Source organism: Elaeis guineensis, chromosome 1, assembly GCF_000442705.2.
Source record: "Elaeis guineensis isolate ETL-2024a chromosome 1, EG11, whole genome shotgun sequence".
In the NCBI taxonomy this organism is placed as follows: Eukaryota; Viridiplantae; Streptophyta; class Magnoliopsida; order Arecales; family Arecaceae; genus Elaeis; species Elaeis guineensis.
The window spans coordinates 182576571-182648659 of NC_025993.2; the positions used below are offsets into that span (position 1 = coordinate 182576571).

General features: G+C 37.5%; 2 protein-coding genes, 1 long non-coding RNA gene and 1 pseudogene across 4 annotated transcripts; 1 reads left to right on the plus strand and 3 right to left on the minus strand.

The window, feature by feature from the left end:
• Window positions 1-3654: 3654 nt before the first annotated feature.
• LOC140854867 (uncharacterized) lies at window positions 3655-4169 on the plus strand. Its single transcript, XR_012137972.1, has 2 exons — window positions 3655-3907; window positions 4003-4169. It is a non-coding gene; the product is annotated as an uncharacterized lncRNA (long non-coding RNA).
• Window positions 4170-7607: 3438 nt separating this feature from the next.
• On the minus strand, window positions 7608-20810 carry LOC105040006 (ADP-ribosylation factor). Of its 2 annotated transcripts, none has more exons than XM_010916371.4 (7): window positions 20671-20810; window positions 19546-19701; window positions 18096-18166; window positions 9807-9926; window positions 8308-8426; window positions 8090-8171; window positions 7608-7988 (listed from the first exon to the last, which is right to left on the minus strand). In XM_010916371.4, exons 2-7 carry the CDS (start codon window positions 19691-19693, stop codon window positions 7983-7985), a joined length of 546 nt encoding a protein of 181 aa, XP_010914673.1. In that variant the 5' UTR covers window positions 19694-19701; window positions 20671-20810; the 3' UTR covers window positions 7608-7982. The 2 variants fall into 2 exon arrangements, with proteins under 2 accessions (XP_010914673.1, XP_010914674.1); XM_010916372.4 differs by lacking the exon at window positions 20671-20810 and adding an exon at window positions 20434-20603.
• Window positions 20811-23096: 2286 nt separating this feature from the next.
• On the minus strand, window positions 23097-41266 carry LOC105040067 (protein NPG1-like; annotated as a pseudogene).
• A 9580-nt stretch (window positions 41267-50846) lies between these two features.
• Window positions 50847-58320, minus strand: LOC105040007 (uncharacterized). The gene is made up of 6 exons (XM_010916373.4): window positions 58102-58320; window positions 55417-55798; window positions 53587-53783; window positions 53337-53478; window positions 51704-51863; window positions 50847-51535 (listed from the first exon to the last, which is right to left on the minus strand). The coding sequence occupies exons 1-6, from the start codon at window positions 58170-58172 to the stop codon at window positions 51504-51506; spliced, it is 984 nt and encodes a 327-aa protein (XP_010914675.1). The 5' UTR covers window positions 58173-58320; the 3' UTR covers window positions 50847-51503.
• Between the last annotated feature and the right edge of the window lie 13769 nt (window positions 58321-72089).

The following is a 72089-nucleotide window of genomic DNA, read 5'->3' on the forward strand; positions in this document are numbered from 1 at the left end:
GAATAAATGGGATGTGGTAGCTGGGGAGGGCGGTGTGGAGTTGATTGAAAGGAAGCTAGTGAATTGATGTAGACCACACTAGTTTGAAAGCAATTACCTAATTCACTAAAAAATCATGCAAATCGGGAACGGGGACAAAAAGATCCACCTCATTGTACAATTTGGTCTGATACTATATTTCCATAATTACCTAATTCACTAAAAAGTCATGCAATATAATTATCTAATTCACTAAAAAGTCATGCAAGTCATGGATGGGGACAAAAAGATCCAACTCATTGTACAATTTGGTCTCATACTGCAGTCACAAATGGAATTTGGTCTAATGCTAAAAGATCGAACAAAAATTGTTAGTCCAGAATTCATTCAAGTAATTTGAAGACACGTGTTTTTACCAAAAAAATTTCAAAACACAGAGTTGCTTCCACAATTACAGTAGTCCCGCCTGTCACTGGAATGGCTCGAGCCAGTGGATGGGCAATTATTGATGCAAGCTGTGGAGTTTGTGGGAGCCAGTCGATGGGCAATCATTGGTGTAATTAATTCTCATCTTCCTTCCCACCCTTCTTTATGCCAATATGGCACTGGTATTTTTGCGTTGAGCCAGATTCATCATTTTCCAGCTGGCATAAATTTGTAATGAATTTGGATAGAGGAGGGTGCAAAATATTACTGGGATAGTTCTTGGCATTAAATTTCGACCTAAGGCCTAAAATAGTATTTAATTTTTGTGTACACTTTATGTCAAATAGCTGTTGGTTCAAGGGGTTATGTCCAATCCCAATTCAAGCTGAGACTACATTTGATAGGCGGGACCCAAAATTTTTATTAATTTTTGTTCCGCATTATTATGTCCTACTAGGTTAAAATATGATAGTTTTTTTCTTTTTTTTTTTCAGAAAAAATTTACGTAAATTAACTTTTATATTTTTAAAAAATATTAATTATTTATTTTCATAGTTTGTTGATGGATGCTGCATATTAATGGAACACGAGAAGGATCATATCTTTTGTGCAAAAGAAGGATTCATCTTTTCTCATGTAAATTCATCGTTGGATCGTTCAATAGTCGCTTCGAGATCTATGCTAGTAAATAGATGAAATTTGAAGTACTTTAATAACTGTGCAGGATGGATCCAATGGTCAACATCGTAGAATATATGGGATGTGATATTTGCGATAAGTGGCGTTGACCGAAGGCAAGCTAGGGGGGATGTTGTAGACTGGACTATAATGGAAGCAATCACCTAGATCACTAAAATCTAATCCAAATCGTGAGTTGGGACCAGCAAGATCCAGCTCGTTGTACCATTTAATCGCATACTATTCTCTCAAAAGAAATTTGCTCTAATTCTAAAAGATGGAATCAAAATTACTATTTGAGAATTCATTCCAATAATTTCAATATACGCCAAATCTTCCCCTTTCAAAATGTTTCTGATTCGAATAATTTAAAGATAAGTGTTGCTTTGGAGTCCACATGATTCTTCTACAACTGCACTTGTCCTTGAGGCTTGACTGAGATATTTGTCCTTCCGGTCACATGTAGTGGCAATTATTGACGCAAGTTGGAGTTTGTGGGAGCCAGTCAATGGACAACCAATGGAGCAATTATTTCTTATCTTCCTTCCCACCCTTCGTGATGCCAATATGACCATGATATTCTTGTGTCGATCCAGCTTTATCATTTTCCATCAGCATAAAATTGCGATGAATTTGAGGATGGGGCAGGGTGCAAAATATTACCGGGATAGTTTAGCTTCCAACCTAAGGCCTAAAATAGTATTTAATTTTTAGTATATAATTTCTGTCAAATAGCTGTTGGTGTAAAGAGTTTTGTTCAATCCCAACTCAAGTGGACATTAAATTGATAGGCTGGACCCAAATTTTTTAATTAATATTTGTTTTGTATTAGTATGTCTTTTTAGTTTGAAATAGGTTATTTTTTCCTTTTTTTTTCTAAGAAAGAGTTTGATTAATTAGCTTGTATTTTTTTTTTTTTAGAAAAAGGTCCAATAGTTTGCTGAAGGATGCTGAGCATCTAGTGCACAATGGAACAAATGGGACATTTATTAGCAAGTAGCGGTTAGAATGTTCAGCTGAGCCAAAAGAGCAACCTGAAAAGTAAATTAGCTCAAATCAGATGGTTACCATATTTTAGTTTATAAATAGCAAACCGGGGCTTGCCTCATGGTAGCCCCCTTCTGCTCAAGAAGCAGGGAGAGTTCAGATTTTCTGCAGCTCTTGATCACTGCACATCATCGCATTACATAGATAGATGGCTGTCAAACATGAACCACCTTTCCTGCGATGCATCATTTTTTGGCATGCAATGCAAGGCATCATGTTTGACAATGGTCTATCTTTGCGATGGGATGATGTGGCAGCAGTCAAAAGCTGCACAGCTTAGAGACGGTAATAGATTAGATATAGATCGGATCAATGTATTACTCGTACCCATCCTATAATTAAAAATTTCATATTCATATATGTCTTGTATCCACATCGGATTGAGTCGAGTTAGGTTGGATCAGATGCATGTGAACAATATAAAATCATTATAATTTTAAAAAAAATATAAATTAAAATTATATCGGGTTGGGCTCGAGGTGGGACATATCATTATCCATCTCCGATCAGAACCTGCTCCAAATATTTTTTTCTATAATCCACATCTGCTTCAAGTTTCAATCAGATCTGGCCGGATCGGATATCCAACGAGTCAGCTAAAATTACCATCCCTAACACAGCTTTCTATGGCACAAAACATACAGTCAAAAAAGATCCAAACTTAAGACAGAGGTCCTAGATTTGAATCTTGGATGGTGTATATTGAAAGTTTGCATAGTGGCTTTTGTCCTCCCTTTCTCTTGGTTTTCTCAATAAGTAGCCTGTGTTCAGACCCTTTCTTCTGCTTTTAAGTGGTATATGTGGATTGAGCCCAACAGATCAGTCTTGTTCATTAATTCCAAGAGAAATTCTTTGTGCACCGCATGCGGTGCAATAACGGTATACCGTCTTTTTTCATTCGTCTATGTAGCCATGCTTTTCGATGCCCATTAATGTGTCCATTAAATGCTTGCAGGCTGCTTTTTTGGTTTAAAATTTTGAATGATGAAAATATCTCTCTGTTCTGAAAAAATTATGACATCCCATAGCCAGTTTATGATATCCTCTTAAGATGATGAAAATTAATCATAATTTTCAACGATGAAAATATCCTTTCCTTCTTATAACTTTCTATTTTTAGAAAGTCATAATATGCTTCAGGATGTAATAACAGACCACAGGATGTCATAAACAGATCATGGAATGTCATAATTTTTTCAAAACTAAGAGGTATTTTTGTCATTTAAAATTTCAAATCAAAAAATAGATCTACAAATATTTAATAGGCACATTAATGGGCATTGGAAAGCATGGCTATATGGATGAATCACGTAAAGCATTTCATGTTGGAATTTTTACACTATCCACAGTGCACAAAGAATTTCTCCTGATTCCAAATGGTATCGTGCCAAAAACTGTAGGATTGATGTCATCTTAGCACAAGCTGAAGACACAACCATGAGAATAATTCTGAAAAGCCCCTGATTATAGAGATGCTCATAAAACATCGAGGTTGTAAGTTTCTCATAACACCGATCACTGAAATCAAAGCTAAGCCCATTGATTTTTCCCTTGCAGACAGCAGAACTCAGAAAATGTAATCACCCTGCACCATATACTCTAGTTTTTTTCGGCCTTCCATAGCCGCATCATACTGCTGGACATCAGAAGCATGAGCCCAATAGATCATTTCATTCCACCTCCAAAGGGTTTTGTGCTAGAGCCGCGAGCTACTGAGACTGACATGACCTCCGCAAAATGACAAAACCTTTCTATTCTGCTATAATGACAAACCTTTGTACGGAGCGTCAATTTTGTAAGCAGTATTCTTCTTCTTTATTTGTGAAATCAAGTCTAAAACGCTGTTGCTTCTCGGTGGACTTGTGATTGCAGGATGTATGCTGTCCTGATAAACATGTCAGGAAGCATTAGCTTCCAGTTCCCTCTCGTCCAGCTCTAAAGAATCCCTAAGATGGCTCTTCTCATTGTAGTGTTCTCTTTGCACTCGCTTGGCTGAAATCTTATCATAACTCCTATAAATTTTACATATTCTTGCTGTTGTTGCCGTGTATTGCATATCATTTTTTTTTTTTTTTTTTTTGGAGGTTAAGGGAGGCTAGTAAAGCAGCCCTGTGTATTGCATGGCAAAATGCATTCTGTACATAAGAGGATTTACATTTCAGTGATGTTTTAATTAAACTTCTGAACTGCCACAGCAAATTCCTGCTCATGCCAATATGGCCGTGATATTTTTGTGTTGCGCCAGCTTCATCATCCACTAGCAGCATAACGTTGTAATGAATTTGGATGGAGGAGGGTGCAGTATATTACTGGGATAGTTTCTAGCATTATCTTTCAGAGCTTTGGCACTTTAACTGATTATTTCCGACCACGCCTTTTTTTTTTGTGGGAATATCGAGTCTCTATACGTTGATTTTCCTCGGTAAACATATGCGCGCAAGCGGTTTGGGCTGACGCGAGGTTCAGATAATCCTAATATAGTATTTAAAATTTTTTGTACATAATCTATGTCAAATAGCCGTTGGCTTAAAGGCTTTTGTTCAATCCCAATTCAAGTTGAGGCTAAATTTGATAGGCTGGGCAATAGTTTTAATTAATATTTGTTTTGTATATATGTCCTATTAGGTTTAGATTGGCTAATTTTTCTTTTTGTTTCAAGAAAAGGAAGTTTTCTTTTTCTTTTTCTTTTCCTGAAAAGATTCGAGGAGTTGGTCGAAACCATTAAAAGCAAGCCGAATGCTGTAGACCAGACTACTTTGGAAGCAATCATCTAATTTGCTAAAGACCCATACAAATTATGAATTGGGTCGAGAAAGATTCAGCTCATTGTACCACTGGGTCTAATACTATTCTCATTGTAGTGTTTTCTTTGCTCTTCTTGAACTGAAAATCTTGTCAAAACTTTTAATAAATTCTAGATGTTCTGTCTGAATTTGCTACGTTTTGCATATCAAAATGTATTTTACGTGTCATGAAATGTAGAGTTCAGGAGATGTCTTTATCGATTTTATTCAGGTACTACAGCATGTGGCAAACTCCTACACCCCCCATATGGCTTCGATATTGTTGTGTTGAGCTGCCTGCGCTGTCTGCCAGCAGCATAAATTGTACTGTATCTGAATAGAGGGTATGAGATATTTCTGGGATAGATTTGTGGCTGTCTTTCAACATGAGCTTGAGTTCTGCCACTTTGATTGATTTTTCTTTTTTTTTTGCTAAGCTTTTGGTGGGATTATTGGATGTCTGTACATTTGTTACCCTTGTTAACATTTGGATGCAGGTATTTGGGTTGATGCAAGATTCAGCTAGGCCCAAATTATTACATGAATTATTTTCTCAGTATGTGATTTATATCACAAACCTGAAGGCTTGATGGAGCCAGCTGCGTTCAGTCTAGAGCTAAAACTGGTGTGTGTGTGTGTGTGTGTGTGTGTGTGTGTGTATCAATATTTTTAAACAAATGAATATGCCTATAGATATTAAATAGATAAAAATATTTTTAAATGGATATGGATATAAGTGGGATATTATTTATATTTATATTTTTCTTATCCTAATACAAATATAAGTCGGATATTATTTGGATACAAAATCAAATTTAAGTGTAATTCAATGATAAAACTAATATCAATCATATAATAATAAAAGACAGGAATAGAATTTACTATATAGATCCTACACAACATATGGATAACTAAAGATCTAAAGCATGATTATTAAACCCTATACAGAGACCTACCTAGTCAAGGATCTAGGTCATTGGTCTAACTAGATTTGTATTAAAATATTAAAAATCAAAGATTATTTAAGATAAAAATATTAATGATTGCTTCATCAAATATCATTATTGTCCTTTAGTTGTAGCATAAACAAAAATAATCATAAATTATTGATTCTTAAAGAGATTGTAAGAAAACTATATAAAATATAGAAATATGTAGAAGTTAATATCTTTAAATACTTTTAATAATAAAGCTTTAAAAATATTTATATGTAGAATATAATAAAGTATATTCCATTTTTCATTTTTATCAAAGAGAAGGGAGTTTATTTTCATAAAATAATGATTCAAATATAAAATATATACAAAATATCACAATACACATCCAATGATTATTTAATGAGAAGAATATATGTGAATAAGCAGAATAAAAATACTTGTATAAAATGTGGACACATGTTGTGGGTTTTCATTCAAAACATGAGCTCAAATCCTGGATTGTATCATTTATCTTAATTATAATTTTATTGGATATACAGATACAAAAAATTTTTAAGATATGAATTCAAATCCCAATTGGATATCAGAATTGCAAAATTCTTATTGCACCATGCATGATGCAGAACGAGCTGTACCGTATATGGTGATTGGCATGCACGGAACCCCTCCCCCCCTCCTCTCAGCGCGTTATCCAATCGCCACGTGCGATGCACAAAAAATTGCTCATCAGAATTTCTATCAAAATCCAACCGATTCAGATTCAGAAATAAGTAGAGCCAGATTTTATCCAATCTATTTTTAATCTTACTTAAAATTTGATAGGACAGACCCAAAATTTTAACTAATTGTTATTTCATATAATTGTTCCGGTGATGTTTTGGTAGGTTAGCTTGCATTTTGCTAGGAATAAGTAAGCGCCTTGGTGCTAGACTCAAGATCAAACCAACATGGACCAAATGGAGGTCAAAAACATAGCACGAGGATCCATTAACCCATGCAGGACAAACTACCTTATCCATCAAAATAAATTCTTTATTTGCATATAAGAGCTAAAATTAGTCCAGCACCATAATTTATAAACCAATGCAATAGATTATTTTACAAGGACTTCTTTATCTATTTCCCTGCTCAAGCTTGAGCTTTAAAGCAGTATTGGCATGCTACTCACCTAAATTAACCACCGCCACCTCCACCCAACACAAGAAGGGTTTCATTGATACCATACCAAACATGTCACAATCCAATCAAAAATCATGAATCGATGGGATAATATGAGATATCATCATGAAAATTGACGAAATACATAGCAACCGATGAAATACAAACGTTCTCATTGAATTATAATAAATTTGAATTTGACATGACACTACTATTGCAACAAAATTATTTTCTCAAACCACCACCCTAAATTCCAAGTTCCGAATGTTAAAACCCTCCTCCCAAAACCCCCAAATTCCAAGTTTCAAATGTTAAAACCCTCCTCCCAAAACCCTAATACAACACCTAAATCCTTCAAGTCACACCAAAATGATAGAGAAATGCTTCTAAAATGCTTTCCGATCAGTTCTCCACTAAAAAGCAACCAATTATCCCTTAGGCACTTCAACCGCCAAAAACCCAATCTTCCTCCCCTCCTGAACCCTTCATCTTCCACCAAAACCCTCACCGAAAAACAGAGACCTAAAACAGCCCAATTTCTCCCCTTAACCTAGAATGGGTAAGATTAAGTCTGGAAATCACTTTTGGAAGAAAAAACTAAATAAACTTCCTCAAAAGTATTCCGAGGCATGAGGTATCAAACATTATATAAGATATCAGTACAGAAATACAAAAACATCATGTGATGGCAGATAGGTCTCCTAAGAACCAAGCTTTTTGTAGAAATAAAACTATTATATCACCCAAGCAAGGTCTTCAAACAACGCAATTGGCAGCCAAAAAAAAAAAGGGCAAAAATTTAGCTTGTAGATAAGAAGAACAAATTTCCAGATCATTCTTTATCTAAATGACAACAGAGGCTCGAGTCTATGAAGTTAGAAACATAAGCAAATTGATCCTCGGGACAGCTCTCTCGCATACTCGGAAGTGTACTAATGTTTTCAGCTCCAACAAGGTACCCAACCAGCAATATCTATGCCTGCAGGAAAATGGGGGAGGAATGATCACGAGTCACAAAAGGCTGCACTTCAACAGAAATGAAATATAAAAGGGCCCCGATCATGCAGTTATGTGGCAGACCTTGTTAGCAATGTTGTTTGAGAGCCAGTCCAATCCCTCATAAAGACCCTCCCCAGATGTGGCACACGTGCTCTGGATGTACCTGGAGGAAACGAATGTTACCGATCTAATTATTGTGAAGCGGATAGGCTCGGGTACTTCAAAAGCACCATAGAAATTGCATTACTAAGAAATCTCTTGAGGGGTTAAGAACCAAGTAAAGAGCATGAAATATTTACCAGTGACGTTGGCGGAGGGAGTGTAACCCGAGCTTATCAGTGATTTCCGCAGCATTCATGGCATTAGGAAGATCTTGCTTGTTCGCAAAGACCAGCAGCACTGCATCCCTCAATTCATCCTTCCAAGCAAAAAAAATTTCTCAGTTTTCCATTTTGCATGAGATGTACCGATGGAGCTTAGAGCTTCTTAGGTAATGTTTGATCCAAGCAGGCTTTTGTTGGCAAACTACAAGAAGAGCCAGCCTAAAACTCCTACCCTAATAAATATCAATTTTGTGAACTGACCCAGATGGTCAGTTCACAGAAGCCACAATGAAAATATTATGGTCAAACCGTTTCCAGGTCCTTAGTTTGGCTTCCATTTAATGATCAAAAGGTCCGCTTATTTTCATTTTAATATGCCATACTCAAAACACAACCACAACTGTTCTACATACACTGAGGTCTTGCTTTATACACTGCATGGAACAACAATTACACGGCAATCGAGACTAGGATCAACAAACAAAATTTTATGTCAACTCAAATTGCAAGTAAACCAGGAACCAGAAGTTGCCCAAACAGAACTCACTACAGATATGTTATTATAAGGTCACATATACTGTGTTTGATAGACTGCCATATGGCATGCATCTTGCAACTGCTCCATTATAATTTTTCACAATGGTTTCTAAAAAGGGTACGAACCAAAGTGTTCCCCATAATAATAATAATAATGACAACATTACTCTATGCTATTTAAAAAGTGTTCTTCCAAATAAATATACAATAGCAATAAAAAGAGGCTCAGGGGCAGCTAACAGTAGCAGACATGCTACACAAGTGGAACAAAACAAAGCACATTATTGACATGAGTTGGCTTTCATAGTAATAATAATGACATCATTACTCTATGGCATTTAAAAAGTGTTCTTCCAAATAAATATACAATTAGCAATAAAAAGAGGCTCACGGGCAGCTAACAGTAGCAGACATGGAACAAAACAAAGCACATTATTGACATGAGTTGGCTATCTCATGAGTGATTGGAGTATATGGAAAACTATACCATTTCGAACGAAAGTCAGAGGGTGGGGGAGCATTACTCCACCATTCTGGATAGAGCATCCTGATGGCAAGGCTACTGCAGTCCAGAAAGATTTTTTTTTTTTTAAAGAAAAAGAAACTATTCTTTTGATTACAGGGGCAGCCAAAGGTATCCTATCCTCACAGCAAGACTACTGCAGTATGGAAAGAATTCTTTTAACAGGGAAAAGAAACTAGTTATTTTTATTGTACAGGCAGCCAAATTTATCCTATTACTTCACTCTATTCAAAAATTACCTTAGTAGTATATGCATCAAACGTTTTATTTCTTTTGGAAAAATGTCTGAAAGAGAGAAGGATAAATATGGCTCCCCAACTAAAAAATTAATGAGCCCCCATAAATACAAAGAAGTTCAATTTTCCACACAATAATAAAATTTAAACTGAAATGTAAAATGATTTTATAGGCATACCTCATTAAGCATCCTGTGCAATTCATCTCTAGCCTCAACAATACGATCTCTGTCATTGCTGTCGACAACAAAGATAAGGCCCTGGGTGTTCTGGAAGTAATGTCTCCACAGAGGCCGGATCTGATAATTCCACCACACAAAAGATCATTACTGTCAAATAAATGCAAGCCATGAGAAATGTATTTTTCACTTGAGATCTTAAAACCCACCTTGTTCAAGCTGTAGTGGAATTAAAAGAAGCAAAAGTAACAGGAGGTTATACAGAAGCTTTGAACTCTCTCTCTCTCTCTCTCTGTGTGTGTGTGTGGGTGTGCACACATGTACACATATGTAAACCAGTTGTCGAAAATATCTCAGGAATGCAGTAAGCACTGGTATATTTCCAGCAAATATTTATGACATTGGGATAATCAGACTGAAAAAGATTCATGTGATCATGAGGTTTTTATATACTAACTTTTGATTAATTGGTGATAACAATAAAAATGATTTGCTGCTTTAGAAACAACCACAGGCAAGATCAAACGTACTCTGAAGCATGGAGGATCTCTGGCATTGAAGATAAAATATTAGTTTGCAATTCATACACTAATAACTTCAGCTTCAAAAGACAGACAAGCTTCTCTTCCATGAGGAATTTCCCTAAACTTGAACAGGAAATTAGAGATTGTTGAAACTCTAGCTAGCCTGCCCTGTAATGGTCCTGGTTAAGACCCTAGGCATTTTAGGTATAATGGATTGTGGTCACAGTGTTTGGTATGGATTGCGGTTATGGTGTTTGGTATAAAAGCCAGGCCACCATCCAGTTTTCAAGTCAGAAAAGTATTGGCTTGTGCAAAAGGAAAAAGTGGAAAAGAAAAGAATAATATAGCCTAAAGTGAAAGACACCAGTAGAAAAGGGATACCTAGCAGCCAGAGTGCAGCCATCACAAGGAAAAGGCTACATAATTGTCCTAGAGTAGAATTTGTCACATGGAAACGGCGACCTAGACCAAAGTGAGAGCCATGATAGTAGGCTGACAAAAACACCCATGGGGCACAGTGGACTGTTATAGTCCTAGTTAAGACCCCAGCATTCACAGTCTTAATGCCTTGGCCTTTTGGGTGTAAAGGCTAGGATTGTAACAGGTCCAAGCATTGCAAATAAACTCAGAACTATGTCGTCAGGCAAGAAAATTTAAAACCCAATTTTTTTCCAGAAAGGTCAATACTGGAGCCAAGTCACACCACCTTAAGAGACATAACACCCAGTTCAACTTCTAGAAGCTGCACACAACATAAATCTAATCCGTAACTGTTCATCCAGATCTGTATCTGAAATGATATCAGAAATAAAGGCACCTCCACAAGCTTCACTTGAAAAAAATGAAACACTAGGGATGAAAAAGGATCAGATTATGATTGGATGCTGATATATGCATATCCATAGCCATATTTTTTAGTTTATATGAATATGGATATGGATATTAAATGAATACCAAGATTAGTATCCATGTTTCTTCTAAATGGATACGGATATACATCAGATATATGCAAATCCATTTTTGTTCTAAATGGATACAAGTATAAATCAAAATATTATTCGGATATAAATCAGATTTTAAATGGATTTTAATAATGAAACCACATAAATGACAGTTGTAAAGGATGGGTATGGGATCCAATATTAAGATCACACACAATGCACAATTAACTAGTAAAGGTCTACATCATAATTATTAAATTCGCTTGGCGACTGATGCAGCCAAAGATCTCGATCATTGGTTTGACTGGGTTTAAATAAAAAATATGTTAGAGATTAATTTTATAATATAAATATATATATAAAATAATTTTATTTATTTTATAGAGAATTTCTATTATGTATTAGCAGGAATATGTTATACGTATTGATAATTTTGAATATCTTAAAAAATAAAATTATGAAAAAAATTTTGTTTTTTATCACAGCTTAGGATTTAGTTTTGTAAAAAGATTTAATAAATAACATATGATATATATTGCTTTTATGATGTCACTTTTAAAGAAGTACAACAAAACATCAATATGTAACAAGTGTCAAAGTTACCCTGGTGGCTGAGTGGTTGGCAACTAAGCAGGAGATTACCGGTTCGATCGTTGGTAGAGGCAATTCGTATCCAAGAAAGTTTATGAATATCTATGCAAATCCAGATCCAGATCTGTTTCCGATCAGATTCAAAAAATTTTATCTGAATCCAATTCGAACTGGATACGAATCCAAATATAGTTGGATAATATCTGACTTGTTTTCAGCCCTATGAAATACCAATACTAATATGATAGCAGCACATCTTTGAATTCATTCTTAATATATATTAATGGACTTCCCTGTACTCAATCTCAAACAACATGACATAGTAAGTTCAGATAAACAAGAAGAGTTATTGTATCTATTCCTAGAATGATATTATGGGTCACACAGAATAAAAGCACACTGAGGATGCCAAGCATAATTAGTAACATATGAGAAACTACTTCAAGGAACTAGGTATGTGCAATTAACACATTGGCAAATATTGATAGTATTTTTTTTTTATCTTGCATCATATAACTTTTCTTGAGAGGAAAAGATAAGATAGGTAAACTTCTTTCAATGTACATGCTATGAATCAAGCATGCAGTAAAATGGATGCAGGAGCATGAATTTTAATTTTTGTATTTTATTTGGAGTTAGTTGATTTTGTTTTATTTTGTTTTAAGGGTCGTTTGCTGTGTTTCTTTTAACTTTTTAGTCAGTCACTTAAGTCAGAGTATTTTGGTCCTTTTAAGACATTAGCGCGTTGCAGTAGGATTTTATCCTTTAAATATTGCTGCAATTAGGGTTTCAGGCCATCATTATCATTAGTATTCAGTTTTTGTTTCAATACAGAGAAATTCTTGGGAGTCTAAACCCTAGAATTCTACTATTTCTTCATCAATCAACACATTTTCTCTTCTGCTGCGTATTATTGCTGTTAAATTCTATTTCTTTTCTTTCCCCTACAAGTTTCCTGCATCAATTTTAGTATCAGAGAAGGCTTTGGTCCTCGAGTGATGGCAGCTCGTGGTTGTGGTGGACAAGGAAAAGGGCAACAAGGCCTAGCTGCAGATATCGCAGAGATGAGACGTATGATTGAGGATTTGTCATGGGCTGTTCAAGCTATTCAGCAACAGAAACAGCAACAGTTGGCTGCTCGGGCAGAAGAACCAGAAGATCATCGTGAAACTGTGGGCATACCGGAAGGTGGCACCAAAGGAGAAGATACTGATCTCGAGGAGGAGTTCAATCCCTTCCATCAAGAAGAGCCTGAACGTGGCGGTGGATTGGAGGACAGATTGGTTCGAGCACTTGATCTGAATGGTGGCGGAATCAAAATTGAAGTTGCAGATTTCTTTGGGAAGATGCATGCTGAAGATTATCCTGATTGGGAGGCAAGTTTAGAAAATTATTTTGAATGGAAGCCCATGCAAAAAAAGAGGAAGGTTCTGTTTGTGAAGCTGAAGTTGAAAGGGGCTGCACTTCAGTGGTGGAATAGAGTTGAGGAGCAGCGCATTCAACAAGGCAAACCAAAAATCAGAACATGGGAGCACATGAAGATGAAGTTCAAGAAGCAATTTTTGCCTGCTGATTATGCTATGGAGTTGTATGAAAAGTTTCATACGTTGAAGCAAAGGAATACGCCAGTGGAAGAGTATACGACTGAATTCAATAACCTTTCAGTTCGTGTTGGTTTGAATGAGACTAATGAACAGATGACTTCTAGTTATCTTTCTAGGTTGAATCAGCCTATTAGAGATGAGATTGAAGTAGCTCGGTTTTTCAATCTAGAAGACGCTCGACAATATGCTTTAATGGCTGAAAGGCGATTATTACATTATGGTGCCAGACGACCAGCTGTTACATGCACTAGGGGCACAAATTCATCTCAAGGCAAAAGTGAACAAACTGTTCATAGGGCCATGCACCGTGCTGCATCAACTAATCGAACAATTGGGCAGATTGTTGCTACTGCTAGGGCTGAGAAGGGAAAGGACTTGCAGAAATATGGTTCCCAAACTGATGCTGGGGCTAGTTATAGAAGCTGGAACAATAACAATTCCAACAAATGTTTCTCTTGCGGAGAAGGGGGACACATCCTATTCATGTCCACAAAGAAGGATAAACTTGGCTGAATTTGAAGCAGAGGAGCCAGAGCATTGGGAGCCTACTTACGATGAATATGATGAAGTTGAGTGGGAGAATGTTGATATTTTGCCCGTGCAAGGAGAATCATTAGTGGTTCGATGAGTCATGATTACGCCCAAGGTGAGAGAAGAAGACTAGAGGCACCATAACATTTTCAGAACTCGTGTGCTTTGTGGAGGAAAGGTATGTGATGTTATTTTAGATGATGGCAGCAGTGAAAATATTGTCTCAAAGAAGCTGTGGAGAAGCTGAATTTGCATACTGAAAAACATCCAACACAATACAAGGTTGCTTGGTTTCAAAAAAAAAATGAGGTACCAGTTACTTCTCCATGCCTAATAAAGTTTACAATGGGTAATAATATTGAAGACGAGGCCCTATGTGATGTCCCAATGGATGCATGCCATATTTTGTTGGGAAGACCATGGTTATATGACAAGGATATAGTCCATCACACAAGGCCTAATACTTAAATGTTCCTAAGGGAGCAGAAAACTTTTACTTTGCAACCGTTGAGAAAAGATGCTGCCAGTAGCTCAAAAATCAGCAAGATTAACACCTTTTTAACTAGACAAATGTTTGAAGCAGAATGCAAGGAAGCTGGAATTATTTGTCTATTGGTTGGGAGGGATGTTCAAGAAGATCAACCATTGAATTTCTCACCAGAAATTCAGCAACTGTTGGGTGAATTTCAGGAGGTTATTCCTGAAGAGTTACCTAAGGGGTTACCACCTTTGCGAAGTGTGCAGCATGCCATAGATTTGGTGACTGCGACACCTCTACCAAATCTGACAGATTACAGAATGCCACCTCTGCAACGGCAAGAAATGAAGAGACAGGTAGAAGAATTGTTAACCAAGGGGTTAGTCCAAGAAAATAAAAGTCCGTGTGCTGTACCAGCTTTATTGACCCCAAAAAAAGACAGAACATGGAGAATGTGCGTGGATAGTCGTGCCATTAACAAGATTACTGTGAAATACAGATTTCCAATTCCAAGGCTTAATAACATGCTAGATATGATAGTTGGATCGAAGTACTTCTCTAAGGTGGACTTAAGGAGTGGCTATCACCAAATCAGAATGTGACTCGGAGATGAATGGAAGACAGCATTCAAAACACCTGATGGTCTATATGAATGGCTTCTAATGCCATTTGGGTTATCAAATGCTGCAAGCACTTTTATGCATGCTATGACTGAGGTAGTAAAACCATTCTTAGATTCTTTTGTTGTTGTCTATTTTGATGATATATTAATTTACAGTCGTTCTGAGGAAGAGCATTTAGTCCATTTGCGTAAAGTCTTTGAGGTTCTTCGGAAGGAAAAGCTTTATGCCAATCTCAAGAAGTGCTCTTTTATGCAAGAACGGGTTGTGTTCTCGGGCTTCATCGTTTCAGCTAATGGCTTGGAACCAGATCCGGAGAAGATAAAGGCAGTTCTTGAATGGCCAACACCTCAGTGTATAGGGAATCTACACAGTTTTCATGGGTTAGCTTCATTCTATCGGAGACTTGTCAGAAACTTTAGTGCTATCATGTTGCCTATCACTGAATGTTTGAAGAGGGACACCTTTGTGTGGACTAGTTCAGCAGAGGTAGCTTTCAAGCAGATTAAATCAGCCATGACCAGTGCTCCAGTTCTTGTGTTGCCAGATCTTGACAAGTTGTTTGTTGTTGAATGTGATGCATCACATGTTGGTATAGGAGCTGTTTTGAGTCAAGAAGGTCAACCAGTGGCTTTCTTCGGTGAAAAGTTGACTGATGCCAAAAAAAAGATATTCCACATATGACCTAGAGTTCTACGCTCTAGTTCAAGCTCTACGACATTGGGAACATTATCTATTGTATTGTGAATTTGTGGTGTATTCTGATCACCAAGTTTTGAGGTACTTGAATTCTCAGAAGAAGTTGAATGACAAGCATGCAAAGTAAAGCTCCTACATGCAGAAATTCACATTTTCATTGAAGCACAAATCTGGAAAGTCAAATATTGTGGCAGATGCATTAAGCAGACGGTCCTCGTTGTTAACAACAATGAAGGCACACGTCATAGGATTTGATGAGTTAAAGAATCTATACAAAGATGACCCATATTTCAGCCGTATCTTTGAAGATTTGAGAACTCAACAGGCTGCCAGAACTCTTCCTACAATCTGCATGATGGCTATCTTTTCAAAGATTCAGATTATGTATTCCGGAGGGGTCCTTACGTGAGCAGATTTTGTTGGAACTGCATAGTGCTGGTCTTGGAGGTCATTTTGGAAGAGATAAGACTTTGGAAATGGTTATTGCCCGTTTCTTTTGGCCTAAGATGTACCGGGATGTTAAACAGGTTGTCAAAAGGTGTCGAAATTGTCAGCTAGGAAAGGATAGTACACAGAACATTGGACTGTACACTTCATTGTCTGAGCCAGACATGCCGTGGATCCATATTAGCATGGACTTTGTGTTGGGACTGCCTCAATCAGCTAGGGGACATGATTCAGTGTTCGTGGTTGTGGATCGATTCTCAAAAATGGCTCATTTCATAGCATGTTCTAAGACTGAAGATGCATCACGAGTGGCTCAATTGTTTTTCAAGGAGATAGTTCGTCTACATGGAGTTCCTTCTTCTATTGTTTCTGATCGAGATGTGAAGTTTATGGCATACTTTTGGAGGTCACTTTGGAGGCGACTGGGCACAGAACTCAAGTATTCTCGCACATGCCATCCACAAACAGATGGACAAATGGAGGTTGTTAACAAGAGTTTGGGTAATATGCTGCGTTGTATTGTTGGAGATCATGTGAAGACATGGGATGACATTTTGCCTCAAGCAGAGTTTGCTTATGACAATTCAGTCAATTGTACCATAAAAAGGACTTCGTTTGAAACTGCTTATGGTTACAAACCACAACACGTGTTAGACCTTGTTCCGTTACCTCAAGAAGCTCAAGTAAGTGAAGAAGGGGAGGCTTTTGCAGATCATGTAAAGCAGATTTATGAGCAAGTCCGTGCTGCACTCAGGGCTAGTAATCAGATTTATGCAGAATCTGCAAATGAACATCGGAGAACTAAGGAGTTTGATGAAGGAGACTTGGTGCTAGTACATTTGAAGAAAGAGAGATTTCCAAAGGGCACTTATCACAAGCTGAGAGCAAGGAAGTTTGGCCATGTAAGGTGCTGAAGAAGATCAGTTCGAATCCCTATATCACTGATTTACCTGATAATTTACAGATTAGTCCTATCTTCAATGTTGGTGATCTCTTTGAATATGAGGGTTTTGGAAGGAACGAATGGTACAACAGAATTGAATTTTGAGCAGCTTCCAAAGAAGCCCTTAGAGGTCATTGAAGATATCTTGGATGTGAAGCAAGTCGGCTCGAGAAGGAGAAACATGTATCGCAGGGTTTTAGTGAAGTGGACTGGTAAGCCAACCATAGAAAGTACGTAGATTTCTGAAGACGAGTTGAGACGCATTGATCCAAGAGCCTATGCAGAATTTTGTCAAGCTTTCTTGTCGGAGTCAAGTTCTTTCCAACAAGGGGAGATTGATGCAGGAGCATGAATTTTAATTTTCATATTTTATTTGGAGTTAGTTGATTTTGTTTTAAGAGACGTTTGCTGTGTTTCTTTTAACTTTTTAGTCAATCACTTTAGTCAGGATATTTTGGTCCTTTTAAGACATTAGGGCATCGCAGTAGGGTTTTATCCTTTAAATATTGCTGCAACTAGAATTTCTAGCCGTCATTATCATTAGTATTCAGTTTTTGTTTCAATACAGAGAAATTCTTGGGAGTCTAAACCCTAGAATTCTACTATTTCTTCATCAATCAATGTATTTTCTCTTCTGCTGCATGTTATTGCTGCTAAATTCTATTTCTTTTCTTTCCCCTACAAGTTTCCTACATCAAAAATGTACTACTCTCCCCATACGTTATCCAACCATCTTAGGTCCCTTACATTGGTGACAAGTTTGATATAGCAAGATATCCATCACTTCTTGGAATGCTATTATTTTAATCATATGCAAAACTCCAAATAAAAATATAAATGAAATCAAAGTATCAGACATTACCCATGTTACATATGTTACCCAACAAACATTATACAGATAGACAACAAACCTTGTCCTGACCACCAACATCCCACACGGTAAAGCTAATGTTCTTGTATTCCACCGTCTCCACATTAAATCCTGACAACCAGGTGACAACACAAAGTCAAAAATTAAAATAAAATAAAACAAGCTTGGAGTTAAAAAGTTTGACACAGTAGATGGGCAGCATATGATAAACTCCATAGGTACAAGAAGAAAACAGCATCCATCATGTTCTACATGTATAAAATGCAATTTTGGTGGAAATAGATGATAAACAAAGGCTCCAATTGAAATCGATGGCACGGAGATAGCTCACTGTCATCAATACAAAACAACAAAGAGAAACACAAAGACAAATCAACCTGATTCAAAGATAATCAGATGAGGTAGACACTTTTTTTTTTAAAATTTAAAAAGAAAGTATATTACAAACACAGGGCCTTAAGTATATTACAAACACAGGGCCTTAAGGCCGCTTCAGAAAGAAGGGGGTGTGGCAGTTATAAGAGAACAAATAAACCTGGAGAAAGTCGTCCGACTCATAATATTGAGCAACAGAAAGGATCTAAAACATTCAAATTGAGAACAGAGAAGTAAAAATTCCAAAATAAGTTCTGGTAATCCTGAAAATAACCGGTTGAGAATTGAGTGCACAAAGACATGCAAGTTTCCAGAAAAAGAAAACCAAGTGCTGAATAGTCAATCAGTAACATGCATGCATTGCAACAAAGATCTGAGAAAATCTTAACAAGAAGAAAGGCTCAAAAACAACCCAAAAAAATTCATATAAATGGAAGGATATTGAAAGAATATGGGAGAACACCGTGTCAGTCCCTTGATATGACTTCTCACCAGGAATAGATGGGACAAACATAATACGGTACCATCATTAATAATTAAGAAGCTCTTGAATCATGTTAGAAAAGAGTACTCTGACATCAAATCATAGAAAGGAACAAAATCAGTGGCAAATAAAGGAAATAATCGATCTAGATTTGGAAAAATATGAACTCCATGCCGAATTACTGCTTCTAAGCAACCCAAAGACATTAAACAAATTAGAGTTCTTTTCATTTATTAAATCATGTTGGTTATTGTTGGTGAAAACTGAATCTTTCTTCCCAAGAGACAGTGGCATCTGCTTTGCGAGATCATGTCAATTGCAATGGTGCTTCTATGTTGGAGAACATCATTTGATAGCACCATTTAAGCTGCAGCAACTCCCAACAGGTTGAACCCAATTGTGCACAGAAATGAAATGAACTAGAGATTTGATATTTTAATACTTCATGCTCAATTTACTTGCTAAACAAAGCTAAAATGTTCCTAGAAATGGTGCACCGGAAATATGCTCTGGAACACCCAAGCCTCATCCATGAGTGAAAAAAAAATTCAATTTGAAGAAACAAGAAACCACAGGCATCACAAGTAAATAAAGTAAAACTGCTTCAATTTTATGTGTGTGTAGCGCATACCAATGGTAGGAATGGTGGTCACAATCTCTCCCAGCTTCAGCTTGTACAAGATGGTGGTCTTGCCAGCAGCATCAAGACCCACCATAAGAATACGCATCTCTTTCTTGGCAAAAAGCCGACTGAAGAGCTTGGTGAAAGACAGCCCCATCTTCACGTCTGAAAGAGTCCAGTTGATAATCAAATAACCAGACTTATAGCTTGTAATAATACCAGACACACACATACGATGGTACTATTATATCAAAGATGAATAAACAAATAAAGCTATAAACTTCTCTTTGGCCAAAATCCGACAATCAACCCTCCTGAGAAGATTTGCCTTGTAATTACCTACTGATCAAGAGCTATCAAGACATTGTGTGTGCTTCTCATGAATGCCAGATGAAATATCAAAATACAAAGTGTTGCTTTTTCCCCTAATCACAGAAATTTAACAACAGATGAACCAATAAAAGCATAAATTTTTTTTTTAAAAAAAATGCACTGGACGCAAAAGTGGTGGCGATGATTAAAATTATATTAACTGCTGAAGCTTCAACAATATCATCTATTCTGCACTCAGAAAACATTTTTTAGGCCTCAAATGAACAAGTAGATCTACACAATATTGTGAACGAACGTCCCATAAAAAATTCCGCTGAAAACACTAACAAGCATCAAGAAAAAATCAATTTTAATTCTAACACCACAAAAGAGTCATTTTTGATCCATCAACAAGATCCGAACACAAAACAACAGCAAAATAATAAGTCATAGGCAAAAACGAAGATATGAATAAACAACAGGGAGATCTGCGGCCTAAGATCGGCATGAATTCAAAAATCGATCACGTAATCCCGAAGAAACATATCAAATCACGAAACACGACACCAAGATGCCAAAACCCACCAGATCAAAGAATAAAGAGAAAGATCCTATATCATTTTCCAGTGCATCCAAACATTCCAAATTCCACACCAATTTTTCACTTTCACATGTATCAAATCTTCGGAAATCGAACCGGATCGCCAAACAAAAATTTGCTAAAAAGGGCAACAGATCGACACGCAAGGCCCGATCTAGGGTTCCAGAAAGCTAAAAAGATCAAAACGAACGAAGCGAGAAGTAGAGGATCGAATCGTTTACGAGAGGGAAAGGAATGAGAGCCGATCCGAGCAAGGAGATCACAGGAGGAGCTGTCCACCACCAGATCCCGAAGGATCGAAGGCCCCCATCTTTAATAGGACGGTAGGTAACGGGTGTCTACTCGCCGTCACCATACAGCCCAGCCGCCCGCATACCGATTGGCCGTTTCGTTGCCGCAGATCGTTTTGCCGTTATGTAACCAGAGCTCATCTTGGCCGTCTATTTGGGGGAGCAGAGAGATGATTCTATACGGGGTCCAGTGGACCATGTTGTTGCCAACCGTTGGTTGACATGTCACTTTGCTCCACCTAGTGGGTGTGAGTTGGGTGGACCGAACCGGATAATTGGTTTAGGTGGACCAAATTGGTCTATTGGGTTAAGTCCCAAAATTAAACATGAGGTGTCATAGATTTAGTGGATGCTTGCATTAGAGCTGCAACAGGGTCACATCCGGTGTCTCTCGATCAAATCTACTCAGTTGTGCACCTAATTGGCTCCAGATCAAAGATTTCGACCAAATTCCAACCTACCATGTTTCAGATCCTGTTGGTGCTTATTAGGCTGCATTTCCTTTTTTAAGTTGGGTTCAAAAATTTAGGATTAAAGATCTAGAACTAGATTTTGGATTGTCATCAGTTGGGTATGCTGAGGCAGCTATGGTTCTTCAAGACATCATAAATTGGGAGCTATACATAAACAATGTGTCTAAATGTAATATTTTTCGATCAATTACACATAAGGTTAAATACTAGTTAAATCCAGGTCCACTTGACCCTAAATTCATGATCTACAATCATCAAATCAATTTTTTTCCGTTTCTGTTAATGAAAGGATTGGAAAACTATCAAATTCAGTGAAATTGATATTAGAAAATCATGTGTGCATCTGAAACACCTTATAATTAGTGTTACAGAGAATCATCTTCATAATGTTAATAACGTCTTCAAGTATGACGCAGGTATTCAACACCTCCCATCATATAACCATCCTGCCACAAAGCTTTATGCTCGACAAAAATTGACTAAGATTTTGAAGAACATGACTCATACAGCAACATTCTCCATAAATGGTTTTCTAACTCTTTTCCTTCCTTTTCCTGTAATCAACCCCTTTTTTAGCTAAGAGTAGTCAACCCCTTGTCTCCTTGGTCAAGCAACTTGTGTTGGTAAGCATCCATAAAAAAATTAGCTCCTTAACCAGCCTAGAGCTGATCATGGGCCATGGTTAGGCAAAAAAAAATGTTAAATTTTGATTAAGCTCGATCTAAAGACCATAAAATGAATATAATTTAAACCAAAGATTCGACCCATGATCAGCTCTAACCATGCCATGGTTGCACCAGAAGCCTCCCTCGTTGCTCCACCCACATCTATGATCATGGTGTTCCAACATTTCCCTACAAATTTATCATGTGGACCCCCCTCCACCTAAGAGCCAGCAAGCATACTTACTAACCTTGGAGTGGCAAGCAATCGTTTTTTCACCTCTTACTCAACCATCTATTATTGCTCTCTACTCTATTATGCCAAACTACACATATTTTATGTATGATTTTTGCTGGATAATCTCAGATGAGGAGCCCGATACAACTGTTTGGCATCACTCTTTATAAAGCTTCTTCTAACTCACATTAAAGTAAACTTCATTTTTTACAATTACTAGGTATTTTCCTTCATCAGGGTGGTTGATTAAAAAAGGGTCCAAAGAGTGGTAAAATAAACTCGAGCAGCACTTCAGTCATTAGTTTGGCATCTTTTTCTGTTACTAAAAGCTATCTTGACAACCAATGCACATGGTTAGTAAAATTTCAATAGCCACCAATGACAGGCCAACACAAATTATATTTTGAAAAAAATCATACTGCCGATGCCCTCCGGGGGACTTCAAGGGCATCAACTGGGCATGATATGATAAGCAATACATTCTGCAGAAAGCACGTGACACTCCACATGGCTTTGGTGCTCGTATCACCTCTTAGTTTCCCGGAGAATGGGAACCTGATTAAAAATAACCATACCCACTAGCCACATCCCATCTCCACAATGGTCACTTAGATCAAATGTTATGCTCTCATCACTGTGGTCATATCCAGCGTGGTCCTCTCTTTCCTGTCATGCAAAAACTAATATATTATTTTGCTTTCTGCATTTTGTTCTCACTGGTGATTTACAACACATAAGCTTCAGATAATATACTCAGTGAGACCACAAGCATCATACACATAAACTTCTGTTTTACAGCACCTTTTTGTGATCCTTCACAGCTCTCAAGATCTTAATGCTATATACAACAGGTGGCAGCAAGAATCAAAAAGGAAAGCCAAGGAAAAAATTTGATATGATAAAATGTACAAGCTCAACAGCACTACTCCACTAGTGACAAGTAACTAGGATGAAATTGCCTTTAAACGTTTCTCGCCAGATAAATTGTATGCCGCCAAGGATGCAGTAGCAGTGATACAATTATGAAGGGAGGAAAAAAAAGGCACAAAAACTCTATAAATACAATCTACAGCTGAAATTCAATTCTCTCGGTTATGTACCAGAAAGGGGAAGAATTATGGAGCCTTAAATTGAAGGCTCATGAAATCGAACTGAAACTCTCTACAGGATCTGATTCTTCTAGCATGGATGCTGCTAGGAAGCAGTCTGCTGCATCGGCCAGCCGACCATCATCTCTATGAACCAATCCCAAGTAATACCAGGCAAGTCGATTGGTGGGTTCAAGCCTTAGAGCATCTGAGAGAAAGCTTCTAGCCACAGGCAAAGATTTTGAGCTTTTCTTAGAGAGCAGGGAACCAATCGATACCTTGCAGGGCACATGATCCAAATCCATCGAAAGGGCATTGGTATAAGCAGCCAATGCATCTTTAGTCTCACCACGGGCCTCATACATAGAACCTGAAAAATCACAGGTTCAAGAACGGTCATTCACTTCCCACTTTTAATGAGGAGCGGCTGTTTATTTCAATGTAAAACAAGCCAAAAAGATGGTGGTAGTTTGAAGACAGATATAACAAAGAGTAATGTAAGAGCATACAATAATCAACCAATGAATGACTTCTCTGTGTGCCTTCAATGCTTGGACATACATAACTAAGATCAAAAGTTGATCAAACATTCCAAAGTTCGAAATTCCACAAGCAAAATAAGCAAAAAATAAAAAGGATAACATATATGGGGACAAAAGTTAACGTTAGGTTTTGGAGTTTAACTTCCTGCTGTAAAAAACTCTTTCTTTTGTTCAAGTGAAACATAATGCAGCTGGCAGATATCATAAGGTTAGGAAAAGGACTTCACATAGAATTTGAGACTAACTAGTTAGATTGGATTAGTGAAAACCATACGTATTGCATCAAAAACAATAGGTACTTGCTCTTTTATTTGCAGGAGTAACTACCCAGAATTGAGTTACTATTGTTTTTATATTTGAATTATATTTCTAAAATAATTCATGAAGCATAGCTGCAGAAGCCAAATTGAAATCTTAAAATATTGACCTCCTAGTAGGACTAACCAATCTTCTGGAAACAATAATTTAATGGTTGTATACTTCTTTGCATTGATAGGTTTCTTGCCAGCCAATGATTATCTATTGTGCCAGTAGAATGCTCAAAAATGTTCAATATCAAATAAAGCAGTTGGCGATCTTAGGATGTAAAAACATACATCAAATATGGATTTGGCAATCTTAGAATCTAGAAGTGAAGTGTTTCTAGAGGTGCACACAAATAGACTTTGTTAGAAGATTCTTAGATTCCAGGTTCTTTTTTTGATTTAGAATTTATTTTAGCAACTTCATTACAAGATTCACAAGATGGAGTTGGCAATCTAATAATCCTGTAGCAAAGTGTGTTTGCGCACACACATGTGCCCACAATCAAGCAGACCTTAGATTGATAACTCCAACTTTTACTGTCGAAAATTTTTAATAATCCACTTCATAAAAAATTCTTAGATTGTCAAGTCCTTTTTGATATAGAATTTTTTTCAAATCTATATGCCAAATTACATCCATTTCAGGAAGGGAGCAACCTGCTTCTGCACAAGATGAACGTAAATAACCATTATGATAAATTGTTAGCAATAGATAAATCCAAAGCTTTCTATTAAATTTGAGAAGTTGAAATAGTAGTTCAGCAGTTATTAAACAGTAACTAAAAAGGAAGAAAAAAAGAGAGGAAGTAACTATAAGTGTTACCAAGAAAACAGCAAACTATAACAGAGACTACTGCATAGATGAAAAGTCTGGTCTCTACCTTCTATTTGCAGTATAGCAGCAGAATATGGTTTCAGGGCCCTAGCCTTCTCCAAGCAAACCACAGCATCTTTCCAATGGGAAAGACTAGAATATAGATTTACAAGACCTTGCCATACTTCAAACTCACTGACGTTAACATCCTTGACCTGAAGGGACATCAACATAGAGATTGAGAACTAAAGAGATCTTTTCCAAAGGAAAACAGCAAATTTTCCTTCCATGATTAATGGTTATTTTCATCCTACTACACCATCTTGAAAGTTGAAAAATAACTAGAGATTTTGGAAATGAAACATGCAAACAAAATATCCAATATGGTAAGACAAGTCACTTACAATACACATAGAAGCCATGGTGCTGTGCATTCAAGCATGCTCAAAAATATGAGTGCATGTACATGCAGATTACACCTATTCTCATTCAGACATTAGTATCACTGTCAACATATCAGTCCTTTGCAATTCCCGAGTCCAGCTTCAATTACCCAAAAAATATGAGCCCTGAAGTTCTATTGTAAATCTCCTCATTCAGGCAAAAGGATAATCATTTGTATTCTCAATCTTTTTTCCTGACCTTAGTGAACTTTCCTACAGCATTAATATACATACATATATACATACATACACATATACATATACATATACATACATATAGATATACATACATATAAATATACATATACATATATATACATATACATATACATATACATATACATATACATACATATAGATATACATACACATATACATATACATACATATAAATATACATACAGATATACATATAGATATACATATATATACATATATATGTGTGTGTGTGTGTGTGTGTGTGTGTGTGTGTATACACGTGTATATTTATATATATTTATAGATATGGTGGTCCCCCCAATATTTTAGTCTTACATGCATTACGACTCCACCAGCTTCGGAAAAGACCATATAATTAATTTATATATTAATTTTTTTATTAAAAAATATTTTTTTAAAAAAAATAGCTGTTTATTTTTCTTTAACCCTTTATTTATTCTTCAACCTTTAATGTGAAAGAGATTATTGAGATTTTTACACAATCAAAAACATTTTGCAGATGGCATAAGGTAATATTTTTTACTTATCTTTGTTTGTACATAAAATTAAATATTTATTGATATTTTTATAATATTTTTAGATATCTATATCTTTATTTTACTATTTATTATAAAATATTTTATTTAAAAATTATTAGTAAATTATTATTTTGCCCTCCCAACACTTAATGTCAGGCTCCGCCACTATATATATACATATATATATATATATACACACATGTGTATATGTATATGTTAGATGTATGCCCTAGAAGTCAATCTTGACTGACGCATATCGTATTTCTAGGACATGATTTGTACTTAACAGACAGTTTTAATTCCATTCATGTTGTATGTATCCATGAATCGTCCGAGGGATTAACAAGATGATACATATTCTCAAAAAGTTGAGAATTTGAGACATGTGTCATTGATAGTTAATTCCTAAATTGCTCCTGATCAAAAGATCACCATGGGGACGGTGATTGATCTAGACAGACCGATGCATGAATCGCTTCGTTCAAGTAGATGAGTATCGAGTCTGCAGTGTAGGAACACTGGAGCGAGAGTGAAGATAGTTGTTAGAGAACAACTAGCACTGACCGTGACCAACATGAGAAGTCACATGGATGTCTGCTCACTCGTTAATGACTTTATCGATGCTACAGTAGTATGACTGGTCCTTTGACCTACAGTGTCACGACTGCTCACAATAAGACTGATGAAGTTTGACTACACATAAACATGATCTCAATGAGTCTTTATAGTAGATGTTAACAACAGCTGGTCCATTGTAGAAGCAAGATATGCATCTAGATGGAATCTATTATCCCTAGCAAAAAAGAGTAGTCCTATATGATTTATGAGACTGAGTTCAGAAGTCCTTGGCCAAAACAGTGTGATTGATGGAAAAAAATTTTCATGAGTATTCACAAGATATACTCGAGTCAAATAAATCTAATATATGACTGATGATGGAGTTTTGACAAGCTTTCCATTACCTTCGTCTAGTCGGGACTCACGATAGAAGAATTGTATCACACAATAATTGCACCTAGAGGTTCATTATTTTTATTCTGCTGGATTACCACTATATACTGCTAGGTGTCACTAGTGGGGCCCATGAGCATCATCTTATGATCAATGATCCTTGATGGATAGAGTTGAAATAGTTTCGATCCATTGAAATGAGTTTCGATGATATTGTGATAGAGATCACAATTTACCTCACTATCAAATAGAATAGAACCTATGAGATCACACACAAAAGAGACTTTTAATTAATCAGATGGTTGAGTTGAAATTATGAATCGTAATAGGATTTAATTATCAATTTGATTGATGATTAAATCAATGCAAAACTTGCAATGTTCAATTCACTAAGGATTAGTAAATTTTTAGGAGGATTTAATTTGCAATTGGATTGCAATAGCGCTCAATATGATTGAGCTATAGAGTCCAAATCAGATTTAATTGAATTTGATTCAATTTAATTTGATTTGGATTTAATTGGATCAAGCCCTATTGGATAACAAGCTTGATTGGATCAAGCTCTATTGGTTATGAGATGACCTTATATCCAAGAAATCAATCCCTAGTTTAATGAGGTTTAAGCTAACTAATTTTCTAATTGGATTAGGGCCTAATTAGATTCCTATTTGGGCTAGGACCTAATTAGTTAATTGGTTATAACTAATTCTTAAATTAGTTAGGATTAGACCAAAAATTAGTTAAGCTTGGACCAAGGACCAAGAACCAAGAAAGTCCTAGTTGGACTAGGACTCATTCTTCTTGGCTGCCCCAAACTCCACGCAATCTCCATCTGAGATATTTCAGCCTAAAACCCAGGCCCACGCCGCCCATTTATTTCCTTTGGATTAACGTGAAAGAGGAATCCCAGTTGGACTGGGATTCTCTTTCTTTCTTGCGCTAAAACTATCCAACGCACACCCTAGCCCTAAGCGCCCATTGTCTCCCTTTTTAACGTGTAAAAAAATCAGATATAGATCTGATTTTTACCGTGGGGGTTTCTCAGGTCTTCTCAATGCTAAGAAAAAAAAAAAAGGCCACCCCAAAGCCCTTTTACACGCCAAAAGATTAGGAGTTTGACTCCTATCTAAAGACCTATTCCACGCTATTTAAGATGGGCTCTTAGTCGTGAGTTTTAGATGGCTTTTTAATGTGAGATGGCTGCTGGTTAGCTGTTGTTTTGATGCAGAAAATCAGAGGTCCATGGTGTGGGAAAAAGAGTGAAAACGTTCCTCTTCTTGGTGCAAGAAAAGATCAGGAAGAAGGTCTTCATGAGCTGAAGAAAGGAAGTTCTTTCTTATGTGCTGATTTTTGGAGAAGAAAGGTTCCTCTTGTAGGCACAAAAAGGGTAGAGAGAAAGGTTCTCTCATGCATGGAAGAAAAGAGAAAAAAGAGTTCTTCTCTATATCTCTAGCGTAAAGATCATATGCGTGGTTCTAAGAAGAAAAGGAGAAGGATCTCCTTGTTCTTCTTCATCTTCCTCTTTATCCTCTTGATCTTCTTCTCCTCTAAGAGTGTCTTGAGAGAAAAGAAGAGTTCTCCTCAACCGTCAAGATGCGATCTCTGCAAAAGAGCTAGCACCCCAGTGAGATCAAAAGCTTCTGATCAGATCAAAGCTTTGTATCAAGGTATGCTGAACCGGTACCGCCAACCATATCGGCCGGCCAGCGGTATGGTTTGGTACGATTTCATACCGTACCGAACCGACGAAGACAAACAGACCCGAATTGGAAGAAGAAAAAGAGAGAGAAATAGAAAGAGAGGAGGGAGAAAGAAAAAGAGGGAGGGGAAGGAGCCGGCAGGGCCGTCGGACGGCCTTTGGCTGGCCACCAGAGGGCGCAGTCCACGCGCGCGGCGCCGCGGGCGTGAAACAGAGGTGTCGCCCCTGTTTCGCGAGTTTTTTAAAAAATATAGTTTTAAGTGAAGCCGGCAAATAGTTTACCGGCTTCACGATTTTTGTCTTTTTTTTTTTTAAAATCCCTTAAGTCGGCAACTGGGTTGCCGACTTTATGAGTTTAAAACCAAAAAAAAAAATTAAAATAGATGACCGCCTGTTTTGAAAAGAAAAGGGCGAAGCCGCGGAGGGGCTCCGCCCACTCGACCACCTTCAGGCCATCGGCGTTGGCTTGCCGGCCACCGAGGGCCTCGCGATGGAGGCACCATCCATCCGGTAGGTCCCTCTCCCCTTCGAGCATTCTCTCTCTCTTTCTCACTATCTTGAAAGTCCTATCGGACGATACGGAATTCGAAAGCCCTCCGACGGCCACAGCCGGCCACCGTCGACCTCCGACGGCTCCCACCTCCCTCCCTCTCCTCCTCTCTTTCTCACTTTCTTTTTTTTTTTCTGTACCATTGGTGTACCAAATTTATCGATCGAATCGTGTCAGTTCCCCACTGGTCCAGTACGATACGAGGTGTACCGACTAGTTCGGCACAGTATGGGAAACCTTGCTTTGTGTGGATATCCGTAGATGTCGGATGCTTGTGCGGCTTCAAGAGACCTTCTGAAGATATCCAAGATCATCAGATTGTAGATCAGCCCGTGCAAAGATTCAGATTTTAAAAAAAAGAAAAGCGAAACAGATACGCGATCCGATCGCATATTTATTTTTCAGATTTAAAATCAGATTGTGTTATTTTCTGCATATGAACTAAATCCTTAGGTGCCTTCATATGATGAATGCATGTTATTCATTGAAAAGATTTTAATCTTATTATTCCGCTGCATTTTGATTTTGAAAATATTTTAAAACACACATGCACGAGCACCTTAGAAATCTCAATAGTGGTAGCAGAGCCACGGATTCATATGTATGAAAATAACATGCATGATTTGAAAAAGATTTTTAAAATACGATTTTAATCAATACATGATATGTATACCTATTTAATTTAGATCTGAAAAGAATTTTGAGATCTAATTTTGATTCATATATATGATATATGAAAGCATGCTTAGGTTTGAAATTAGTTTGTATGATCTAAATTTTGTTCATATATGTGATATGTAATTGCATATTTAGATCTGAAATTAATTTTTATGATCTGAATTTATTCATATATGTGATATATGATTGCATGCACGATCTGAAAATTATTTTAAGATCAAAAACTTACTTTTCATGCAAAATCTGAAAATTTAGATTTAATATCTGAAATTTGTGTTTGTGCATGAGGGATTGGTCAGGGTAGATCAAATTAGATCATGTAATTGGATTACACCTAGAATTTTTGATTTGATCATAATGGGTCTAAATCGATTTAGCGGTTGATCAAATTGAGTTAAATGTTGATTAGGATTAGGTCAATAAAGCTTAAGATTATACAATTAATATTGATTGAATCGATTGACACCCATATGTAGATCAATTTACCTAAGGACCTAATTCGACTTTGTGGTTCGAGCCTGATTCACCTATGCTAATCTATTTGGACCAATTGATCAATTGGTGTCTAAGACAAGGACTTGAGAGGTGGTTACTTAATTAGGACCCATGATCCCATCAAAGGGGAGTCTCCCACCGATCTTCGCTTATCTGACTAATTTGAAAGGTTGAGTCTTGAATATGGTTGCTTGGTGATTTGGTTTAGTCCATGCCAATTAGATCAGTCATGTGATGATTGATTAGTTGAGATCTGAATCAAATCTCTTCGTAAATATTAAGCCTATCAATCTTCCATCTTTGTAGATGTGCAGGCGTGCTACCGACGTTGATTATTCTCGACTGATCACAGTAGTTCAATTGCATCAGGAATACGCAACCACTCTATTAGCAAAGAGTTGCTCCAGGATAAGGATGGGGTTGGACCCAATATCTGTCAGATGAGGGACTCAGTAATGGCTTTGTACCTACTTGTAAATGGTGGGTCGGGCTTAACTAAAGAGTGTAGTCAATATCTGTCAAGTGAGCCCACATGACTTAGAGATCACATCGCCGCAACATGCTTAGAGAAGCATCTGGGCAAAAAATTGTCCATACATCAATGTGCGTGTTACCAATATCTATCAGGTGAAGTGCACGGCATCGGTGGGACCACAGCACCTATTAGAAATCCAGTTATTGTATTAGGGTTTTTGTTTCTCCACCTGGAGAGTGAGAGATTTGATAAAATAGTAAGAACCTATTTGTTTCTTAAAATCTTTAGAATAAATTATAAAATAAATACATATATCTAATTAGAATATTTACTCTCTGCGGTTTACTGTGTCCGCTTCCAACACTCTAGCTCAAATCCTAGATATCAACCGTTTAACCGAAACTAATTACATACACTGGCTCAGAAACTATAAGAATCATTCTTAATTTTAGAAAATTAAGCCATGTTCTCAATCCGATTATCCCTATGTTATTAACCTGTCCAATCCATAGTCAACGAGCTATACTTGATAAGTGGATGGACAATGACAATAAAGTTAGGTGCTATAAATTGGAATCCATGCATGATGAACTTCAACTCGTGCATAAAGACATGTACACTGCGAACGACATGCTGATTCATCTACAAAAATTGTGAGATAATCAGAGTCGCATAGCGCATGAGATACGCAATTGGCAGTCAGTCCATGATCACTGTTTAATAATGATCAAGGACATTAAAGAACTTGAGAAGCTCGACATGACCATGCACAAGAAATTGCTAGTGAATTTGATCATGCAATCCCTTCCTATTTTGTATGGACAGTTTATGATAAACTACCATATGAATAACCCTGATAGCACCTTATCTGGATTGGTCAAAATATTGGTAACTAAGGAACCTTGAAAAGTTCAGAAGTACATATCTGAAGAGCCTAAAAAAAAGAACACACTTTGGGAAGACATGTCAAAATTGCTCAAAAACTAATCTTACGATTTTTTCCTCCCTATTGAGTATTAGACTCTAGTGCTTGTTTATGCACTTTAGTACGTCTAAGGGAACACAGAGGACCGAGGGAAGGTAAAGTAACCCTTCAAATCGGCAATAAGACAAGAGTTGCTGCTATGGCCGTGAGCACCTAATCTCTACGACCACTGTTTGAATTTAATTTTTAGAGACAGTCTCTATCATTTGCATGGTGATGCATCTGTGAACATATTTGAACAAACAGTAAGTACCATTGGATCTGAGAGATCCATAGTTGAGATAAACCTAAAGTATATATGGTACTTTAGGCTAGATTATATAGGAGAAGAAATGATTTACAAACTGGAGAAACATGGGCTCTTAGGCTCATTGACTGTTGAGTCATATCTAGTCTGTATATCATCTCTTTGAGGATAAATAACCAAGCTGCCCTTTGTGGGACAAGAGGAAGGGACCACTGACATACTTGCCCTTATACATATTTGATGCGTGCGGTGTATTTGATGTGCCAGACAAGGGAGATTATCTCTACTTCATTGCTTTTACCGATGATCAGTCATAGTATGGGTAGGTATATGAGATACAAATCTGATATCTTTGAAAAATTCAAAAAATTCAGATGTGAAGTAGAGAAATAAACTGACAAAAATTGTAAAGATACTTCGATCAGATCGAGGAGGCAATGCCAAAGTAGAAAATTTCTCGGTTGTCTCAAAAAAAATGACATAGTTTCATTGTGGACCCCTCCTAGTAAACCTCAGCTCAATGGGATATCTAAGAGAAGGAATAGGGCTGTATAAGATATAGTTCGATCCATGATGAACTTCACTAATTTAACATTTATTTCTTTAGAGACATACTTTAAATTTACCTGTTAAATAAGGTATCCTCTAAATTCGTTCCTACTACACCATATGAGATATGGCAAGATAAGCAACCAAGTCTTGATCATTTCAAGATTTAGAGATGTCCAGCCCGTATCAAGCATAGCAAGCAGGATAAGTTAGAGGCTAAATCTATGAGAGCTAGTTTCATAGGATATCCTAAAGAGTTTGAGATACTAGTTTTCTTCCCAAAGAATCACAATCATCATGCTATCTTTTTGAAAAATAGTTTATCCAAGATAGAGATGGTGAAAAGATAAGTTCAAAAAGAGTCTCTGAAAGCAACAAGTCATAGGACCTGTAGAATCTATTCATGATGAGCCAATACATGTAGTACCTCCTACACCTCGTAGATCAAATAGGATCTTCCATCCTTATGAAAGGTATTTGATATGCGAAGATATAGAGAAAATATTTTTCATAGGAGATAGGAAACATAGAGATTATCCCAAGACGTATGAGGCGATGTTGGACATCGATTTCGAGAAATGGATGTGTAGATAGCCTTCCTAAATGGATATTTTGAGAAGATATCTATATAGAACGGACTATGGATTTCACTTTCAGTGATAGAGATCACAATGCAAAGGTCCATACATAGACTTAAGCAAACATCTTGGAGTTGGAATACTCGTTTCAATAGTGTGATCAAATTATTTGATTTCATCGAGAATGAGGACTCGTGTTTACATGAAAGTTAGTGGGAGTGCTGTCTCATTCTTCGTATTGTACATGAATGACATCCTCTTGATTGGGAGTATCCCATGCTGACATCAGTTAAAATGTGATTGTATATAAAATTTTCTATGAAAGACCTAGGGCAAGCATCCCATAATCTGAGAATAAAAAGATCTATAAAGATAGATCTAAAAAGATGCTTGGATTTTCACAGAAAAGTACATAGAGGAGATGCTAAAGGGTTTAGCATAGAAACCTTCAAGAGAGATCTGCTACTCTCTTGGGCATAAGAGTATACCATGCTATATACTTGACTTGATATAGCCATTGTTGTGAGTGTCCCGAGCAGATATCAGTTAAATCCAGACTATGAATGTTGAATTGCTGTGAAAACATCCTTAAGTACTTGAAAAACACTAAGAATTTATTTTTGATCTTTGGATAAGGGTCTGAACTAAGAGGAGGATACATCGATTCAGACTTTATGTTTGATGCTGATGATAGAATGTCTACATCAGGGTGTGTTCTTGGTTCGATATGTTGGAAGGGTTCCAAACAACTGATCAATAGAAGCTAAATACGCTGTAGATGTATAGGACGCATTCTGATTCTTATGATAATTGTGGAATTAGATGTCATGCCATCAGATGTCATGACACCGTACCATAAAAACAATGACCCATAATCTTCGCTAAGAAGCCAAGGTCTCACCAGATATCCAAGCACATAGAGCAGTGGTATACGCGACTACCTCAAGTAGAAATACATAGAGGTGCAAAGAGTAGACTCCACATAGGATATGATAGACCCACTGATTAAGTCACTTAGTCAGCCGAAGATCGAAACCCATCTTGAGAAGAAGGGGCTTAGGTATATGACAAATTGATTTTAGTGCAAATGGGAGATTGTTAGATATATGCCCTAAAAGCTAATCTTAGCTAACGCATATCATATTTCTAGGACATGATTTGTACTTAACGAACAGTTTTAATTTCATTCATATTGTATGTGTTCATGAATCGTCCGAGGGATTAATAAGATGATGACACATATTCTCAAAGAGTTGAGAATTTGAGACATATGTCATTGATGGTTAATTCTTAAATTGCTCCTGATCAAAGGATCATCATGGGGACGGTGATTAATCCAGACAGATTAGTGCATTGATCACTTCTTTCAGACAGATGAGTCTCGAATCTGCAGTGTAGGAACACTGGAGTAAGAGTGCAAATGGTTGTTAGAGAATAACTAGCACTGAGCGTGATCAATATGAGAAGTCACATGGATGTCTACTCACTCATTAGTGACTTTCTCGATGTTGCAGTAGTGTGGCTGGTCCTTTGACCTACGATGCCACGGCTGCTCACAATGAGACTGTTGAAGTTTCACTACATATAAACATGACCTCAATGAGTCCTTGTAGTGAATGTTGATGACAGTTAATCTACTATAGGAACAGGATGCGCATCTAGATGAAATCTATTGTCCTTAACGAAAAATAGTCCTATATGATTTATGAGATTGAGTTCAAAAATCCTTGGCCAAAGTAGTGTGATTGATGGAAAATAATTTTCATAGGTATTCACCAGATGTACTTGAGTCGAAAAATCTAACATATGACTGATGATGGGATTTGACGAGCTTTCCATGACCTTCGTCTAGTCGGGACTCACGATAGAGAGACTGTAACTGCACCTAAAGGTTTATCATTTTTATTCTACTGGATTGCCACTATATACTGCTAAGTGTCACTAGTGGGGCCCATGAGCATCATCTTGATGATCGATGATCCTTGATGGGTAAAGTTGAAATAGTTTCAATCCATTGAAAAGAGTTTCGATGATATTATGATAGGGATCACAATATACCTCACTATCAGATAGAACAGAACCTATGGGGTCACACACAAAAGAAACTTTTGACTGATCAGATGGTTGAGTTGCGATTATGAATCGCAATATGATTTAATTATCAATTTGATTGATGATTAAATCAATGCAAAAGTTGCAATATTCAATTTACTGAGGGTTAGTAAATTTTTAGGAGGATTTAATTTGCAATTGGATTGCAATAAGGCTCAATATGATTGAGCTATAAGATTCAAATCAGATTTAATTGAATTTGATTCAATTTAATTTGATTTGAATTTGATTGGATCAAGTCCTATTGGATAACAGGCTTGATTGGATCAAGCTCTATTGGTTATGAGATGACTTTATATCCAAAAAATCAATCCCTAGTTTAATGGGGTTTAACCTAACTAATTTCCTAATTGGATTAGGGCCTAATTGGATTCCTATTTGGATTAGGACCTAATTAGTTAATTGGTTATAACTAATTCCTAATTTAGTTAGGATTAGACCAAGAATTAGTTAGGCTTGGACCAAGAACAAGAAAAGTTCTAGTTGGACTAGGACTCATTCTTCTTGGCTGCCCCAAACTCCATGCAATCTACATCTTTGCGTGTGATATTTCACGCCTAAAACCCAGCCCACACCGCCCCTTTATTTCCTTTGGATTAGCGTGAAAGAGGAATCCTAGTTGGACAGAATTCTCTTTCTTTCTTGCGCTAAAACTATCCAACGCACACCCTAGCCCTAAGCGCCCATTCTCTCCCTTTTTAACGTGTAAAAAAATCAGATATAGATCTGATTTTTACCATGGGGGTTTCTCAGGTCTTCTCCACACTAAAAATAAAAAATAAAAAAAGGGCCACCCCAAAGCCCTCTTACACGCTAAAAATTTGGAGTTTGACTCCTATCTAAAGACCTACTCCACGCTATTTAGGATGGGCTCTTAGTCATGAGTTTTAGATGGCTTTTCAATGTGAGATGGCTGCTGGTTGGCTGTTGTTTTGATGCAGAAAATCAGAGGTCCATGGCGTGGGAAATAGAGAGGAAACATTCCTCTTCTTGGTGTGAGAAAAGATGAGGAAGAAGGTCTTCCTCATGGGCTGAAGAAAGAAAGAAGGTCTTCTTTTTTGTGTGCAGATTTTTGGAGAGGAAAGGTTCCTCTTGTAGGCGAAAAAGGGTAGAGAGTGACATGCCCAGGCCTGAATAACTATCTTGTGTAGGTATGGATAAAGATTGGAATACAAGAAATATAAAAAAAAAAATCTTTGAAACCTGATTGATAAGAAAATCGCCACAATCAGATCACAAAGGGGTAGAACGCCATACTCAAGAAAAGAAGAACGTGAATGATAAGTTCTAGGGTTTGTAACTCGCCACTAACATATAAGGATTAGATGAGAGAATTCAGCAACACTCATTTTCATTCATTGAAGTCTGAATAAAATACATAAATCGCCTCCCTTTATATAGATATGAGAAGAAACATAAGGCAAATTCAGTAAATGGAAGGGAATAACAGAATTTTGCTATTATGGAAATGATGGTAGCTGCATCTTGCTACTATGAAAATGATGGTGGCTGCATTTTGCTACAAAGAAAATTATGGTGGCTGCATCTTGCTATTAAGAAAATTATGGTGGCTGCATCTTGCTACTAAGAAAATTATGGTGGCTGCATCTTGCTACTAAGGCTGCATCTTGCTACTATGAAAATGATGGTAGCTGCATCTTGCTACTATGAAAATGATAGTGATTGCATTTTGCTACAAAGAAAATGATGGTGGCTGCTAAATGATGAATTAGGAAAAAACAAAACAACCTTCTAGACTCGGCCCTTTCCCAAGCAATATCTTCCTTCAATTCCCACCAAGTCTGATTCACACCAACATCATGCTTCTACGCAAGTAAGCAAAGTCATCAATTTGGCTCTTGCTCATGTAATTGGATCCACGTATGGCATCTGATCATCTCTTTCTTCATGATGATGCACACCAGAGAGAAAGGTTCTCTGATGTATGAAAGAAAAGAAAAGAAAAAGTTCTTCTCTAGATCTCTAGCATAGAGATCATGTGCGTGGTTCTAAGAGAAAAAGAGAAGGGTCTCCTTGTTCTTCTTCATCTTCCTCTTTATCCTCCTGATCTTCTTCTTCTTTAGAGTATCTTAAGAGAAAAAAAGAGTTCTCCTCAACCGTCAAAATGCGATCTCTGCAAAGAAGCTAGCATCCCGATGAGATCAAAGACTTCTGATCATATCAAAGCTTTGTGTGAATATCCATAGATACCGGATGCTTGTGCAGCTTTAAGAGACCTTCTGAAGACATTCAAGATCATCAGATCGTAGGTGAAGGTCAGCCCGTGCAAAAATCCAGATTTGAAAAAAAAAGCGAAATGGGTACGCGATCCGATCACATATTTATTTTTCAAATTAAAAATCAGATTGTATTATTTTTTGCATATAAACTAGATCCTTAGGTGCCTTCATATGATGAATGCATGTTATTGATTAAAAGAGTTTTAATCTTATCATTCTGCTGCGTTTTGATTTTGAAAAAATTTTGAAACGCACACATATATATATATATATGTGTGTGCGTGCGTGTAGATATGTATACATCTATACATATGTATACATATATATAAATTATATATATATATATAATTTACCACTATGTATTAAGACAGTGAAACAATCTTATGATATCATCAAATAAGAATGTGATGGCCAAGAAATCATACACAAGAAAAAAGTGGAAAGATCAATACATCTGAGTTGAACAATGAGGGAACCTATGGCATAGTAAGAGGACTCAAATTTACATTGGATGGTCTGGAAAAAGAAGTCCCATGAAAATCTAAATGAAAGTTACTAAAATGTTCTCACAAAGCTAAAGCAAATCAAGTGTTTAGCTGATATGATTTGCTTAATGATATCTCTACCAAACAACGCTTAAACAGAATAAAGTTTGTTGGTTGCAGTTGAATTTAAGATCTCTATTCCCTGTCTAATGGAGATTTCCGCTATGCCCTTTTTCTTTTTCACTAATCCATGACAATAACCATCTAGTAATTTCATTTGAAGAGAATGGAAACACTGTCCAAAAGGCTTGGGGACTTCTTTACAAATTTAAATAAATCTACACTTGACATTATGAACTACAGATAAAAATTGCAAAGGAAACAGCATGTGAACCCTATATAACTTTAAAAGCACAGTCCTTAGTAACTTCTTTTCTTTTTGAACTATTAGCCTTATGACAACTATTGAAGTTGGTTTTGCAGATTCTTCTTCACAGTATAAGTTCAAGGTTTATTTGCTGTCTCTCTAAGATAGACCACATGCATTTTAACAATTTCAATGCACAACATCACAGGTTTTCCATCCCTCTGATCCCCACTAAGCCCTCCAAAAATCTCAGCTGTACCCCATGCCATCTCAGTTTATTTTCCCAGATGCTTTCTTTCAATCAATTGAATACCCAAAAACGGGGTTAGTGGTTGCACTTGTGCTAAAAAAAAGGCAGGCACATGTATAGAGAGGAGAAGAGAGAAGTAGTGCCCACAGATTTGCAAAGTCCTTCAGAGATTATGAAGGAAAAAAAATGAAAAAGTGGACCTCCAGCTTTTTGAGCTCGAAGAATTTTTTGAATCAGATGTCAGAAATCATCTCAAAGAGGATATGACTAGTAGATGAAATCATAAGCATATGCTCAAGAAAGAAGAGCAAAAGAAACTAAAAAAAAAAAAAAACAGAAGCAAGAAAAACCTGAGTGCTGTTCTTGGAAGATCCAAAGGCCTTTCTTTGGGCCTGAACAAGAGCAAGCAAGAAACAATATGCTTCTATTGCATCCAACGGCAAAAATCGAGCCACTTTCAATTCAGCCTTAATTCTGAGTAATGGCCCTTGTTCCCACTTTGAAGTCTCATCTAATGCAGCATCTGTAACAATTTCAGCCTCCAAATATTGTTGTTAAGCAGACAGAACCAAAGCAAGCAATCTCCAGCCTTTAGATATTGACCCACCAGTCGCATCAATAAATTCTTTTGCATACCAGAGTGCACCATTTGTATTGTGCTGCTCAGCATATTCAAGGCTTAAGTCAAAATTCAAATATGGGTTATTGCAGTCAAGCACAACTTCCTCATGTAGTGACTTTAAAGCCTCAGCTTGCAAACGAGTCCTCTTATGGTCTGATGAAGCAATTTTGACTTGTTTCCCCAAACAAGTGCCCAAGAAATGGAGACCCACACTCTTTAGATGTTCATCTCCATTCTGAGCATTTGCAATAGCTCTCCAAGCATATTCTGCTCCCTTAGAAGCAAGAAGACAATCCTCGCTACAGATCTTAGCAGCCATTAATAATGCCATTACATCATTAGGGCTTTCATGCCTGTTTAAATACTTTCTCAATAAATTCAAAGCAGATCTGTTCTGCCTGGCTCCACTATAACAAAGAGCCAAACTGTAACACCTTTCACAGCGGGGATATATTCCGGGCAGGACCTCCTCAAAGTGCCTTCCCAAGACAGAAGTCTGGCCACATAAGGACAGTGCAAAAGTAAGGTGCTCCATAACTGAAGGATCCCATTCAGTCTTACCAAGGTACCATTTCCTTAACAATATCATTAAAAGTAAAATAGCCTCTTCCAAATTGCTCTTAGGAATAAATGAACCTTCAACTTGGGCAGCCAAACTAGGTGAACTAGCTTCTACACCACCATACAACAAAAATACTGCAAACCTTTTTTTAATCCTTGCACAGTATTCTTCATCAAGATTCCATTGGCTGAGAAGAGCACGTCTGTAAGAAGCTAAAGCTTCCTGATGGCGCCCAGCTTGCTTCCATAGTTCTGGAAAGACCTCCACAGCCTTACTAACGGTTTCCTGTAACTTTTGTTCCACTAACATCTGGTATGCCATGTTGGAATATCTTTTCCACAGCATCAAGGACACTTTTACATTCCTGAGCAGCTTCTGCAACAAATAAGAAATCTTCCTAAAAAATATGCACTTTCCTGTTAACGTAACAAGAACACCATAGAAAACAAATCAAATAATAGACATAAAAATGCTAAATAACTCAATGTGTATCCTCATGGGACTTTCCTACTAAGGTCATAAATAGTTTTGCAATCCATACCGATGGCTTTATCATTGAAGGGTCATGGACTTCAAGTATATGGCTTCAAAGACGAGGCTAGCAGCATGCTGAGACACCTGGTGTATTGATTCAGTATGAGAGCGGTTCCGCTTTGAAGCAGGCTTTTCAGAAAAGGTGGGTTGCAAACGCTATATAGCAGTCTGGAGGTCTATTCCATCAAATACACGAAAAGCAGATTCCACATTGCCCCTCTGATATTCCAGCCTCCCAAGAAGTGAAGTGCTCTTGCTTCCTAAAATATTTCAAGAAAACATGAATGCAAGACAAGAGTCGCAAAATAAGATCCTGGCAATCAATTTCCCTCATAAATTGCAACTTTAGGATTCAATACTACAAGAAAAAAGAGTCATTATGCCAATGGTACCAAACCATTCAGGAAAACCTACATCATTTATCTCAACTCAAACAACCAAATGCTCAAGAATCTAACTTGCAAGAGATCGTGCCAACGAACCACTAAAAATCGAATTTTTATGCCAAAAAAAAAAATTAAAAGAGAAACCAAACCTCCTAATTGAGGGAGAGCCCTTCCCTCAGCAACGACTCGGCCTCCTGGATGTTGCCCTCATCGAGCTTGGCCTCCACATCGGCGGTCTTCACCGTGAGGCCGTTGATCGAAACCCCCCTCACCGACGACATCTCGTCCTCTTCCCTGCCCTCGCCGTCGCAGTCGAACCCCATCGCGCCGCCCGAGCCCTCTTCCGCCGTCGCCCACGCGCTGTGGGCGCATCCGATCCGGGCCTCAAGCCGATCGACGATCGGAACGCCCCCGAGAATGGGAAGATACGGGAGAAACTGGAGAAAAAAGAGGAACAGGGAGGAGGAGCAGGGGATCGAGAGAGTGGTCGGAGATCGGATCGCGGAGAAAATGGGGACGACTTCCGCGGCGAGTCCTTGGGGTCGGCTAGCGTTGGGACTTCGGAGTGGTCCAGAGCGGTGACCGGAAGCAGGTTTTAAAAGTGGGAGACGGGATGACGAAGGGTGACGGGAACGATGGGAGGGCGAGGAGCACGAGACCGTGGGCGCCCTGACGCGGCCCCAAGAAAATATTAAAAGAGTCGTCCAATATTGATGTTTTCGGGGGCTAATGTGTAAAATTGCAAAACTTAAATATAAGCCGGCCACGTATTTGCCGATGTTGCATATACGAGCATTTTCCATGCATTATCTCATAAATTATGTTTCAGATCTCTAAACTATTGGATTTTTTTTAAATAATCCTTAAATAATAAAAAACTAAAATTTAGTATTCTAACTATTTGAACCAGTTTAATGTTGCTCTCAAATATGATTCTCATATCTTTCTCTCATCGAAAGTCTAATATAATAATTATTGGTGCTTATTTGATGCTTATGTACTATTAAAATTTTAAAAAAATCATTGATACGGCAAAACAATGATTCTTTCTTCTTCCCCAATCGTATTTTCTCTTCTTCTTCTTTGATTACTTTCGATCTCTCTTTTTTGAAGAGGTTGGGCCCATAAAGGAAAAGAGGATTTGGAATGGGAGGAGAAAATAACGAAAACCAGCTCAATAGGAGGGATTGGGAGAAGACGATGGAAGATGAGTGGAGAAGAAAAATCGAGCAAAGGTTCTTTCTCTTCTTTTTTTATTGGAATTTTAGGGATGAAAAAAAGAGAGATAGGAAATGAGAGATTTGAAGAGAAGGTAAGTAGGAAGAGTTCAATGCGATGGAGTGGTGAAAAATAAAGAAAAAAAGAGTTGGAAAAGAGGAAGATGATGGGGTCATAGAAGGATGGGACCATAGAGAGAAAGGGGCTTTTCCTCTTTTTTTTCTTCCATTAGGGTTTTAGGATGGAAAAGGATGAAATTCGTGATTTAGCCATATCATCAGCATTTTTCAAAACTATTTGAGCCACATCAGCTTTGATTTGAGCCATGTAAGTAAAACTTACTCCATGTAGATATCGGAGTTTGTCATATCGAACTTTCGATAAGAGAAAACCATCAAAATTATATCTGAGAACAACATTAAATCAGTTCAGATAGTTCAGTGACTAAACTTTAGCTTTTTATAATTTATGAACTATTTAAAAAAATTTAACTTAATTTACGAACCAAAGACATAATTTATCCAAAATTATAAAAATCATTTATATAATGCCTTGTCCTAAGTAATGTGATGTATAAGTTCGTTTTGCGGAAAAATCTCCACACGAATGGCCTGTTTGGCCAAGCTTTTGGAGAGAAAAAAGTTACTTATTTTTTAAAAAAGTACTTATTTGAAAAAAACTGAATGTTTGGCCAAGCTTATTTTAAAAAATAATCTGCTTCTGAGTGGTAGCAGAAGTAATTTTTTCACTGTGGAGAAGAAGCAAAAAATTGAAACTTCTCTTTGAAAGTAGAAGCAGAAAATTAATTTTTTCAAAATAAAAATATTCTTACTCAAAATCATTACTTACCATAACTATCCCTATTTATTTTCACGTAACCTTCTCATTATTCTGCTCAATATGTATTATCTTTGATTCCATTGTGTTTATATTGATTAAAATTTTTAATATATTTTTTATTATTTTATTTTTATATTTTAATTAAATAAAAATAAAAAAATTAATAAAAATTAATTATAATGAATATCTATAATTATTTATCTATTTAAATAATATTAATTGTAAAGTAAATCTATACATATTCTTTTTCGTAATTTGACAGTCAAAAATATTTTTTTTGAAAATTTGCCAAACATAAACTACTTCTTAAATACTGATAAAAATATTTATCAAATAATTTTATCAAATATAAACTACTTCTCACTCACAATATTTTTTTTAAAATTTTATTTAAAAAAAATATTTCAAAATAAACTAATTTTTACAGCTTCGCCGAACAGGCCCAAGTCCCCAGCTCGAAGAATGAAGTGCTCTCCAATTGCTATAGGTACACCAATGTTTCAATAAATACACACCCAGACGGTTCACTTTTTGCTGCCTATGTCATGAGAATGATAGGCATGGTCTAATAAAAACGAGGGTGTATTTATCACGTTTTTATTTAATTAACAAAGGAAAGATAAGAATTAGATGGGGATCACAGCTAACTGTGCTGTGTTTCACGTGCATTGCACGTGGCCAGTACTGGTTCATTGGAGGTTGAGAGGAGCGGACCGGTGGGCAATAGAGCGATTTAAAAGTGCAAAGATTGGATTAGGAGATGCTTTGTGCGCTCTACCAGTCTATCTCACGGCTAACACTTTCTTTCATTCCAAGGTTGGTCGTATAAAGCTTGAGCAAGATGTGAGGAATTTCTTATGAGGATCAGCCAACCCTTAAAGGAAATTTCATTTAGTTGCTTGGATGTGGTATGCCAGCCTATTCAGAGTGGTGGTCTTGAACTCCCATCCTTGGTTTCTGATGGCAAAACCGGCTGCTAAATTTATGCTTGAGCTTGCGAATTTTTGGAACCAGCTTCCTTGGTAGAGATCCACACCATATCTACTGGGTGTGGATGGGTCTATAATACATAAGAGAAGGCTAAATTGTTGAGTTGAGGGTAGTGATCTCAATGGTGGCATTCGCTTCTTCCCTTTTCTTCAAAAAAAGAGGGTAGCAATCTTAATGTGGTATGGGTAATTGGGTGTTTAAAGGTGTTGAGGTGTTTCAAGGCCTCTGGTACCGCTTCTTTGGCTTCCACTCCTAGAAACATCTCTCTCATTTGGATGGAGATTTATAAACATGCAGCCAATAGCTTCCCTGGATTTGCAATGACTGATAGGTGACGGTAAAATGCAAAAATATGCTTCAACAACCAACAACAATGTTGAGATTTGACACCTCGAGATTCAATCCATATTGAGCTCATAGCGAGGTCCAGGATGAAAAATGGAGTCCAACGAGCCCAAAAACAGCCTAATTAGAGTCCAAACGGAGAAGATACACTCGATTGAAAAGTAGCACGAAATCTGAAGCGGCGGAGGCCAGCGGCGGCCGGTGATGGGCCGGCGGTGGAGCGGCCACTCGCTGCCGTGTGCAAACGTGCGGGCACATGCGGAGCGTGGCCCAGGCCAGCCCAGCACGCGCGGGCGCCCTGGCCAGCGCTCACGCGGTCCACCATGGACTGCGGGGCGCTGGCGGTCCATGGGACCGCCATAGACCAAAGTCGCGGTCCATGTGCGGTTCAAGTACATTTTTGCACGATCGAACGATCCAAAATTCAACCGATCATAATCGGATGGCTATGGGCGATTCTAAGTTTGATAAGGCATGATCAGAGACTGTTTTGCACGATTGGACGGCTCTGGTGCGAGCCAATCACGATCGGACGGCCACGGATAATTTCAGGCTTGATTGGGACTCTATTTCCTACTAAAACAGTATTTTTGTAATTCTAGAGCCTATATAGCTTCGATTGACGAATCGTTTGTTGCGTTGGAAAGCTGGTGACGTCCTGAAGGTGTAGAAAGGCTTCAACAGAGGTTTTAGATAGCTTTTTTGAGGGTTTTGAGATTTTTTTGTGAGAAACTCTTGTACAAGGGTTGAGTGGTGAATTTTTCTTGTATTGATCTTATTTTATTCTCTCATAGTGAAGCTTGCACGTCTCATGGAGGTAGACTTGAGATCAATTCACGGATTTATATTGTGTTTCTTATTTTGTTTCTTCTTTCTTTCTGCTGCACCGTATGGTATCGGATCCTGATGGCACAATAATTGGTATCAGAGCAAGATGGTGCCAGAGTGTAGGTTGCAGCAGTGGTGATCGAGATAGAAGATGGAGAAGATAAGCACAATCAAGATGGAGATCAATAGATTTGATAGAAAGAGCAATTTCTCCTTGTGGCAGGTGAGAGTGAAAGATGTGCTCATCCAGCAAGGATTGATCGATACTCTCTTATGTGACGAGAAGCCGACCACCATAAAGGCACAGGATTGGAGGTGGCTCCAGATGCAGGCGGTGAGTACTATCTGCTTGTACCTAGTGGATGAGGTGGTAATCCATGTACTTGACGAGACTTCTCCGATGAAGTTGTGGTCGAAGCTCGAAGAGCTGTACATGGCAAAGTCTCCCACCAACACTCTCTTCCTCTAGAAGCAGTTCTACCAATTGCGGATGACTGAGAAACAGAGCGTGCAGGAGCATTTCAGCCACTTTCAGAAAATCCTCACCGACCTCCTCAGCATTGGAGAGAAAGTTAAGGAGAAGATCAGGATGCTGGTCTTAGTAGCGTCACTTCCCCCTTCGTATGAGTTTTTGGTGACTATTCTTCTTGTAAAAAAGAGCACCATCAAGATAGACGAGGTCACCACAGTGATTCTTCAGAACGAAGTTCTCAGGAGGAAGAACCCAGCTTTGAGCTCAGGTGGTGGCAGCTCAGCTTTGGTGATTTCTAAAGGAGCAAGAGATGATAGACAGAGCGACAGGAGATCATGATGAGGGCGGTCTAAGTCCAGAATGAAGGACTTGAGCAAGATCAGATGTTATCGGTGTGACGAGTTGGGGCACCTATCCAGAGATTGCTCTTAACTTAGGGATCGGACGAGGGTTACTGCAGCGACAGCCAGTAGCGATTTAAAGGAAGATGTCCTGAAGATATCTGACGAAGTATCTACTTCTTCTCAGTAATGAATTTTAGATTCTGCATGCACCTATCATGTATATTGCAGAGAGGAGCAGTTTGACTCCCTAAAGAACAGTGAGGGCACTATTTATCTGCCGGATGGATCGAGCTGTGCGATCAGAGGCATCGAAACTATCAACTGGAGGACACATGATGATGCAGTGAGAAGATTGGAAAAAATCTGATACATATTCGATTTCAGGTGGAATTTTATCTTACTGAGCAGACTGGATTTGAAAGACTATAGGATGGTAGCTGGTAGAGGAATCGAAGGTGTTGTGTGGCGATAAGATTATTCTGGAGGAGAAGAAGAGGACAAGAGGACATTATTATCTGACAGGAAGCTCAATGCAAGGTGAAGCTTCAAGAGCTAGGAGGAGCCCAGAGCGAGGTGGAGCTCCAGGTATAGGTAGATCGGGCACGAGACAGGAGACTCGAAAGGACGAGAGGCGACGTCGCAAGGTGAGATTCTTATTGCCGCAGGATGATACCCCGAGCATGTCTTTGGTCAGAGTGGACACAGCCTATGCGGGGTGCTGGCGGTCCATGGGATCATCGTGGATCGAAGTCATGGTCCACGTGCGGTTCAAGTGCGTTTTTACGCGATCGGACGGCCTAAAACTCAATCGATCGTGATTGGACAACTATGGATGATTTCGAGTTTGATCAGGCATGATCAGAGACTGTTTTGCATGATCGAATAGCTCTGGTGCGAGCCGATCACGATCAGACGGCCATGGATGATTTCAGACTTGATTGAGACTCTATTTCCTACTGAAACAGTATTTTTGTGATTCTAGAGCCTATATAGCTCTGATTGACAAATCGTTTGTTACGTTGGGAAGCTGGTGACATTCTAGAGGTACAAAAAGACTTCAATAGAGATTTTAAAGAGCTTTTGTGAGAGTTTTGAGACTTTTTTATGAGAAACTCTTATACAAACATTGAGTGATAAGTTCCTCGTGTATTGATCTTATTTTATTCTCTCATAATGAAGCTTGCACTCCCCGTGGAGGTAGGCTTGAGGTCAATCCACATATTTGTATTGTGTTTCTTATTTTGTTTCTTCTTTCTTCCTACTGTACCATGTGGTACCGGATCTTGATGGCGCAACAAACAATTAATATACATGGATCTTATTGAGAACCTCATGGTTGAGGATCTACTCGATGACAACAAAAGTTGGAATAGTACCCTTAACAAGCATTTGGACAGGAGCTGGCCAGCAGAATACCAGCTTTACCAGTGCCTAAATTCACCACTTCTGATAGATTGGGTTGGGGCCTGCTAGATCCATGTTGGTAAAAGCAAAAGATTTAATTTGTATGCCTTCTACTGACATGGCTCCCCCTCCATAAGTGTTGATACTAAGCTTGTCATGCCCCCGACCCGAGATTATGAGCCGGAGGTTGCGACAACCACCGCATACTTATGAAGAACTCTCTCCATAAGCATACAAGACATCTCATCACGATATCAATGTATCACAACGGAATAAAATTCAAATAATTTATTATTCAACTTTACTTTAATTAACTAAATCAAATATCTTATAAAATAAAATTTCATAGTTTTACAATTCAAAACTTAATAAATCCTGATCTAAAATAGAATGTCAAAGTCTTCCTCTAATTCACTCTCCCATATTGAATCTTCGGATCAACTAGATCTCTGAATCTATAAAAACAATAGAAACTGGTCATGAGCTAAACGGCCCAGTAAGCAATGTGTACTTTAGCTAGATGCATCAGTTTAAAGATAAAACACTAATCAAAATAAGATCATTCAAATTTAGTCTTTCAAAATTTATTTTCAAATTCTTCAGTTCATAAATCCATTTCTTTCAAAACAACGTACATATCTCAACAGCCATGAGCTAAATCAAGTACCACCGTATAACTTCCAATGGTAGGATATCAAAGTACCAGCATATGACCCCCACTAATAGGGTATTAAAATACCAGCATATAACCTCCACTGTTAGAGTATCAAAATACCAGCATATGATCCCCACTGACAGGGTATCGAAATACCAACATATAACCCCCACTAGCAGGGTATCGAAATACCAGCATATAACCCCCACTGGTAGGGTATTGAAATACCAGTGTATAATCCCCCACTGGCAAGGTTTGTAACTTAATCAGACTGCAAATCAAAATCCATCTTAATTCAAAACACTTATTCATATTCTAATTTCGAAAATCATAAATTAGACGGTATCGAAATTAATCAATATAATCCATATCGAATTTAATATGCATATTTATAAACCAATAAGGAGCATATTCAACAATTCAAAACACCATGCATCATATTCATAAATCATGCATAGTTCAATATAGAAAATATTTTATAATTTATTGAATAATCTAGAAAAAGTGATACATTACTTACCTCGAATGTATTCCAATAAATCCACATAATTTTAAATAAATCTTTTCAAAATTTTTAATTCATAGATCATATCACAATATCCGATTATCAGGTGTCAACGATACCTATATAAGATCAAGTTCAATAATCAGAAAGAATATGAGTATCATATTCAACGGTTTAGATTGGTCCGATCATCTAATTTCATCTGGTCAAAATTCAATTAGGACATAGATGGTTCAAAATTTGACTACCGGGTCAAATCAGATTTTCAAAGTGATAGGATCGAGATTCTTTCATTGGGTTCATCAATCAAGTAGAGAGAGAAAATTAGAGGAGAGAGAATTTATGAAGTACAATCCAAATTGATCAGGTGCCACAGTCCAATATCTCGATTGGTGAAATCAAAATGATCTAATCAAGTCATGATTAAATCGGAATTCAGATGAATAAAATTATGGATGATCAAATATAATGGTTCATGGTTTGATCAAGGTGCTGGCATACTACCTGATAACTACAGATCAAAATGCTTCCATTAGAATCATTCAAACTCATCATCATTCTTCTCAAAATTCTAAAAAAATTTTAGGAGAGAGATTATCTAGAGAGAAAATTTTAGAGAGAGAAAGTGGAGAGAGAAACTAAAGAGAGAAAGAGAAATTCTAGAGAGAGGAGAAGAGAGAGAAAAAGAGGGAGAGAGAGAGGAGAGAAAAAATATCCTCTTTTTTTTCTTTTTCTTTTTCTTATCTTTTTCTTTTTCTTATTTTTTTTTCTTTTTCTTTTCTTTCTTCCTTCTTCTTCTTCCCGTGGTCCTTTAACAAAACAGGGGACCGAGCGGTCCCCCTTTGTTCGACGGATCAAAGGCCGCGACCGGTGTGGTGGTGATCGACGGCAGGAGGGCTACGTCACTGCAGTCCGGAGAAGCCAAACTGACGGTCGGCGGTGACCACCGACGCCGAAAAATTAAAGAAAAGAGGGGAGGAAACAGGGGATATTTTTCCTAACAAAATCCGACGAATCCAGTCGCCGGCGATCATACACAAGAAAAAAAAGGGGAAGAAAGGAGGAAGAGAAGCCGGGGCTTACCTCGAGCTCCGGTGACGTCTCCGATGAGAAATTGAGGCAAACACGGTGAAGGCTTCCGCGAGAAAACTCCGACGGTCCTCGCTGTTTTGCCCTCGATTGCTGGATGGGAGGAAGGGAGAAGAGATCTCTCCTTTAAATAGGGCTGAAGGGGAGGAGTTTGACTCCTCCCTGTGGCGTTTCCGACTCCGATTAGGAGCCGGTCGGGAGAAAGGAGAAGACTCCCTACGGAAATCTTCTTCGTTCTTCTTTTTTTTTTCTTTTTTTTTTTTGGGGCTTTATGTTTTGGGCTTGGTCCATAGCCCAAATGGGCCGGGTATTACAAAGCTAGTTTTGAAAATTGAGTGTCCACCCTCGATTCTCCGTCTTGATAGAAGGTCGTCTGGAACCATCTCTCTTCTTGGAGCATTCTTCGCCGGTTGTCATGTATGTCCTGGTATTGAAGAAACTACTGCGGATGTTTTCTTTCAGTATCCACAAGCTACTGAGATATGGAACATTTCCAATATAGGAGGTGTAAATGCTATGCAAACTCTCTGTTGGCACTATCATACAACTAGTTGAGGAAGGAATTATAATGACAGAAATCATGTCATTCTCTTTTATTATGCATATCTGGCTTGCTAGAAACAGCAAGATCTTGAAGGGCAACAATCTCATCCCACAGCAGTTTATGAGGAAAGCTTCTTTTCATGCTTATGAATACATCAAAGTAGAAGCCATGGAAAATTTTATGATAGCTGGTGAAATTTTAGGACTCTCCTTCAGTTATCCCTAATGAGGTTAGAGATCTTTTATTTGCTGATTCTGAATAACGTGCTTACTCTTGGATAATGTAATATAACTGGTTTACCAAAATTATAATGAGAAGAGCATCCATTACAAGCAAACCATGGACAAACATGATAGATTCATTTCCATATGTCAGCAAACCATGTTTATGCTGATGTTACTATTACGAGCAAGAGGATGAGTAGAGTATCAAGCACTAGCATGGCATGTCCCGTTTGATGCACCGACACCATCAATGCATTGCATCCACCAATTCTACTCAGCCAATTTATGCATGCACCAACATGAGGATTATACATTGGTAATTCATAGTTCCACTTCCATGTGAGAGGACGGCATTATGGTGTTCAAGAACCTCGTTCTAGATACAGGAGGTGGTGAGGCAATAACTCCAAATGAGGATCTAAAGACCCGCATGGATACGTTCAGTGACACCTTTACGCACGGATATATACTTGTGAGTTTTCATGTACCACGGCTCGTTTCCTCGGGCGGTACACCATCACATTCAACGGTCATTGTGAGTTACAAGCACGACAGCATATGTAGGAAAATAGCATCTACAGGCAGCACGAATCACAAGCTTCCTTCATTGAAATGGGTCCTGTATCAAGTAAAAGGAGCTCCATTGTCCACACATCAAGAGGTTCTGATCAAGCCCATGTAATACAGGTGTAAAGACAGACTGAGGGTACTGCCATTTGCAGTAAATAAGCTTATCCTATATGCATCTGAAGTTATTTGCAGTAAATAAGCCAGTTTGTACTTCAGGACGTAAAGAATGTCTATTAAGTACAGAGTTGACAAGTGAAAGGGAAAGGAACGAATGGACTCTCACACAACCTAACATTAATACAATTGGCACGTCACTTCCACTACTTCCAGCTATGGTTCTAGCCATGGCTGCTTTTCAAGCCTGAATGAGCATGGAAATGAACACCCTGGCCAAAAGTTTATTTACACTAGTGGGGTACAGAATATTAGATAACAATTCTCCTGCATTCACAGAGCCGAGAAAATAATGGGGCGTAAATGGTTCTTCAACATCTACTGGGAGCATTGCTCCATTTAGTGAAACGATGTTGCGGCAACCTCAAGATCTCGAGAGTTATCTTCGAAAACAGGGTCTTGTCCTCTGAAGCAAAACCTTCTCCAGCTTCCATTGCCGACTTCTCAACTCTTAAGCTCAACCTATTTTAGCAGTTACTTGCACTTCACAAAGTGTCATTCTGCCATGCGCTTTACAGAGAGTCGCTCTGCAAATGTGCAGAACATTAAGAAAAATATGTAGAAAAAAGTAGGAGTTAATAAATTCCAATAACATGATGATAAAATACATTTAAAAGAAACCAAAGATATGAATTGTTATACCAAAAAAAGGAACAAAAACAATCAGATATGGATAGGGGGTTGAAGAGACTCACTTATCAGTTCATATGTTACAATCATTGAGGTGCCCCAGAGGGACATGTTCAACGACCGGGGTCCAAATCCTCTATAGAATCCTCTCCAACCATCTTCCTCAAGGAGCAATTTTGTTGTCTTCATGACTGATGGCCTTCCTACACCATAGTTATCCATGACCTGAGATTTGGGAAATTATTGTCACTATCATTGAGATTGTTAAGCTAAAAACAATATAGATTATTCTAATATCAGTATTTAAGTGTGGATCTTTTGAATTAAAAAGGAGATTCGTAAACAAAGAAAAGGGGACTGGAATAGACTTTCAGCCTGATATGTGTTACGTCCGTCCAAAGAGAGAAGATTGCTTTGAGCATGACCTCAAAAGTTCAGAATAATAAAAGGCGGGCATTCAGGTATAAACTTACAGGCATTTAAAGCAGCGCTACTATAAAGCTACCAGCTACTTCAAGAACCAGTTTGCCACCAAAAGACTAGGGATTTATCAAGTTGTACATCAGGAATTATCCACATGACCACAGAAAGTGGTAAAAATATGTGCTTTAATTTGATAAGAGGAAAAGGTCGGGAAAAATGAATTGGAAAACCACCAAAAAAGAAATTCTTTATGTTTCTTATGGATCTGCTGAAAAGTGTGTAAATGGCAAAAATCAGAAATTCAAGCACAGGGAGGAGCAGCAGGATCTTCTTTTAAGAAATGGGGAGGCTGAAGATGACAAAATACTAGAAAATAGAGCTTTTAGATGAAGTAAAAACTTGTGGCCAAATGAAGATTGCACCTAATTAAGTTTCCTTTAAGGAGGTCTTCTTTGGTTATCCTCTCAGCTGTTGCTCTGAGATATATCTTTCAATTGGTTTTCTTTTGAGGTCTTTCTTTGGGTACCTTTGGATGTGTTCTCCAGTACTAAGTGCAGAGGGACAATTCCTTACCAAGTGGAGGGAATTTTATTCAATGAGTTGCGGTTTTCTTTCCACATGCAAGGGGAACTAATTTCATTGTTTTCTATTGTAGAAGGATATCTTAATGTCTCAAATCTATCAAACAGAACAGTTTCAGCTGAACTATTTATTTTTATTGCAGTAATTATCTTTTCCTTTGATCTGGAGGTTTTGTTTTTCTCTGTTTTCACTAGAATACTATTCACAGATTTTTAGGGGATCAATTCATAACCACAGCTGATCAAAATTGACTAACAGATGCACATTGATGCCCTATCAATCTCAACTCTCTCATTCATCCTGGAAAATTTTAACTTCCTCCTGAAACTTCTAAAGCTCTTTATCATTTAGGTAATAGCAAATGCTCTTTAGCTTCTCCCAACTCTAAAATCTTTAAATTAAAGAAATGCAATTTTTCAGTCAACCAGATATCCGTTGAAGATAAAGTTTTAAGATAGTAGGCTTTTTTTTATCACAACAAGATATATATACAAGCTGCTCATAGTTTCACTTGCTATCTTGGCATTATGAATGTCATCGGTCCAGCTCACATACAACTTGCAATTAACTGGTGTTGCTCCACCCAACCAATCATTCAGCTCATAAGCAATGGGAAAGAAATCAAATACAGGTACGAAAAGGTATGAATCATTTTTAAATTGAAATAGATGACCTAGGAAGAATAAGAATTACTTGAAGCCGTGTCTTGATTGTATCTATAGGAGTTGTAATAATTGATGAACAAGCACCAGCTATTGTTCCCGCCGATGCCTGAACTGTAACTAACTCCAGCGGAGATGGTTTTTCCTTTGCGTCATTTCCATAGCCCAAGCTCCTGAATTTATTAATGAATATCGATATGGTTACTACTGAAAAATGTCAATATGGTAAACTTAAAATTAAAATGATAAATCACAAAATTCAATATGATATTTCAATGGACCTCCAAATAACATGTTGAGCAACAGCATAGGCACCCCACCAAAGTGCTGATGCAGGTGATTGAGTCACTAAAGTTATCCCAAAGCCTCTATACAGGCCATGTAACCCCTCTGTCTTCAGCATTTTTTCAATGACATCAAATGGGCCATTGTATGTTGTCATTCCAGGGAGACCTTGGACCATTAGCCTCTGGCAGATCTAGATGCATGAGAACAAAACAAGAATAACATTAAGAGCATGCAAAATGTAACATTACTCAAAATGCTTCTGATGTTTCTAATAAGCAATAGATGTACACATGTATATGTGTGTACATGTATACCAGTGTGATTTCTGTCAAGAGCTCACTATAGCCCTTTGATTCTCACATACATCAATCTCCATAACTCAACTCAATATCACCATATATATGCAGATATTCAAAAATGAGGCTTTCTCTCTGCTATCAGATGTAAATTGGACTCATATCTCTAAAATGCAGTGAGTAGAAGGGAGGAAAATTACGTTGGATCTCCCAGTCTTCTAATCACTTATCACATTCTCCCAGCCCCATCTGATAGTCTTGCAATCAATCTGACCCACAACCACTCCTCTTCCTCTAAGCTTGTCCGTTGTATCTAGCAGCACTGCTGCAATTATCATGCACCTTTAAGTGAACTTCGAGACCTTTTGCACCCTATACTTCTTTTCTTCTGTCACTCTCTCACTTGCCAACCATGTGCTTGTCAAGGACCTAAAAAGACCCCCTCTTTTTTCTTAAAAAAAAAAAAGCTCTTTCCTTTCACCCTCCATTCCTCCCTCCCTTAGGGAAAAAAAAAAGGAATATTTATTGTAATAAGATGCTCTTAAGTCACAACAAGTGAGAAGATATTGCTATTTGCTAATGATTAGAGAAACACTTTTAACACATTGTGTTAATCTTAGCCTTCTCCAGTATATTCCTAACAATTGTCATGAGAAATGCTTTTGTTTAATCTGGTCAAAATCAAATTCTGATGTAATGGTGGAACAACAATGTCGTTTCATCCATAGAAAATGTCAGGATCCGTGTGGATATATATTTAGTCCCACATCAATTATTCACTAGGAAGATCTTGGATATATACAGGGCTAAGGAACCCAAATAACATTTTCGGGCTAGCCTTTTTGGGTGAGGATCCTAGATTGTAACAAACGATATCAAAGTTGACCCAATACATAGCCTATGTGGACTAAGAGATATTGCAGCAGAAATTCATTGGGACTGACCACGGGCCAATTGTGGTGTTTTTGAATGGATACATGGATTTGAATCCTTAGCCTGATGAAAACACTATAGCTTAAATGAGGGGGAGTACGTGAGGACCCGAGCAAGGGTGTATCTAGTCTCACATCGGTTATTCGCTGGAAAGATCTTGAATACTTATATAGGGCCAAGGAATCAAATAACACCTTCTGACTAATCTTTTGAGTGAGATCCTGAGTTATGACAGGAAACTCACTAGTGCCATTAGGCATGTAGTAGTTCTCACTGGGAGGAATATGTGATTCTGCTATTAGTTTAGAAAACAGTGCTTGTGTGAGATACATGATGAACATCTCCAAAAATAAATTTAATTAAAATCATTGCATACAAGCAAAGCAAAAATACATCAAATTGATGCTGCCTCACCAGTTTTTAGGCTATACCTATTAAAAATACATGTTGGCAGTTGGAGAATTTAAAATAACCAGCAGAACACGGTTAAACCTTATGAAGGAACATTAGTTGTCACACTTTATTATGATTCTGGAAGATATTAAGTTGCCCAAAAATGGAAGAAGAAACTGGCAAAGATAATTGTAGACTTACCACGTCTAATGGCACATAATATGCAGATGAAACTATGCTAGACAGCATGCCTGCCGCTCCATTAGCCATAGCAAGCCGTGTTGCCTCAGAGATATTGAAACCTTCTGTGGATTTTAGCATCATATCTTTTGATACCTCCAGCGATGTTAGAGCCAGAACTCGACCAGGTAATGACCCAACTGCAGAGGTCCCGAAACCTCTGAAAACACCAGGAATTCCATCATTTCTTAGTATAGTTTTAAACACAGAGAAGCCATGCAAGTGCAAGAGCCCACCTCCAGTAACTTGCATTCTAGTCTTTACAACAGCTGTAGGATGTAACAAGCCGGACTGAGCAGTAAAGAGGATAGCACCAATGACATGGAACCTTGTCTTGTCCAACCTTAACTCCAAGATAAAAACAGTAGATTAGCTAATTCTTCCCATGCCCAGCATGTGCAAAACGCAAGTGCTCTTCATAAATTTGATAGAGTTTCAGGAAGACAAATTAATAGGTTTCAAATACATGGATTATTAAAAGGTAATTTTGTGGGAATTGTATTCAGCAAACTGCCAACTAGAAAAACAAATCAACTAAAATAGCATATCCATCTATGGCAGATATTCATCCCTCTGGTTAAAAGAATGGTTCACTGTCATTACTAATAGATTCATGAATAACGTTCTCCACAGAAGCAGAAAAAACATACACAAGGAAAGGCAAATATCAACATACTGTCAAGGGTAAAGGATCTACTTTTGGTAATTAAGTGGCTAGAACCCAACTTAGCTTTCAACAAAAACCACATACCACTTTGTCCACTGCTTCCATCAATAAAAATAATGTATTTATCAAAATATTGATCCTCATGCACAATAATGCTCCAACTAGAGGCAGCCATGTGAAACCAATGAAATGGTTTCTAGGTTTGATGCATTAGTTTACGATAAAAAACAAGTCAGCAACCATAGGGTAGTGAGGTTATGCAGATAGTGCATTAATTGATTGCACTATAAAGCAAATACTATTTATATTTTATGAGTAACCCAATTTCTTTTAGAATATCAACATTAGACACACAATTTTTTATCAGAAAGGGTATGGAAAATCTTGAAATAACAATACAGGCAGCCCTTAGTAGGTATGACTTCGGATTATAAAAGTCAATCCCTAATAGTTGGGAGAAGGCTTGATGGTCACGGCTATAGACTTGTTGGAGATTCAAACAGTCATAAAAGCAAAAGAATTTAAAATATTAAAATAACTGATATATTAAAATAAACCAGCAGAACTTGAAATGATATAGAAAATAGAAAAACAAAGTCCAGATATTTTTAAAATAAAAAATACATCTACCAATTTGTATGTGTGGACTTGACCTCCACCACTTCCAGCATTCAGATACAAGCACAGCCCCAGCCCAAAAAATCTAAGCCACCTTTTTCTCCAGATCACTCTCACTGTGGTTGAACCCAAATGAACTATCATGCATGCAAAGGCAACAAAGGTTTTGAAAACGTAGCTGATGGAGAATTTTTTCCAGCCAGCCATCTCTTGATGCATTAATGAATAAGCTTCTTGCCTTTAGATCAGAATCCAAGGAGGAAAAATCCGAAAGAAGAAGTATTACTTCATATGCAAAGTTCTACATGTGTATTTACGTCCTATCTCTGAACATATTTCCTAGAGCAAAAGGAGGCGAATATAGAGACACATCCTAACAACTAGTGATATCACCCTTCTAGTAAAGGACAAACAGTTTATTTGCACTGCTACCAAAACACTCGGATAACCTTTGTTTGGCCTCTTCGGAAGGAATGGGAATTAATCCTCTGACAAGGACCTCTCTTTTCCTTCTTTTGTGTATGTCTGTGGGTGACAGAGGGAGGGGGAGTGAGGCTTTAAGCGTAAAATGAGAATCTCCATAAAGTTGCATGTTTACTAGACTGGAAGATGGTTTTCTCTCTCTTGATTAAGGCATTTCTTTATAAGCTTTCCCGCAATCTGCTAAAGTTAGAATAATGGTCCAGGCATTGGGCACCATTTCCAGCTTCACCTCCATAATGAGGCATTAGATTTTAGGGTTTCCATGCTCACGTTGAAAGTGAGAAAATCTGGCTGTCATTATCCAAACTTTAAAGGGTAAAGCCCCATTTTATGATCTCACATTCCGATAGTGGAATATCTTTCCAGCCAAATAGTAGGTAGATCAACTAAATTTCGTTCAGACCGAGTTTCAGGACTTTACTTTTCTTTTCCTCCATTCAATTCATACCTTCTAGTGCAACATCCCAATAGCAAAACCAATACAACAGGATTAAATGCTTGAGTTGTTTCCTTTCCGATAGCCAAAGCACGTCGTCACCACTTTGGTCACTCAAGTAAAAGTATTTCTTGTTTCCTATGCTATAATCAGCAAAAACCACAGCACTACAAAATAAAACTACCAATCGAACCCCTCTCCAAATACATCCCTAATTACCCATCTCAAAGATTGCTTTGTTTTCATGAAATATTCACTAAAAAAGTCATCTTTACCAGGATTAGCCCAAAAATGGCAACTTGAGCAAGCAAAAGGAGCGAAAACCCAGCGAACGGATAAATATCTATTCCTTAGCGATGAAAACATCAAGAAAATTTGATAAAATTGGGTGCAAAAGGAAAGAAATTGGTGGGAGGATAGATATGGGGTAGAGAGAACCGACCTGTGCCAATTGATGTTGGCATCGGAGAGGGCGAGGTCGGCGGCAGCGGCAGCCTCCGTTTCCACGGCCATTGCCTTCCAACGGCGCCAGAGTCCTTTGAAGCCCCCGAGACTTCTCCGGCTTTATAGTTGGGTCGAGACGTTAGTAGACGAGTTTTTAAGGGCTTCCTTCGCTGCGATCTGGGGGGATGGAGGGAGTAGTAATTAAAGAGAGCGGCTTGGAAACTTCCAGCGTGGAGAAGGGAAAAGAGAAGCATGGAAAGAAAAGTTTGAAATATTGTTTGTCACGTGAGTCGCACGTGAAAAATTGAACATAATATGGTATAGATTGGCGTTACTAAAAGTCAGGGTATTTATTCAAGCAATGATCGGATGGATAAAAGAAGAGTGACAGAGAATGAAAGCTGATATGTTTTCTAAAAGCAATAAATAGTTTTATTGAAGTTTAATTGGATGATGCAACACCATTTGTAGAAGGGATATGAAAAAGATTTGGATCACAAAATGATATTAGAGCGAAGCCAAAATCATGATGAGTGAGGCGTCATGAAGTCAGTTGTATAATATTTTATATTTAATAGTAGAAAATGAAAAGGTTTGAACAAAATCAATGAGACAATGACTCCATCATGTTCTAAAAATAAAGGAATATAAAAATCAAATTGCATCTCAAATATTTATATAAGGTTTGAATTTGGTGAATCTTTGTGTAACAATTTATACATTTCACTTTAATTAGACTTTATAATGTATAGCTCTAAATATTCATATTCATCAATAACAAAATTTTTCTTTGTATTATCAGATGAATAAAGAACTTGTTTGGTTCACAGAAGTTGAAGGGGAACTTGTAGTTCATAGAAAAATTGTGAAAAGCCTCATGTTTTGTCGAAGCTTTCAAAGAAAAGAGATAGAAAACTGATTTTTTTATAAAGATAAGATTCTTACATTTCATAGAAAAAAAAAAAAAAAAAAAACTCTCCATGATAGTATCTAAATAAAATTATGAGAGTTAAAAGCAATTGAGCTCTTTTATATTCAACATGCTACAGATGGAAAGAGAAAAGAAGAAGACTTTTTCATGAAAAGTCTAACCAAAATTAAATATATACATTTCCATATTATTTGAGTCTTCCCACCATCTAAAAAGCTAGAAAATTATTTTTTATTTTTTTTAGTTTTCTCTATCCAAGTACCTTCTGTAAGTTGAGCTATTAATTATCAAGTTGATGCACGTGCTGATTAAGGAAAACTAATGATTCATGAAAAGTATGAATGTTGTGGTATTTTATATATAGACTCAATGTTATATTCTAAGCATATTTTATTAGCAGATGATGGAAGTTATGCCAAGATCACAGAAAAACGTAAATTAGCCATCAAGAAAAATTCTAAGCTCATCAAATTAGAACAATAGATAAAAATTGAGGGAATTAAACTCATATCATCAATAAGTCATTTTTGATAGAGTTATGCAAGATAGCTATGGGAAGATATTCCTAGCAGCGATGTCTTTTGAGTATTTTCTATTATTATATTGTTTGAGATCATAGAAATCATTGAAAATTAGATGAAATAATAATGGAAATGGAGATATGCAAAAAAAAAAAAGTTGATATATAAAACATGTAAAAATAAAATTTTTATATGAGGTTGTTGGTATCTTCAAGGTATTTATTCTTTTGAAGGGTATACAATTAGAGAGAAAAAAATTAATATAGGGGTTGGTATTATTATCCACCGTATTGCACCTCCCTCCTTCCCCCAGTGGTATTGCATTGTGTCTCACTGTCGAATTCCCTTCTCACCCCCTTCCCCAACATCTTATTAGCTCGATTCCCCTATTATATCAATCCTCCTACAGTACTCTCCCCCCACTAATTCCTCCCTCTCCCTCCCTCCCTCCCCCTCTTCTTTGCTCTTCCACTGCCCACCTCCTGCTACTATTGCTCTCTCCCACCCTCTTTTTTTTGTTGCCCTCCACCTGTGACCATTGTTCTATCTCCATGTTTAGCCTTGTTTCTTAGGTTTCTTCTCCTTGTTTGGTTTCCATCCACTTCAATCAAATAAGGGAATAAAATTTGCAACAATCCATCATTTTTAGGGACAAGAGGAGCTGCAGTTTCGTTAAAACATAATATAAAAGACAATACAAAGTCTTAAGGCACAGCACAAAGCATTTACAAACCAAACCTAAACAACTTAGCCTAACCAACAATTTACAGCAAAAGGGAGGGGGCCAAAATGCAGACATAACCCCTCTGGATAGGGATCATTTATGAGAGTTAAAATCACCCCACATTCTGGCAATATGATGCCTGAATGATTTAGATTTGATATTAGAAGGAACAGATATGAAGCAACATCCAAACTGTTTTCATCCAACCTAATTGGCAGACCTTTGGGCACCATGGTTGCGAAAGGATCCATCAAATTGGCAACCCGGCTGACCATACTTAGAGTAAAGAACATCAATATTTGAGAATAGAACATCTCGTAGAACCAAACCACCACTCTAGATTCCGGACCCTTCACCTCCCACCTGAACAAAAATGCAAACGGGATGCTATAAAAACCATTGTCATCCAACATTGACCCTTGTTTTAACATCCAGTGAGTTATCAGCTGTGAGGCTTTTCCCCATATTCAGAATATGATCTTCAAAGTTTGATCTGAGCCATCCAACACAAAGATACTTGTAAAACCTGTCATGGACTTGAAAATACACCAAAAACCATGCAAGTAAGAAGCATAAGAGGGAATTATGCTGATAGGTGAACTCAGAGCTGACACTGTGAATGAAGCTCAGACAACTCTCCCAACATTTCAGCATGCTACAAGAGCAGAACAACTGACCTGGGAGGGAAAACCTAACTTGCCCATATCTAGACCAGAGGAAAAATAATATTTTGATTCGTATTAGCACTATCATCGTTCAAAGCAAATTTCACATGAGTTAGTCCAAAGAATAGCAGCCAGATCACGATGCACCTGATCATTTAAACCAATACCCAAATCAGCCACCTGTGCTTTATTGGTAGTTTATACCATTTAAGGTGGCAAGTGCCAATATTTCACATATATGACAATCTTATATTAGCAAGTGCCAGATATCAATATATTTTTGACTAAAAGCAGAGGTAGTAGGATGCTATCCCTTTTTATTACTAATAAAAATCAAAGTTATATTTTCAAGAAAAGCAAGATAAAGAAGGAAGAAAAAAAAAAATTACCTATAATTTGTTGCAGTAGTAGCTAAAGTTTCTAGCTTCATTTAGAGTCTCCCATGATTGTCTTGATATCAGGTCTCCCTCTCTTGATCCTTTCCTCTCTCTTCCCGGCCTTTCTTACTATCAACGCCAGGTCAGTTGGATTCTTAGTCTCTCCTAGTCTTATAGTTGGCATACACCGACAAAAGAGCAGGTGAAAATTCCTGAGATCGGAACACGGGACAATGGGAAGAGACGGATGGCAAGAGGGAGAGTGGATTCCAGCCGGTGGTCGATGGAAGGGAAGAGTCGGAGGAAGTCGAAGGGGAAGAGGTGGCTGGACTGGCTTTGACGGGTCCTCAAGACAACGAAGAGATCAGCTGAAATAAGAAGAAAGGAACCATGGAATCCTCCCATTCTCTCGGGAGCTAATGAAATCCCGCTAGGTATAAGAGTTGCCGAACGAGTTAATGCTCGGGGTTCTGGTGCTATCAACAGAGGCCTCAACATTGAATCCCCTGGAAACCTTAACTCCTTCAATGTTGCTCACCAACCAACGAGGAAGTATGCATCTTGGAGGGATTTATTTAAAGATGCACCTAACCCGAGCAACCAGGAGACAGGTGTTGACTTCTCCCCCCCCGGCAAAACACCTTTAATAGCCATCCCTTCCGACTGCCTGGAACTGGTAAGGCCACCTCTTTCAAACCTGAAGCTTGTTTCAGGTGCGGTGTAGTTGGACATTTCAAACGCCATTGCCGGGACCCAATCACTTGCTACCTTTGTGGGAGCATTGGGCACAGAGCAAGGAGTTGCAGAGAAGGTCTAAAGAGGTTAGAAAAGAATGAGGACCTGTTCATCCCCGGACGATCGGAGAGATCCATGGCCTTCGTTCCGGTTGAGGAATGTCATCATTTGAGGTACGAGGAGCTTGCTTGTATGGGTGTGGTCCAAGTTTCTGCGGTGGGGAGGGGTGCCCTACCACCGGGTCCCTCGTTGGTTGCCTGAGAAGATTTCATCCCTCATTTGCATGGGATCCTATCATTTTTGGTGTCTTGCTTAAGGCCTACCGGCTTTGTTTGTCTTCTTGGTGAAGCCGTGGTCCTTCCGAGATTGGGCAGCACCGCACAATCTGCAGGTCCAAATGATGTTGGACCTTTTCGGAGTCCAGGCTCACGCCTGGGATGTTGAGTCCGTAAGGAAGATGACTGCAGGCTTTTGTCTCTTGGAGCGGGTGACGATGAAGACTCTGGTTAGAAGGATTCTATCTGTCTTTGAAATCCTGGCATTCTGTGAGAAGCTCGAAGATATCCCTAGATCGATTATGGTGACATTGGCGGATACGAAATACAACATCCTAATCAATATCAGGAATGCAACCTTTGATAAACCTCCATCTTGGATGTGTCGCCCCATGTTGATTGGGAAGCCGAGTGGCTTCCTCGTGGTCCCCTATTTCAACATGGTCCAAGCTCTTTGATAGTTGGCCCTCAAGACTCCCAACCGGCTACCTCATCCTTGGAAGGCGGTAGACTTGGTGAGCACGCACATACTATAAATTTTGAATTGGAGACGAGGAGGAGAATTGCTTGCTCGCCTCTCCCGTCTGAGATCCGTGATCAGGGGAACTCGAGCTCTTACCTTGCCCACGCTGGGGACAAAAAAAAAAAAAAAAAAGTCTTGTAGTCCTCATTCCCTTCGTCCTCATTCGTGGTGAGTGAATCTTCTTGTTCTTCTTGTTCAGTTGGGAGTAAGCTAGTTAATGCTGATGCTGAGATACCGACGAGGAGGATGACGATGGTCCAAGCTGCATCTCTGAATCAGGTTTTGGACTGCGATCCAGCTGGATTGGGCTATGAGATTGGACCATGCACCAATGGCTCTCCTTCGACCCTCGATAGCCTTGCGATTTCAAAAAATTTTCAGCGAGTTGGTACGCAGGGACTTACGAGGCGTGACTTGCAGCAGGTACGATAATGGATAGGATTTGAGTCCAATGTTATACTATCCAATTTTAAATTTAAATTTAATATTTAATATTTAAATTTTATCTGATATTTGATTGAATAAAAAAAATATTTATCTTTATACCTAACAAATTTAGAGATATTCATGAGTAACCTATTTTTTCATATCTAATTTATATCCATCCCACGTCTATCCTATATTCAAAAAAATAAACAATCAAAATAATTTTATGCATATTATCAATCAAAATAAAATTATCAATTCAACGTAGAACATAATTTATAAATCCAGATTTATAGAAATCAAACGTAGAAATAGAATTACAATTCAACATAGAATATATAAATAATTAAAATAATTTTATGCATATTATCAAATAAAATAGAATTATCAAAATAGAATTATAAACATATATATTTGGATATGAGTACAGATATTATCCATATCCATAAGTTCGGATCAGATTTGGGTTCGAATTTAGATAGAAAACAGCACTACCCATACCCGTGCTACAGTTTTCGAATTTTACCTAAACTGGAACCCAAATCCGATCAAACACTATTTTTTGAGTTTGACTGGGTTTGGAAAGGATGCATACCTATCGGGTCGGATCGATTTTGCCATCTCTAACTTGGAGAAATTTTTGGGCGATCTTATTACCTGGATAAAATTTTTATTGTCTGATCGATCATAAAAAAAATTATGATTGGACTGTCATCGCTTGCCATGTTTCCGAATCACACCGTGCGTGCTTACGCGCGTGTATTAAATATTAAAAAAATAAGAATGAGATTATATGATATTTATCAAAATTATTTAAATATTTTTAAGATTTATTGATTTTTATTTTTTTAATATTTTAATACGTGTGTAAGCACGCACGGTGTGATTTAGAGATATTTTTTCTATGATTGGTCTGATCATAAAAATTTTATTTCTATCACCTGGGAGTCCACAACGGAGGTGATGCTACAGAAATCTCCAACGCTGGGCAGGGGAGTCGAGGAACTGCAATCCCCCAGCTATAGTTGTTGCAAAAGAAAAGCCTGCACCTTCTATTCCTGATTCCTCAGAGAAGGGCACGTTTTTTATTGCTGAGCGCCCCATCGACTTGATGCCAGCAATATCTGACATTGATGATAAGAATGGGCTCACTTTTTTATTTCATTGGTCCCGCACGGGAATCAATCACCGTGGGCGGTGCGCGGTTCTGCACCGCCCACGGTGCACAGAGAATTTTTCTGTGGTCTAATGTTGACATGGATCGCCTTGGAGATACTAACTTGACCCAAGTTGAGGATGAAGTGGCCCAGCCCACCAACGAGGGTGCATCTAAGCCAAGTTCTCCTGATGGTAGAGCCATTGTGGTGTTTGAACGGGGGACCCAAGTTGACCTGAGGATGACGTGTCTTCAAAAGTTGCCTCCTCCTCCTGATTCCTTTCATATCTTCCATAGTGGAAACTTGGGGGGACCAGGGGAAGTGGGAGCTTGCCGAGCTGAGGAGACTTCTGGAGCCAGTCGGATGGATGTGGATGGAGCGAATGCGCTAGACCCCCCAAAAACCCATCAGTCCTCACGCTTGAAGGCAGTGGGAGCAGTGAAGGAAGCGACTTCTCCGCTTCTTCCAGCGAGGAGAAAAAAGAAGGGTGCTAAGGATGACCTCCCTGAGTTGGATCCCATCAAACCCCTTGGCTCACTCCCGTAGCAACTCCTCCTCGAGTGGGGGCGTGCTTATGGATTTTCCTTCTCCGATGAGCTGGCTAATGAGGTCGTTCAAACCTTGCTGGAGTCGGAGGCTGCCAAAGCCGCTGTGAATACAGTTTAGCTCCGTCGTTCGGACATGAAGTGCCATTTTGTGATGATGACGGGTGTACAAGGTTTAGTGCTGTTTTGTTTGGATGTACTCAGTTTGCCAGTCTAATTTTATGTTTTAGATGATTTCTTTGGGCTGATTTCCCTACATTGCTGGAGTTTATTTGCCGGTTGTTGCCGTTGTATGTGTGGATAGCTGCATGGCGTCAGGTGTGGACAGTCAATGGTTGGTGGATTGAGATATGTGGTTTCATTAACATTTGGAGGACTGTAGGATGGCTAGCCACCTTAGACTGGGTGATGTTTTTATTGCCTGGCAAAGAAGCAGAATGGTCAATGCTATGTTGATAGTCTCATGGAATGTTCGAGGGACGAGATCACCTGAAAAGTGAAGAACCATCAGAGACCTCATCTCAAGCTCAAACTATGATATTATTTTGATCCAAAAGGCGAAGGTGGTGGCACCCTCGTCCAATTTTTTTGTTTTTTTGGGTGGTGCGAAGCTAGATGAATAGTTTTGTTTGGATGCTAATGGAACGGCTGGTGGTCTACTCATTGGATGGAATTCTCAAAAATTCTCTCTCGAGAACACCATCAAATTGACTTACTCTCTTACTGTAGAATTGTGCTGTCTTCAGCTGAATAGGAACATCTCTCTGTCTTCAGTTTATGGGCCATGCGAACATAGCCTTCGTGAAGCCTTCTTCAAGGAGCTCTCTAATCTTCGCTTTGTCTTGAGAGGACTCTGGTTGTTAGGAGGTGACTTTAACATAACTAAAGGCTAGTATGATAGAAAAGGTAATCCCCAATGCCTTCGTGATAGTTTGATGTTTCTGGATTTTATTGCCGATCTCAATTTGATTGACTTGATATCAATATAAACAAAGATTTTAGGCAAGACAGAAATCTTGTATAAGGCTTGAAAATTCGTCAAATGTATTAGGAAATGATCCCAAAAAAAGTAAGGACAAGTATCCTTTTTATGGATTGTTTGAAAAATCTAACAAGACTGGATTGGATTTTTCATTGGATTCATAGAATGGATAATCTATTTGAGTAGGTTAATATCGATCCAATATCTCCTCAACTCAAATCATGTGGAAGGAAAAACTCATGGAGATCTTTTTGTCTTTTTGCCGGCCAAGCCTACAGATGGAATTTAAGCAAAGATTAGGATGGATCTTTAGAAGAATATAGTTTGGATAGGCCAGATTTCTATAGAAAATCTAATCTAATCTTATCCCCTAACAGAAATCGACTCTTAGAACAAAGAAAACTTCTCAATTTACTCAACATTTTGGATAATGAATTGATGTGTAGCTTATTTTATACTTTCCCCCTTGCATTCTACGCGAAACTTGTTGTTTGAGATGGTATACATTGAAAATTCTACTATAAAAAAAGAAAAAAAAAAAAAGGAACTCGCCACTTTTATGGCTCATTAAAACCTACCATGCATTAAAATTGTAGAAAGAGTTACCGTTTCTACATCCTGGGAATCAACTATAACTTCACCATCATAAATTAAAAATATTATCTAAAAATTCTTGGATTATCCAAATATATCTAAATATAAATCTATCATCATTAAATAGCGATGCGTCATTCGGCAACAAACTGGCAAACTGGTTAAATGCAAAGATCTTCAAGACCGTCGCAGAGAAGTATGCAATCCATAAGACCACCCTCCACGCTGTCGTCTAAAGACATCCACTTCTTTTAAATGTGGCACTAAAAATAAACGCTTGAGATGGCTTTAAATGATCGAAAGGGGATGGTGGATTTCGAAGGCCGTATATAAATTCTATGCAATCATCTGGAGGATAGCTTGGAGCAAAGTGGTCGGCAAAAAGCCCAGCTCCACACCCTGCTACATGTGCGGCGCTCCTGTGCTACTCTAAAAAGAATTGGAAGGAGAAGGGGAGAAAGGGAACTAAAAAAAGGATTCTTTTATTGTATTAATTTATTTTTTAATTATTTTTTATCCATTTGATGTAGGTTTTAATTTATTTATAAAAATAATATAAAAATTAAAAAATATCATTTGGAGTGGCGTTTCTCTTTCCAGCCTACAAGGAATCCCGTAGAAAAAAAATTATAAAAATACCATTCGGAATGGTGTTTTCAAAAACGCCATTCAGAATGACGCTCTAAAAAAGCGCTGTTCAGAATGGCACTTTCAAAAACGTCATTTGCAGTGATACTTTTGAAAGCGCTATTCCGAATGGCATTTTTAAAAGCGCCATTCCAAATGGTATTTTTAAACTATTTTATTATTATTATTATTTTTTGGTACTTTCACTTTAATTTATTTTTTTAAACTAATTTTTTTGGTACATGATATATTTTTTATTAGTATTTTTTAAACTAATTTTTTTGATGCGTGATATGTTTCTCATTATTATTTATATTTTTTTGGTACGTGATATTATTTTTTAAACTAATTTATATGGCTTTTTTAGCGTGACATTTTCTTTCCTAACCTTTCGAGACATATTTGAAGATCTGTATCCATATCCATAAACCATAACATCCTAACACTCGAAATTAAATAAATAAAATATCTAAAATTTTGATAGAAATAATAATTAATAATAAGATAGAATAAAAATATAAAGTCTACAAAAAAAATTTCACAGTACTACAAATCTAAAAAATATTAAATCCCACAAAGATGTCGTGGTGCCCGTGACTGCTTGGACCTTCTCAAGAAGGTCCTCAACGGTCACTCCTGCTCCTGTGTCACCTGTGATGGCCTCTCTCCTATATCAGTAGACGTCTTCTGGACATGTATATGAGGAATAACAGGTGCTGTCGGAGCATTTATGAGCTGAGTGACCTCTTCAACCCTCTCATCTAGATCTAATAATGGGTCTATAACAAAAAGATTAGACCACTCAGATGAAGACCCATGATGCCAACTCGGATCTGATGCTGTCATCTAGGATATGTAGTAAGATGAAGGTCCTGGCATCTGTGGATCAAAAAATAATAGTATATGTGCAGCGTGCAGTGATGACATCTGTGAAATACATGATGATAACATATGCGGAACATGTGGTGATAGTATATATCTCATATCCAGCACATAGGATGCTCTAATCACCGTTAATGTCTCCAAATATGATCTTTCCATCTTCCGCAGTATCCGAATCTGCTCATCCTCATCAGTCGTAGATAAAGTATGACGAGTATCCAACATAAGATCCGATAAACGATTAATCTACATAACAAAAATAAAATTAGTAATATATTATAAAACATAAAATAAAGATACAATATAACTACATAAAATATTTTGCATTAATGATTAAAAGTAAAATAAAAACTTAATGAATTGAAATTCAATATGAGATTGACATAAGGCATAATTTCTGTAGCCTTACCAACATATATATAATAGAACTCTTATCCTCGTATCCTAAAACTACATATGAGCCTGTCCGATGATTGATACTGTAATGCTAAGAAACTAAGCCATGTAGTCTTCGGTATATAGATGGCCTCCCAATATATCATCACCATGAACTATATGATCTCGTCGTGTATTCTAAATGGTGATATACTCTGCATATTTGATACATCAATCAATATGAGCTCTCCTTCCTTGATCAACATGATGAAATCGTTGGCTGGTATCAAATTACTTTGGATGCCCTGAATCCGACCAAACTGCCGTAGCACATGATCTGAAAGATGCCACTTCACCACATCAAAATAAATAAGCAGATCCTTGTAATTCATATATCATATCCATCTGTGCAAATCCATAGTAATATGGACAATATCTGATCTGTGTATGGCTCCCACAAAAATTGATAGAGTTAAAAATAAAATTAGATTAGTAAAATAGACTATGAATACTATAAAATAATATTTGTACATAAATTTAAATTATTCGTCTATATGTATCAATCAATGTATCCAATTGATATGTATAAACTCGTGCCACCTTTATCGACACATGATGAATGTTGAATGTAATGTTCTATCTATTTGACAGTATGTTCACATAAATTAAGTTTCATCGGATTAAAAATAATACTAAATTTTAAGTAATAAAATTAATATTTATATATTTATATCTCCAAGTTGCATCTAGTTTGAATGAAACATCCGGTCGTGCTGCTCTAGTGGCATCTTAAGCAATTGTCTCCGCAATGGGCTGATAGTCGGCATCCTCTCCCATGCCCAAATATGTCAATTTCAAAAAAATCATATATGATATGCCCAATCAGAGCTATAATAGAATGTAAAAAATTAAAATTTATATATCATATATCTGCAATAATATAAGATAACGATCAATATCTAACTGATCTATCGTAGAACCCTGACATATAGCCCTATGTAGGCACGCTAGTACTGCACTGCCCCAACTGAGCATGCGAACGAAATCTAAATCCTCTAATAATGATAAAAATATTAACTTCATTTTGTTAGATGAAGTATCAGGCAAAAGGGCATCCCTTAGTAACCGCAGTATGCAGCTCCTGACATACTGTCGCACCATCTCCTCTGATGCATCATCTCCAATGTGCAAATATCGATAATGATCATTCATACACTCCATCCTTAATCATGAATGATCAAAGAATTGTGTCTCAGGCTGAAATCCTAATAATCGATAGCACATAGCCTGTCACTCTGGAATGCTAAGAGTGGAATTAGCTCCTGTAACTATCTCACCATCAACTGATAGTCCGGTGAGGATACTAACATCCTATAACATGATGATAGTCGATGAATACTTAATTTAGGATGCTAGAGGCACTAAATATTATAATCATTAATATTATTTTATTAAAAATTTAATGCTATCTAGTCTATTTTGCAGGTAATTGGGAGTTTAGATTCATACGATTCAATTTGGACTCAAATTGGTTCAAATTTGAGTGAACCAAGCAATCAGCCCTTATTTCAGTATGAACGCAACTTAAAGATCAAGGGTCAAGAAGCAACCTCTCCAATCAAAGGCTCAGATTAAAAGATAAATGGAACTAAGTGTGAACACGACTTATTGATCAACAGAGGAGAATCAATATAAAGATCCAAAGATCCTTATTCACACTCCCATCTCTCTTTTCATGAAATCCTAGCCTTCTCACTCTATAAATAGAACTCCAAGACCTCCCTCTTTTTCAATCAAGCCAATGCCTAAGTTCTTTTCAAGCTTCTCTCTTTCTCTCTCCCTCTTCCTCTTCTTCATAAGTCTAGGGGAGGTATTAACCCTAGCATAACATATTCCTCCATAGATCCCTTTTCCACATCCCATCAAATCTAGGAGAGGTTTTAATCCTAGTGCTGCTACCTTTTCTCTGTTATATATCCGCTTCCATCAACCTTTCTTCTTTGAAGTTTCTGTACCAAGCCTTCCAGCCATCCTGTCGCTGTTTGCACGGAGGAAGACGAAGGATTCAAGGAGACACGTCCACCATCGGACGCAGTAAGAAGATCAACTTGGTTTAGTTGTCTTGTATCGTAATTTTATTTCTTTTCTTTATGTATGCTTCTTTATTAGATTAATGAAAAGTAATTTTATTTTTCATGTTTCTTTTCTTTCTTAATTTTTTTATAATTTATTTTTTTTTATATTTTTAAAATAATCAATTAAGATCCCTGCGGATACGATCCCGACTCATCCTATCTACATAGTAGTGAGTAAGGTTAATTTTAATGTGCTACGACACGTATCAAATTTTGGCACCCTTGTCGAAAATTTTGGCGTGATTGTTTTGAAAAAAAATTTTAAAATCAAAAAAAAAATCTATAAAATAAAAAATATTTTACTACTTTCTAGATTTTTATTTCTTACTTTAGATTGCTTGATTGCCTTTTATGTATTCTTTTTCAAAATTTCTGCCACATATTATTCTTCGTATATGGTAGATTTACTATTTTATATTTAGATTTTTTTATTTGTATGCATAGAAATATTTTCTACTTCCTATAACTCAGCAATTTACTGCTTTCTATAGATTAGAATAATTTATTATTTTATATAATTAGTGATTTTCTACTTCATAAGTAAATTAGATTCTTAGTCTTTTATTTGGATTACGTAGTTATCTTTTATTCTTAACTGTGAGATTACATTATTTGCATAGTTAAGTAGTCACCTCATTTATTATTTTCTATTATTCCTAATGATTTACTGCTTTCTATAGCTTAGAATAATTTATTACCCTAAAAGTAGATTTGATTTATTGCTTTATTTGTAGAATACCTACTTGCCTTTTAATCTTAATATGATTTACTTTTCATTTAGTTAGATTCACTTGATCTTCTAATATCTAATTAACCTAATTTAAAAACTTACTTTTTATTTTTCTTGCTAAAAGATAACATAATATAAAAGAAATACAACGATAATACATAATACTTGACTAATATAAATAAATCAATTAAATTTTAAAATCCACTTAATATGTTTGGACATCTTTTTCTTTCGCATTGTATATTTTCATAAAAAAAAAATCTTAAGGGCAAAACCCTAATCAACATAAGGTGAAAATTTCATCACCCTTCTTTGGCCCATAAATCACCACCTTACAATTACATTGACCTAAACTTCTAATTTAAAATCAATTAGACGTTGACCCTTAAGGATCCTCGAGCTCAGTAGGACAAGAAACCCTAAAAGTTAGATCGGGTTCAGGTTAGTCAGTTTAACTGGTGTCTAGAAAAGTGATTCAGGGATTACGTCCTAAAGGAAGGTGGTTCATTAATTGATTCCGTTTGCTATTCTGGCCAACACAGTTGGTGTCTAAGAAAAGCAACGGGGGGACCCTCACCAACCTTACACTTACCTGATCAGTTGAGGGCTAGTCTGCTACTTGGAGTGCTTGAAGGTGATCTTGGTAGTTAGGAGTTGTCTAGATCTAGGATAACCCATAGATAGGATTAATTGAACCACTTGATTGTTGACTAAAAATATCAAATCTAATTAATTCTTCTATATCTTCTTAGCATTAAAACTCCTTAGGTTCTCTTCTTTAT

Coding starts and splice junctions, on each gene's coding strand:
- LOC105040006 (XM_010916371.4), bottom strand. CDS start 19,693: ATGGGGCTGTCTTTCACCAAGCTCTTCAGTCGGCTTTTTGCCAAGAAA. Junction 9,927..18,095: donor ATGTTGGTGGTCAGGACAAG/GTTTGTTGTCTA, acceptor TGGAATTATCAG/ATCCGGCCTCTGTGGAGACA. Junction 8,427..9,806: donor TGCACAGGATGCTTAATGAG/GTATGCCTATAA, acceptor TTTGCTTGGAAG/GATGAATTGAGGGATGCAGT.
- LOC105040007 (XM_010916373.4), bottom strand. CDS start 58,172: ATGGCCGTGGAAACGGAGGCTGCCGCTGCCGCCGACCTCGCCCTCTCC. Junction 53,784..55,416: donor ATTATGTGCCATTAGACGTG/GTAAGTCTACAA, acceptor TCATGCATCTAG/ATCTGCCAGAGGCTAATGGT. Junction 51,536..51,703: donor TGTAACATATGAACTGATAA/GTGAGTCTCTTC, acceptor GCACATTTGCAG/AGCGACTCTCTGTAAAGCGC.